Source organism: Dipteris shenzhenensis, chromosome 3 (genome assembly GCF_047967505.1).
Source record: "Dipteris shenzhenensis isolate YYH24624 ecotype China chromosome 3, Dip_SZ_1.0, whole genome shotgun sequence".
NCBI lineage: Eukaryota > Viridiplantae > Streptophyta > Polypodiopsida > Gleicheniales > Dipteridaceae > Dipteris > Dipteris shenzhenensis.
Genome location: NC_141598.1, coordinates 49,872,530 through 49,944,618, shown reverse-complemented (window position 1 = coordinate 49,944,618; position 72,089 = coordinate 49,872,530). Strand labels below are relative to the sequence as shown.

Sequence of the window (72,089 nt, the reverse complement as noted above, 5' to 3'; positions counted from 1 at the left end):
AATATGTACGTAGAAAAAATATGTATGTTGAGTAGAGAATATAACATTAACAATTCTTACTTACTGCAGCTCCAACTTCATCTCTTGGGCTGTCAACAACAATAATTTGGTCCACCATGTTGCCACTTTGATTATCACAATTACAATTGTACCCATGACATGTGAAATACTCAATTTGCCAAAGTTTATATTCTCTGCCACCCACAAGACATATGTGCAAATAGGATGGTCAGGTAGCAAACATAGATTTCCCTCAAAAGGATCTCCTCTAATGATGCATGTTGTTGCATCAACAAGTAAGGAGAATCTAGACATTCCTCCTTCTGTAGGTCCTTTTACTATAACACTGGCACCCTCTATTCTATACCCATTCTATAAAATTCTCCAACTTTTAAGAAATTTACAAATTGTTGAACATAAGTGGAGGGAATGAGTAAGGTGACTGTGAGAACAATATCTATCGGTAAAATCTCCCTCCAAGAAAATTGGATACTTCGGGTTCACTACCTTGTAAGTGCCATATTTACAAAGTAGCCTTCCTTCAAACACAAACCTATGAGGGGTGCAATCAGAAAGTTGAGTTATGCTAAGTTGAGCTAAAGAGTTCCCCCCTACAAACTTTTCTTTCGAAGGTACTATGGCTTTACAAATAGAAGGGAAATTATGGGGTGGTGCATGCAAATTCTTAGAATGATTAGGGGCATTATAAGAATTGACCTCATCATTTTCCTCTTTGCAAATCAATTGTTTGCTTGCTACAATGTACAAATGGGATGAAAGTAAGCTATAGTCTATTTACGAGAGCTTCATTAAAATTTTTTTTAATATGATAACAATATAAAATCCTTCGAATTTTAATCTAATTGAAAATAGAGGCAATTGAAACTTTATCATGGACAAATTTAATCTCAAAAGCAAAATCATTATCTCAAAGGCAAGAGTGTTCAAACAACAATTGTTACATTTAAATTATAAGAAGATTTATAGGACAATGATCCAAACCATAAGATAATTAGAAATCATAAATTATACAATGAAAGATAGAGCATCAATATTTTGATGCTAATGTAATTGTCATAATAATCCCAATTCCAATGTCAATATAATAAAGTATTAATGAATAATAATGACATCTTTTATGCCTTTCGTGGATGGCACAACTTTTGGTTCTTCACTCTTTGATTTCTTGGGAACATGCTTACGTTCGACATGGGATGTTATAGTAGACTTAAATTTAACATACTCAGGGTTTTCACAAACTAGCTGCTTCATTGATACAAAAAAACGAGAGAAATCAAACAACAATAAAAAAGAAATAGTAAATTTCAATAAAGGTTTGAAATCACCTTGAGCATATGCCTCCTGTGCCACTTCAAGGAAAGAATGCTTCAAAGAATGCCGTGGATTCTTCTTGATAGGTGAGTTTTTCACCAAATTCTCCTTTGGAGGTCTACTTTGGCTACCAATGACAATGGGTGTTGACTTTGGACTAGGTGGGGATGTAAATTTTTTGGCGTAAGAGCAAACAGAGGCAGCAGGAGTGCCTATATAAACATCAATTCATCTAATTAAGGTCGAAAGGTTCAAGAAAATACATACACATGCAATAAGAAAACAAACATTAAGAAATTTCTTTTATGCTCTTTTAACACATAAAGGAGAAATTGTTTGTAGAATCTTTAATAATACTAAATTATCATTTTTGTAGAATCTTTAATAATACTAAATTATCATCTTTAATTGTACACCTCATAATAAAACAGAATTGCATTATTGAAATAATAGAACAATAGAAATGTTGTTCTAAAGTAAAGCAAAATTTGTAAAAGAAATTGTTCTTACCTTCTAAATGTACTTCGAATAAATAAAACTGTAACTATATCAAAATTAATAGTACTCTCTGAGTGTCAATGTTATGACAACAAATTTTTTTTTACTGCAACAATAGAGTCAAACATGCAGACCGAATTGGTGCAAGAATCTAAGAACTTTTTCATGTTTCATTTGCTATATTTGAGTTCACATTTAATACAGTCAAGGATGAGTGGGAGTACTCAATATTGACGAAGGAGGTAATCAAAGGTAGAGGTAGAAGATGCAGGAGGATACAGCAAAGGTACTCAGCACTGACACATCAGTGAGTACGACAGATAAAGGAGGGACAAATAGATAAGAGGATGTGGAATTTGAAGTATTTCTCTCACGCAATAGAGTCCAGTATGAAGGGAAGATAGAGAGGAAAGCACACGAGAGTGTAGAGGAGGTTATAGATAAGGAATAGTGCTGAGGGAAATACATAGAAATGCATGCATAGGTCGACCAGAGACTCGATCCCCGAAGGGAAGATATAGAGGAATGCACACGAAGGTGTACAGGAGGCTACAGAAACAGTGTAGTGCTGACGGAAAGTGATAGGCACGCATGCAGAAGGCGAAGGAAGCTTCATCACCTATTCAAAATAGGCATGCAGAAGGCAAGCAGAGGCTCGATAGACTCAGAGTAGTGCTACAGAAACTGATACGCATGCATGCACAAGGCGATGGGGGATCGATCACTAGTCAATATAGGCATGCAGAGGCTCGATCACCTAGTGAAAATGAAACAAACAAAAACAAGAAGAAGGAGCCATAGAAAACGTTCAAACAAATTCAACCGCATGTCACAAAATAGAACTCTTAAAACTATTGACGTTGCATTACGTACCTTGCGGTTTCAATTGCATTTCCAGAGTCTCAACATCAGTGCTTCGTTTGGCTGAGGAAGGAGTCTCTCCTCCTATTATTGCATCTGGACAAACTTTAGCAAGTCTTGCACCTAACAGTCATCAGATTAGTTGAGGAAATGCAGAAGAAAAGAAACACAATTGAAGTGGATGTGAAGATGAAAACCTTTTACGAATGCTCCACTATCAGTTTCCATATCGTCAGTGGAGAAATCCATTCGATCAAGTGTGCGTACGAGAAAGAGATGGCAGAGCAATATTTGGCTACAACAGCGACATGCACGCTTATATAGACACCAAATTTATTCAAGGGAGTGCATGAAATCCATGAAACACAAGGAAAGAAACACGTTTGCATGTGGGGTGCATGCACGCTTGAAAAGTAATTTGCAGAAAGACAAGGAGGCGCTAAACTTGTCCATCTACCTTCTAGGCCTTCATCCTCGATTAAATCAGAGAATAATATCATTCTAATACACTCTGCGCACAGCCACCATCCCACTGAGCAATTGAATCCAAAATCTAGACTATGCAACACGGGAAGCTAAACCGGGAACCACACAACCACGAAATAGGGAGATCTCGTCCGCTTGTTATTAAATTCGTGCATAACTGGCAGGGAAGAAAGCAGAACAAAACTTACTGTTGCATGATAGGGAGATCTCGTGAACTGAGTCAACAATTTCCGGCGAGGAAGGGGAAAGGACTTCTTTCTTTCGTCAGTAGTCAAATATCACGCACCTCATCGCTGATGCAAAGGCTCACCTGTAAACAAAATACTCCAATACACAAGGACAATACATGAAATACTTGAAGATCAGGATTGACGACGATGCGGCAAGATTCTTCAAGCAGAGGATGAACGCAAGGAAATAATCCCTGAAGCACAGGATGGGCAACGATGCACAGTTAAGAGACTGCATGCAACCATGCACCGGCAGGATTCTTCAAGCAGAGGATGAACGATTCGGAAAAGAATTCCTAAAGCAGAGGCTGGGCGACAATGCGCAGTCAAGAGACTACATGCAACCATGCAAACAAGCCAAATTAGCACACGTGGCCAACAAAGACGACTCCGTCAAAACGATACACGTGCCCACCAATTACGCGATATATTTAATGAAAATTTCTTTCGAATTTCTTTCTTGATTTATTCGTAATATTAGCTTTGCCAAACCATTGGCAGGCCAAAAATACAGTGAAGGATTGTTGTGTACTAGCATTGGTGAGGGGGAGATAATAAAAAGGGATGACATGGAAGGGTGGAGAGCCAATGAGGGGAAAGGGCCCTTATCCGCCGGGGAAGCAAAACACTGGATAATTACAAGGAGGGACTTTGTTTTGGGGTATAGACTATTCAATCAAGTGAGGCTAAATTCTCTCCTTGTTCGTTGTGCACGTTCTTCTTCGTCTTCTATCTCATCGTCTTCGTGGTTTGTGTATTATTCGTCGCCATAGCCATGGCTTCTGTTGCTTCCACCTCTGCCTCCCTTTCCTTCTCCAAACTCTCCTCCTCTTCCCTCTCTGGCTCCCCCCTCCCTTCCCCTACAGCTCCCCTTCGCCCCCTCCCTTCCCACCTCCTCCCCCCCTGCCGCTCCCTCAAATCTGAATCCTCCATCCCCCCTCCTCCCGTCTCCCGCCGTAGCTCCATCTCCCTCCTCGCCGCTGCCGCTGCCGCCGCCTCCCTCGCTGCCTCCTCCCCCGCCCACGCCGCCTATGGAGAAGCAGGTGATCTTTTTGTTTTAATACCTTTAGCAGCTCAGTGAGCTGTGCGCTTCTTGCTGTCGAAATTGGAAAGGAGTGCCAACGGTTTTCCTTGCTTTATCCCACTAGCCTAGTTTGTAGATGGGAAACCTTGCTTTATCCCACCTGCCTAGTTTGTAGATGGAAACCTTGCTTCCACTGCCTTTGCTAACCCAGCCATTGCTGTGGTAATGAGCTGCCTGCCTGGCCTAGTTTCAAGCTCAAATGCTATGTTCTTCAACTTTTTTTCGATTTCCTGCGCGTTGGCCGGATCCTGTTGCTGAAGAACGTGAATTGTTGAGAACTACTTACCGAGTATTATGTATTGTTTCTCATACCTTGTCTGCGTTTTCTGTCTGATCTGATGCCTTTGATCAGCAAAAATCGTACTGAAATGGGTTTGTCCTGTTGGAAGTTTTCCAGCTGTTCTCTCCAGTTTCTCCCCTATGATCTTGCAACTCCGCTCCCAAGGTCTTCTCATCAGCTTGATTTTTTGCTGCAGCCAATGTTTTCGGCGCGCCTAAGGCTGATACCGGATTTATCCCTGTCACTGGTGACGGGTTCAAGCTCAACATTCCGTCGAGGTGGAATCCCAGCAAGGAGAGAGAGTTCCCTGGTACAGTGTTACGGTATGAAGACAATTTTGATGCCAACAGCAACCTCACAGTGATGGTCCTCCCGGCTGAAAAATCATCCATCAAGGACTACGGTAGCCCTGAGAAGTTCCTTGAATCCGTAAGTATTGTAGCTGAAGCCCGAATCTGGCCGATAGCTGTCCTTGAATTTCTGCCTTAGTACACTGAAATGTCTGATGATCCCGTGTCTGTTACCCCAGGTGTCGTACTTGTTAGGCAAGCAGGCTTATGGTGGCAAGACGCAATCGGAGGTATTGTGATTTGACTTCTCAACGGAGTGCACTCTTGAAATCTCTCGACTGCGTTCTTCTTCACCTACTGCTTCCGTGTGCAGGGAGGGTTCGATCCCAATGCTGTAGCAACAGCGTCCATTTTAGAATCTTCAACTCCCACCATAAGTGGCAAGGATTACTACAGCGTCTCCGTTCTGACAAGGACTGCCGATGGTGACGAAGGTGGCAAGCATCAGCTAATCGTCGGTACCGTATCTGGAGGGAAGCTTTATCTATTGAAGGCTCAAGCTGGTGATAAGAGATGGTTCAAGGGGGCCAAGAAGTTTGTCGAGGGAGCTGTTAGCTCATTCAGCGTTGCATAAGCGGTCGGCTGAGTACCCGTGTCATCAAGGCTAGGGTGATGTACTGAAATTCTTCACAGATGCTGGCCTTCTCGATGGTGATTGCCAATATCAGTTCGACAATTGAAGTGACACTTGTATGCTTAATCGTATTTGTGTGTTGTATAGTGGAGAGGATTTTACTACTGTTATGTCGGCTTGGGAAGACATACGAGAGCATTATCAAGTTGTTGATCAAATGGTTGATCTGAACAAGTCTTCAGGAAATTGGGCTCCCTAATGGCGAAGTCGATATTACCTGTTTGAATCTATTTGTCTCATCAGAGTTTTGCTTCAGGATGTCTTTGACTGCGTCCGCATATTTTCCTGTTAATGCTGTTTGCTCTCGTGCCTCTTGATGTGGTTAGGGTTTTCGGCAGCTTCCTCAGCTCTAGTGCAACGATGTTTTCTCGAGTTCTACAGTATACTGGAAGCACATACAACACGCTGGTAACAAGTTAAGGATTTTAACTAAAGTGTGCATTCCAATTGAGGTCCTAGTCATGTTTTAACGTGTGAAAGACGATTTTGCACATTGACGAAGTGAGTACATTCACGAACTGTCCATTGGACTACAGAGCACATCAGGTCACACCCTGAATGAACTTAGGCACAAAACTTGCTGTATTGCAAATGAGGGCCCTTATCGTGCTCGACTTTTGAGGCTCTACTTAAGCCTTCAAATATAGGCTTAGGATAGGCTTCCTCTACATGTTTTTTACTCACTCTTTATTCGTGGGTATTTCGGCCCTTTTTATTCTCCATCGTGGCTTTAAGCTTAGGCCCTTTACACACCAAAGAGTGCCTCCCCATCATAAATGGGGGAGCCAATCAGGATGTTCCATTGGTGTAGATGGGCGCCCTCCCCTTTACACACCTCAAAAAGGGGAGTCCAAAAGTTGAGTCAGTTGCCACCCCGTGCCCATGATAAGATATTTCTTGGGCAAGCAACTTTGGCTGCCCAAGTTTGGGCACCCATTTTTCAACCAATTAGATTCAAGTACATGATCATTTTCCATTAAATGCTCCCTTTTTATAAAGATTCTTGCTTGGGCGGTTTGTAACCCCCTTGCCCATTAAAGACTCTCCAAAGCTTTTCTTGGTTGCCCACAAGTTGGGCACCAGCACATCAAGTCACACTCTAAGTGAACTTGGGCCAATGGGCCAAAACTTGCTATATGGCAAATGAGGGCCCTTATTAGTGCTCACAATTAGGAGCTAGCTATTCTTTTGAGGCTCTACTTAAACCGTCAAATATAGGCAGCAAGGGCCCTACTTCCTCTTCCTCTACATGTTTTTTACTCACTTTTTATTCATGGGTATTTCACCCCTTTCTATTCTACATTGTGGATTTAAGCTTACATACACACACCTGGGTGGCAAAAAACTATGGCCCGGCTTTTGATGAAAGTAAAATTGTTGAGTTACCACTTTAATGCTTAAAAATGATAACACAATATTCATTAACCATTTTTTAAAGCGGGTCAGCTTATCTAAAAGCAAAGGGAAAGAGGTTAGCTACCTAGATAAAAAAGCACCCACTTTCCATAGACCCTTAGTAGGGCAAAAAAACCAACCATGTGCTAAGGCCCACAAGAGTAAGAATTATTTCACGAGGTTAGAAAAATTGTTGTTTTTATTTCCACCCCACTAGAGTAATCATTATTTCATGATATTAGAAACTGTTGTATTTTTATTCTTCACCCAAGCACCTTCCTTTGCATCATGCCTTACAGTGCCTCTCCGACAATCTATTCGAACAAGCTTGCGTGATGTGGCATAAAATTAATGTTGTGATTACTTCAGTATTGACTCTTTTACTATCAGAGCTACCTCATCACTCTGGTTATGCCACAAGGAGATAATCAACATGCAACTCATGCAATTACTATCTTCATCCTTTTCAAAGAATGTGTTTATCTTATACACACCAAGTAATCTTCATACACATGAGGGAATCCTACACAATTGATGTTGATGCCACATGTAGATTGCACATTTTGGCCAAAGAAGAGTAGATTTGCTAGACATTTGCTTGGAGGATTTCTAATCGATACACATATATAAGGTTTTGCAAATTTTAGCCCAAAGACGAGAAGATTTGCTATGTAGTAGCATAAAGGACTTTCAGGTAGGTAGAGCACATAGTCTTGAATGCATTCCCCTTATGACTTTGCCCCTAGTAATGCAAAGTGCCATCCTAGCTATGCCGTAATGTCAGCTAATAAAACCTATTAGGAGACATCCATAATCTTATTTAATACTATCAAGTATAGCTTCAAGAGCATGAAAATTGGGTTGCTGATGTTCCATGTTAGGGATGACTGAGTGCCTCAAATTGACTATCGAGTTACTAAACTGAGCTATCCAATTGTTTCATGCATTAGAAGCCTAAATAATGCCCCAAACTAGCGACGCTTTTGTCCTTTTGAATTTTCCCACCCTGTTGATCTGAGGGAAGCATCCTCATTTTTGTGCTTAGAAGCCACTTGATGGATAAAGACTTGAGGGGAGAAGAGTAAAGCCTATTCTTCTCAAGGTGGACACCATAATAAACTAAAAGAGAGGCATCAAAGGCTTGTTAGATTACCTGCCCTTCCTGGTTCTCTAGTGCAATTTGATGTAATGATAGATGTCTAATACCGGCCAAGTGGTGGGGAGTTGAAGGATCTCACACAGGTCTCACTTTCAGAACAAGAGAGGAAAGAACAGAGATTCTTAGATAGTCTAACAAGTTGAAAGGACTTGTAGTGTGGATTGCAAAGGAACTCACAAAAATTCAGGTGAAGAGCAAAGCTTTAGAGCTTGCAAAGGTGGATGTGCCTAGAAAGGAAGGCAAATGGGATGTTTACTGAGATGGAAAGGCATTGATCAAAGACTTCAAAGAAAAATCAATAGACCCTCCATGTATAACTGATGTATGATCTTCTCTTTACCTATTTTGGTTTCTTAGATGTGCTGGAGGAACTAGTTGTAATTGGAATTTATGTGATTATTTGTCTCTTGAGATATAATATAAAAACCGTTCTTTTTTCCCAAAAACACTAGTACTGGGGAGTTGAATGATGAGCTTTACTAGACTATGGTCACCCCAAAACCAAACATTCGTTGGTGTGGCACACCCTGACCTTGTACCAAGGAGACCCTCCTCGTAGTCCTCTGCTGGTAAGGGACACAAAATTGCATCTGCTACTTCCATAGGCATCCCATCGCTCCTCTCAGACACTTCTCCATGGGTTCCATTCACATCCTAAATAGATCCATATTCAGCTCCTCAATTCTGGCATGGGTAATAGTTGAATAGAATTCAATTTCAATCATCATTTAGAAAGTGGAAGAAAGAGACCTATTCTCCCTTTCAGAAGCGGTCCTTAGCCTCTAGATAGTTTTGGCACTATAGGTGTTGTTATATTTCCTCTTAAACTCCTACATGAATTGGTTGACTGACTATCTGGTTGTTGAAGCCCTCTCCTCCCAAATAAGTGTCTCTTGCAGTAGCCTTGACTTCAAAAATACCGTCCTCAATGGTCAGGGGAGGCACAACCCCAACAAATGTGCCTCTGAGGTCGAATATCAGAATTTTTTCTGATAGTCATATTTCAAGGAATCACCATGACCATGAATCATCCAACCATCTCCAAAACCTGTGACAAAGGCAAAACATCAAAAACATCATTTCTAGTGAGAACATGTCCACCAAGAATCAGAGGACATGTGAGCCAATTCTCCCCCTAGGATATGCCCACAATAAGTTTTGTCTCCTTGAGCTACCATCTTCTCGCAAAACCAAATTGGAACTCTCCTTCCACCACCCCTTCAAAAAGTCCTACCTCAACCTTTTTGAATCCAAAGCTTACGGCTAGTGTCCACATCGATCAGCAAGGAAAGCTTGAGATGGTAGGCATTGAGATGAGAGAGAAGTGGTGCTTGGTATGGGAATCGATCTCATATCGATGTAGTTAAGCTTTAGCAAGACATCATTTTCCAATGGGAGAAGCTCTAGACGATCTTCAAAGACACACCATAGGGGAAAACATAGATATCAAGTCTTTGGGTGTGTCTAATTGTGGAAAATATGTGGAAAGAGGAGCACATGATAGAGATGCTACCTAAGGACATCAAAGAGCTTCTTCTTGTGGGTTCGAGGTTGATAAGGACATCAAGAGTCAAGAATCGCGTAGGGAGATTGCTCCAAGAGCAAGTGAAGCTTTATGAGCCTCCCACATTGAACAAGCAAGAAGCAGAGTGGCTCTTTCACAAAGAAGGCCCAACTGCTACAAAATCATCAAGACTTGTCAAGAGGATCATTCCACTATGTTGAGGGCTCCCCTTAGCCTTGGAGGTGTATGGATCCTACTTCTAAGCTTAGAAGAAGAGGGGCAATTGGAAGATACTTGTTAAGCGGTTTCAAGAGTAGAGGATGTGACCAGACCATCTAGCTACATGAAGACGAGGAAGCTTTCATGGATGTTGCTCCACACTAACACAATTAGGTTGGGCCAGAAGCATTTAGGGCCTCACCTCTTAGCATTTACAACCTCCACTGTAGGCCGATAACCAAATATTAAGAAAGAGTTAACTACTTCTAACCTAGCATTAACCAACACAAAATTAAGATTAACAGAGTCTGCTTGACCATTTGAAGTATGTTTCAAACATCTATACAGATTAGTGAAGACAAAATCCCATCTTTCCACAAACTCCTTGCAGGGCCAAGAAAGGAAAAAAGAGAGAAAAGGACCAGAGAAAAAGAGAGAAAAAACAAAAAAAGAGAGAAAAAGAGAGGTAAAAGAGAGCAAATGAGAGGGCAAGAGAGATAAGAGAAGAAAAAAGAGAAAAGAGAGGGAGAGGTTAGGGAAATCCTATGCCCATCCCATTTGCTAATGCTTAAGGGATTGCAAATGATCAATATAAAACAAAACATGAATAAAAAGGAGAGGTAGAGGAGAGTTTCTTACCTGGAGCTCAGATTGCTGTGAAAAAGAGAAATTAGGATTCCCCACAAATGCCCAAAAACGGAAAAACATTTTTTGTAAGACCTAGTGAGAAGAAAGAGAAAGTAAATGAGAAAAGCAAAAGAAAAAACAAAGCAAGACAAGGAGCAAAGCAAAGCAAGGAAAAGGAGCAAAGCAAAAGAGAAACAACAATGCAAGAGGTTCATGTTTGAAATTGGAAGAGAGGCATAATGTTTCTAAGAAATCTTGTTTTTGCTTTCATTAATGCTAAAAACTAGAGGCAAACATGTTTAGAGGCTCAGAAAAGAGACAAAAAAACAAAATCTAACACTTAGAATACAAGGTAAAATGAAAGAAGCACTTACCTTGAAAGAACTTAGACAAAAAGCTTGGTGGAGAGCAAACAAGATAAAAAGGGAGCTTGATGGAGAGGGAGCTTGGGATAGAGCCAAGAGGATTCACAAGGGGGAACTTATGATGTACAAAAGGGGTTTTTTTTGAAATGAGGCATAAGCTTATACATTAGGGGTGGGGGGCCTTTTTATGTTTCCCCAATATTGAATTTAAGTTAGGGGGGCCATGCCATATTTAAGAGGGGGGGACATAATTGTATAGGGTACCTTGGGTAACTAGTCCAAACAAGTTTGGTTTTGTGTATGGTTTTAAATAGTTATAGGGAAAGTAATCTAAATTTGCTTATTATGTAATCTAAATGCTTGAGAAAGAACGTAGATTTAAGGAAAGGGGGGTACATAATAGAATTTTGGTGGTATCTTAGAAGCTTAAATAGGGCTGTTTTATCATCCTAAATGGATCTTAAATAGGGGGTTTTCTTGAAGTTCATGCACGCAGGTGACGTCCCCCTTTAATGAAGAGTGAATCCCCCTCGGGATAGAGGGAGCAAGGAGGAGGGAGGCTGCACAGAGGAGGTGACACAAAGATGGAAAGGAACTATGAAAAATTTTGATTTTTTAAGAATAAGGTGGTGAAATGGCGTTTGGGCTATTTTTGGGTTCCCAAACCCTGGGTATTTTTGTTAAAAACTACTATATCTATAGTGTCAGTATTTCTATAGGTAAATACTGACGAAAATATTGACAAGGTTTTTTCATACTTGGTCTAATTTTTGCTCTTTCTGGGTTTTGATTTTGATCTTTGGCATGGTTTTGAATGTGAGCAGATAGATAGGATGACTGGGACTTCATTGGATGAAGGGCCAATGCCCGAGAGCTTAGAGTGTCTTAACTAGAGGTTGCATTGTCCTTGCACACATTTCAAGTGATAAATTTTACATTAGCATCAGATTGTTGTGTGCTATGTGTAGGCATATGGGGAGTTTCTGTAAGAAAACAATACAATGTCTGTGCTCAACAGATAACAGGATCTCGTATGCAAGAGAGAAAACCAGATAGTATGGAGAATCAAAAATTTGATTATATAGATCTGATACAATAGATGGCGCTGCCTCCCAGCCGTGCGCTCCTGTGAAAGGAGCTTCGATGGTGAGCTGGAAATAGTAGAGGACGGAGGCTGGATGCTAAGGAATCAGGGTTGCTGTAGCCAATGATGAAATGGGCTTCATAGGCTTGCTCTGATATAGCCATTAGTCGTAGTCAGTTGGACCCAATTGGGTGACCGACCTAGTCCACCCAAAACGGTCGACTGGGGGTCTCGGTCCCGAAATAGGCCACTGACCACATGATAGAACTGGTGCGCAAAATAGAGCAACTAACCTACGGAGTCCGTTCGGCTCATAGCCATCCGAGATCATCTGGGACTCCAAACAAGCCCTGCAACCCAAGAGTGGGCTACCCTAGGAAATGTTTCGTCTACCCTTAATGCAGTCAGTCATGGGATGCCTTCCCGCACGTGCATGTAGCCTAGTTGGTAGTGTGCCAACTCCGTCCAACCATCAGGCCACACATGGCCCCCATCTGGTGTCCAAACTAGGACCTACCGGATAACCGAGCTACTCAAATGCCTTCTCCTCATATGGGGGGCTTACAAGTAGAGTTAGCTAGTTCTTGTGTAGTTACACGAGAGTGGAGCATTGATATCTAACACCCCCCCTCAATGTCCACCCGCAAGTGAACTTACTTTTTCGGTCCAATGCCAAGTCGATGAAGATGCTTCTCCAGCAAGTCTCTTCCAAGAGCCTTCGTGAAGATGTCCGCAACATTCTCTGTAGTCAGACAATACACCAAGTCGACCTCTCCATCCATGATGAGCTCGCGTACAAAGTGATATTGAATCTCAATATGTTTTGTGCGAGCGTGGAACACAGGGTTCTTTGCAATCGCCATGCAACTCTGATTGTCACATGATAATGCGTAGGCTTGTTCTGCACTGCACCCATGTCCCCTAAAATCCTCCTCAACCACACTGCCTCACAAGAAGCAAAGCATGCTAATTTGTACTCAACCTCGGTAGAAGAAAGAGCAATTGTGGGTTGCTTCTTGCTGACCCATGACACAGCTCCAGATCCAAGTGAGAAATAGTAACCTGTCACTGATCTCGTACTGTCCACATCTCTTGCCCAATCCGAGTCATAGAATCCAGTCAAGATATTGCCCTTGGTATAGGTGATGCCATAATCAAGTGTGCCTTTGATGTATTTCAGCACCCGCATCCCTACCCTCCAATGGTTCTCCCGAGGCTTATTGGAAAACTTGCTTAGTATACCAGTCGCAAAGCTGATGTCCGACCGCGTGTTGCACAAGTAAATCAAACTGCCCACAAGTCTTCTGTACTTCGCTTCGTCCACCAATGGTGATGAATCCTCATTTGAGAGCTTCACATCAACCTCCATAGGGGTACCAACTGTCTTGCACTCATGCATGCCAAATGCCTTCAGTATCTCTCCAGCATACTTCAGCTATGAAATGAAGATCTGTTTCGGCTCTTGCCAAACTTCAATCCCCAAACAGAAATGCATCAGTCCGAGGTGTGTCATTTCAAACTCTCTTCCTAGCAAATGCTTTGTCTGTGAGATCTTCTCTTCATGGTTCCCTGTTATGACAAGGTCGTCCACATAAAGGACCACGATCATACACTTGTCTCCTTCTGTGAAGATATACAAATTTGCATCAGATGGGCTCCTCCTAAACCCGTTTTGCAGAAAGTAGGCATCAATCCACTGGTACCACGCTCGTGGGGCCTGATTCAGCCCGTAAAGTGCCCTCTTCAATTTACAGACTTTACCTTCTGAACCGAGGATCACAAAACCTGGTGGTTGCTCCACGTATACCTCCTCCTTCAGATCCCCATTCAGAAAGGTGGATTTTACATCCATCTGAAACACGGGCCAACTTCCCTGGGCAGCTAAAGCCAAAACACTACGAATTGTGGTTAGTCGAGATGTGGGAGCAAAATTCTCCTGATAATCAAAACCATGTACCTGTGCGAATCCTTTTGCCATGAGCCGAGCCTTGTACTTATCCAACATGCCATCGGACTTGTACTGGTCTTGTACACCCACTTGGTGCCGATTACCTTGCGTTTTGGTGGACAATCCACAAGGTCCCAAGTGTTGTTCTTCATTATGGAGCCATACTCGGACTGCATAGCCTCCATCCACCTATCATCACCCTGTGCCTCTTCAAGACACTTGGGTTCATCAGCATGGATCACCTCTATCATCAAAGCGTAGTTGACCAAGTGTTCCTGCGCCCTTCTTTGCTCCTCTAATCTCTTGGACCAGCGGTGTTCGAATGGTTCCTCCTCAATGGCTAGAGGTTCTCTGCCGTCCAAAAGTTGCTTTACCCACTTCGGGAATGGGCATTGCCGTTGTGGTTCTGCAGGCTCTTCTTCATCTTCTTTATCTTGAATCCTCCCAAGCACCATTGGGGGAGTTTGCTCTGCTGTTGGTGGTGATACTGGATGGATATCCTAGTCCTAGTTGTCTGGGAAGGAAGCATCCTCCTTGAATTGATGCGGCTATTCTGAGAAGACCACATCGTGACTTACTATTACCTTCTTGGTAACAGGGTTATAGAGACGGTAACCCTTCACCTCTTCACTGTAGCCCAAGAAAATACACTTCCGGCTCTTCGGTTCCCATTTGGTCCTGTTAGCATCAGGGACATGCACAAAATAGTCACATCCAAAAACTCTGAAGTGTGCAACTGAAGGTTTCTTACCAAGAAACGCCTGCAGTGGAGTCATCCCACTCACAGCCTTCGTGTAGCTACGATTGAGAATGTAAACTGCCGTGTTACATGCTTCAGCCCAGAAATTCTTTGGCAAATCTTTCCCTTTCATCATACTCCGGCCCATTTTGCAGATGACGTGCATCTTGCGCTCTGCTACTCCATTTTGCTGTGATGTATGTGGCGGGGGTTTTTGCCTCTTGATCCCATGACTTTTGCAGTAACTTTCAAATTCAGTTGATGTGAACTCTCCACCTCTGTCTGATCTCAACTTCTTCACCTTCCTCCCCAATTTTTTCTCTACCATTACATGCCATTCCTTGAACTTACTAAAAGCCTCGTCTTTAGTCTTCAGGAAGTATATCCATATCCTTCTACTGTAGTCGTCGATTAGCATCATGAAGTAGTAGGAACCACCCAAAGCTTCCGTCTCCATCTTTCTGCAGAGGTCCGTGTGAACAAGCTCTAGAGGAGCCTTTTGCCCTGCTAGCCTCTTTAGGAAAGGGCTGCCAATGCTGCTTGCCCATCATGCAAGCTTCACATACATCGAGCAGATCTGTAATTTTTGGTAGGTCTGCAACCATTCCACTTTTATGCATCTCCTTTAAAGAACTAAGGTTTAGATGCCCAAACCTCTCATGCCACAGCTTAGTGTTCTTCACATCGGCTCGAGCACTGAAAGCTGAGAGTTAGTAGATGTTGTTGCACCGTGTACCTTTACCAATGACCTTCCCTTGAAGATCCAGAATCTGTGCACCATTCTTATCGAATTGAACTTTGAGATCCCGATCCGTGATCGCAGAAACGGACAACAAGTTCCTCTTGATATCTGGCACATAAAGAACATCGGACAACTGTTTTACAACTCCATCTGACTTGAGAGCAATCATACCTTTTCCTTTTGCTGGACATTTTGCATCATTGTTGATTGCTACCAGGATGTCATTCCCTACCGGCTGTAGAGAGGTATACCAATCCTTCTGATTGGTCATGTGGCATGATGCACCACTGTCAATAATCCAAGGTTCATCTGTAGGTACATGAACTGCCTCTATCCAAATCTCCTCAATTGCTACGAACAGTTCTACTGGTACTGCCTGTGCACTGTTGCTGGACTCTTTCTTTACTCCGTTCTTCTCATTTGCAATCTTCTTCCAGCACTCATTCTGCTTGTGCCCTGCCTTCTTGCAATAGAAGCACTTGATCTTCTTCTTTCTCTTTTTATCATCAGAAGAAGATGGGTTACTAGAGTCCTTATCCTTACCTTTCTTTGATCCAGTCTAGAAAGCCAAATCTTCTCTAGTCCTCGTCTTTTGATGCATCTCCTCCAGAAGCATTGCACTGAAATCCTCAAAGTTGAGGGGCAGATTTTTATTCTGCGTATTCAGCGCTGTAACAAGACCGTCGTACTTTGGTGGGAGAATCCGTATGCACCTTCGTGCTAGATTCTCGCTAGTGATGGTGATGCCAATCGCAGTCATCTGATCGCGCAGATTCTTTACCCTGGCGATGAACTTCTCTGCCGCCTCAGACTCATATAGTTTCTCGTTTGCGAGTTGAGTCTCCAGATTTTGAATCCGTGTCTGATTCGTGGTCTTGTACTGATTTTTCAAGACCGTCCATGCCTCCTCCAATGTGGTGACATGTTGAATTAATGCCATGATGGAATCATTCACACTGCAGACAATAGAACACAGTACATCTGCATTTCTTCTTGTCCATGCGAGAATCTCATCCACAGTTGGTACTATCTATTGTCCTGCATTGGCTGGATCTGGTCTCACAACCATGGCCTCATGTCCACCCCAGTAGCAATGTCCCAAAGCTCGTATGCACTTAGTATGGTCTTCATCTTGAACTTCCAGAGTGGATAGTTAGAGCCATCCAACTTTCCGCTTTCGTCGAACGGTGGGATTCACAGTCTTGCGGGCTGGGCCATCTCTCACAATTTGCTCACAAACAGAAACACACTACCAAATCTTCTTGCTAGAGTCCAGGCTCTGATACCATGTAAGAAAACAATACAACATATGTGATCAATAGATAATAGGATCTCGTACGCAAGAGAGAAAACTAGATAGTATGGAGAATCAAAAATTTGATTAGTGTAAATCTGATACAATAGATGGCGCTGCCTCTGAGCCGTGCGCTCCTGTGAAAGAAGCTTCGATGGCAAGTTGGAAATAGTAGAGGACGGAGGCTGGATGCTAAGGAATCAGGGTTGCTGTAGCCAGTGATGAAATGGGATTCACAGGCTTGCTCTTATATAGCCATTAGTTGTAGTCGGTTGGACCCAATTGGGTGATTGACTTAGCCCGCCCAAAACGGTCGACTGGGGGGCGGTGAAATAGGCCACTGACCACACGATAGAACCAGTGCACAAAATAGAGCAACTGACCTATGGTCACCGTTCGGCCATAGCCATCCGAGATCATTTGGGACTCCAAACGGGCCCTGCAACCCGAGAGTGGGCTACCCCAGGAAATGCTCCGTCTACCCTTAATGCGGTCAGTCATGGGATGCCTTCCTGCACTTGCATGTAGCCTAGTTGGTAGTGTGCCAACTCCCTCCAACCATCAGGCCACACATGGCCCCCATCTAGTGTCCAAACCAGGACCTACCAGATAACCGAGCTACTCAAATGCCTTCTCCTCATATGGGGGGCTTACAAGTAGAGTTAGCTGGTTCCCGTGTAGTTACACAACGTGTAGTTACACAAGAGTGGAGCATTGATATCTAACAATTTCTGTGAGATTCTTTTCAAATTCCAGATGTTACTTATGCTAGATCATTAGTGAGTCTATGGTGTTTAAGTTGTTATTTAGCATGCTAGACCATCAGTGAGTCTATGCTAGATCATCAATGAGTCTATGGTGTTTAAGTTGTTATTGCATGCATATTGCACACATGTAACATTATTTATATAGGATGAGGAGGGCGAGAGAGTATCTGTACGTCCCATGGTGGTACTTGACTTGGCCATATAATCAAGCAAATTCAAGAGAGCTTCAAGGAGTGTGGGAGAGAGACATGGAGCATGCTTGGAGCTTAAGGATAGTATCCCATATGTGCAAGATGATGATAGTGTCATTGATATGCGAGATGATGACGATGAGTGTATGGTCGACATGATGGATGCAAATTTTAGAGGCATGTTGTTACATGTTCACGTGATGTTCAAGTCCAAGACCATCATGCAAGAGTTGCAATCAACACCCTTGTGCGATGGTGCTCAAATGTCAAAACTACTGGCTTCCCTATCAATCTTAAATTTGCAAGCAATGTATGGTTGGTCAGACACGAGTGCCTTGGCCTTATTGAGGTTAGTGCACATGTTTTTCATGCTCCACATGATTATCTATGCCTTGAGTTTCTTCTCATCTGTTTCTTTCATAACTAATAGAAGTCTCTTTTAGTGAAGGGGGGGGAAGTTAAATCCAGTCAAGTCTCCCAAAATCAAAGTAAGGTTATAGACATTCACATATTTCCTTTGTGTCTTTCATTCGTATGATTAAAGCATACCATGTGTTTGTTTCTTTTTTAAAAACAGAGTTCTAGATAGCATTCCAAAGTGCATGCATAAAGGTCTGGATAGCATTCCAAAGCACCTGCATAAAGATTTGGATAGCATTTCACAGCACCCACATAAAAAATAAATGGGTGTAGTGGAATGCTATCTAGACCTTTGATGGAACTATGCAAAGCCTCGCAAACCTTCCAAGTGTGAAATATTTGTGAGCATTTCAAAATTATATGCACCAATTATTTTGAAAGATACCAACATCCATGAACCCCCTCAATCATTGTCTTCACACTCATCATCCACAAAAACACTACGAAGGTGCAAGCATTCCCTTCTCTGTTCATCATATCGCCTATCTCTCAACATGGTTGTAGCCATTGCTTTAGCGCTACAATTGACAAAATTCAAACATGAGTAACTTCGAATTCAAAAGTCAAGTGCACAACAACAAAGAAACTATTTCCATTATGTTAACCAGAATCCTAATTTTGTAGTTAGAAAGAAAACAAAAGATCCAGGTTTAGGAAAAAAAAGTGATATCCACATGAAACCAAATACAAATAAAGTATATCTGATGTCAATGTGAGCAATACAACAAAGTGGAATTGAATACTCTCACTAATCATCAAAGGGGTTGGAAGTGGGATTCACTAAATAATCATCCTCCCCAACATCTTTGTCATCCCTACGAGGCCGCTTGCTAAAGGATGCATGCACTGGTGGCAACACATGCATGTCTAGTACGAGTGCACCATATCAAAAGAGTAACAAGAGCGACCATTAGGCTAGCATGAATCATGAGTGGGCCTTTGCCACATCCCATGTCAAGGATTGAAGTGTTGTAGTGGAAGAATAGTATCCTTGAATCCAGTGAGTCTCGATCATGTAATGAGTCCAAATGTCATCACTAACTCGTACCCGATGCATGTCAAAGAAGGAGTGATTCTCGACCATGAAGATGGGTGGTGTGGCATACAAATTATGCCAACATAGGAGTACAAAGTTGCACAACAAAAATTACATCATATAACATGGAGAAGTTAAAGAAGAGCAGGTCTTTGCAATGACAATGTTCACATACCTGCATGTTCTGCCCATGATGCTTGCCTCACCACTTGAACTCCACTTGATGGTCTTGGACTTGAACATATCTCTCCATCCATGTCAAGCATGGGCCTGCCAATATATTATAGTAGTCCACAACTTCCTATAGACCAAATAGAAGAGATTTTTTCTTATCAAGCAACATCTCAATAGGACATAGAATAGCAAGCCACCCCCTATCTCCTAGACTGGATGCAACAATAGAGCCAACCCATACTTCATGTGCTACTCCAACAAGCATATTCGAAGAAGGAAATGGAGAACTGATGCCCAAGAGAATCAGAAATAATGGTTGTGTTTCAACTTTCTTACTGAAGATAGATGGTTGTTGGTTCTTCCCACATTTCTAGAGGGTTTGGCTCAAGTGTGGTATGAGAAGCAGGCCGAGGACATTCGCCAAAGTTGGCCAAGGTTGACAGCAACTATGATTGAGTATTTTGGCAAAGAAGAGGAGCCAGAGAATGTGTACCTGCAGGTGGCAAACCTGAAGCAGTCAGAAGGGGAGACGGTGCATTGATATGTGGATCGAGTGATCGTGCTCCTAGATCATTTAATTGCCACGTAGGAGGACAACACTAGATTTCGAGTTGGAATGACTCAGCATGTGCTGGGCTACCTTGTAGCCGAAGCAAGTGATGAATTCTACCTCAAGCTTAAATGGGAGAATCCAAAAACTATGGTACTAGCACTAAAGATTGCTCAAAAGTTTGATAAAGTTCAGTCTCTGACCCCGCTTCAAAGAAGATGATTGTCCCTCCGCAACCCCCTCAATTCTGTCAACAACAACCTGGGGGGTCCAACTCAGGGGCATACCCCTACCCCCCATCAGGGATGTATCCACCGCCTCCACCTCAAATGTATGGTCCTCCCTTAGATGCTTACCCTCAACAAGGTGTATATCCTCACCCTCTGCCTGAAAGATTTCCCCAGCCTCGCCTATGAGCCCCCCTCCTTCCTACTCCCTCGGCCCCTCTTGCTAAAGAACTCGGAGTCAATGACCTAGCCAAGGACCTGAATGATCTTCGGCTTGAGATGGTGGGCATTAAAAATCAAGCCAATCGCCCTCCAAGAGAACGTGCCAATGTTGTATGCTACGAGTGCCACCAGAAGGGTCATTATTGCACCAAATGTCCCAATATTCCAAGGGTGAATCTTCTAAGTGAAGCAGGCTTCGAGGATTTTGATGTAGAGGTCCTTGACTTCAGGAAGAGAAGTTGTACCACCTTGGACCCCTCTCCAAACCATGGACCAACTATGGACCCAGGCTGCCCCAGGAAGAAGGTCTCCTTCTCAGAGCCCTCAGATGCTGAGATGGCAGACCCACCAATAGAGAAGGCTAAAAGATCTCGTAGGAGTAAGTGGTCACCCTCGGATTTCCCTATTGGCTCAGGGCAAGAAGACTAGTCGGTCGTTTAGGACCTTGCTCATCGGTCTTTGAGCATCACTCTTCCTCAACTAATAGCATTAAGCCCTAAGGTGAGACGTGAGTTGCAGCAAGGGCTCTCAACAAGGAAGAGCAAGAAAAAGGGAAAGGTACGAGAGATTTCTTCTATCTCTGAGGATGTTGATCGGCACCCGCATACAGTAGATGTCATCATAGATAACTACCGTGTCAAAGGTGTGTGTGTTGACGAGGGAGCTGCATGTAATATCATGGTGCCTCGTATCATGAAGAAGTTGAATTTGAAATGCACAAGGCGTTCCTCCACTTGAATCAAGGTAGCCTATGGTCGATGACTCGCCACCCTGGGAGTCATTGAGGATTTGCCCATCACTGTCAATGGATTGGCCACCATCGTCAATTTCTATGTAGTGGACATTGAAGATACAGGCAAGAGTTACCCAGCCATACTCGGGAGACCATGGCTGAGAAAGAGTGATGCAGTTAGCTATTGGAAGACAGGACACATGTCTTTTGGTGCTTCAAAGGAGAAGATCCCGGTGCAACCTAGTGCCACTAAACCAGAAAAAGAAGAGGAGCAAGATAGTGATACTCTCTCATCCTCAGTGTTTAAGTCAATGGAACATTCAAATAGGGGGAGGAGTTCTCAGAGGAAGAAGTTTACATGATGGAGGTGTCTCCAACCCTGCCACCCACAGAAAAGGTAACAGGTAGTCCTCAATAGCTTGAATCTATGCTTTCCCCAGACCTCACTCCGAGTGAGAAAGATGAGTTCCTAGAAATGTTCAAAGGTGTCCTTGACCTCTTCACAACTAGCTACCACCACCTTCACCATGTGACTGCCATAGAAACAAGATAGAGTTGAAGCCTGATGCTAAGCCAGTGGCTTAGAAGTTTCAGAGATTAGGGCCCCTACAGACTGATGCTTTGCGCTCAGAGTTGCAGAAGCTTGTAGAAGCTTGGTTTATTATTCCGGTTCACAATACTGAATGGGTTTCACCATTGGTAGTCATCCAAAAAAAAACAACAAGTGGCGGGTCTGCATTGACTATAAGAAACTCAATGTGGCCACCAAGAGGGACCATCATCCTCTGCCCTTTCAAGACCTCATTCTTGAGAAGGTAAGTGGTCATGAGATGTATACTTTCTGTGATGGTTGCTCTAGGTTTTATCAAATTAGAATTGTTGAAGAAGATGTGCTTAAAACCACATTTGCCACACCCTAGGGGACGTTTGCATTCAAAGTAATGCCATTTGGCCTTACCAATGCTCCTGCTACCTTTCAAAGATTTATGCAGCTGGTGTTTGCTCCATATTTGGGGGATTTCTTGAAGGTGTTTTTAGATGATTTTTGAGAGTGCTCTCAACGGAAGCAAGAATGAAAGAAGGAGAGAGAGAGACAGAGAGCCACACTAGTTTTGGTGGGTGCAGAACCACCCTAATCTTCTTTTTCATTCATTTATATATGTGTTTGAGTATTGTACATAACTGGGGTTAAGGCACAGTGACCTTTAACCCCCACAACCTCCCACTTAAAGGACAATGTGCCTTTAAGGGAGAACAACCAGTGAGCATACTATCCAATGCCCATCAATACACGACAATACTCAAACCGCTGACTAGGTAGACTCTTTGTCAGCATATCTGCAGGGTTATCATCTGTATAAACCTTGACAAGCTCTATGCGCTTGTCCTCAAGTACCTCCCTGATGAAATGGTACCTGACCTCAATGTGTTTGGTCTTTGCATGAAAGACCGGATTCCGTGCTAGCTGAATAGCACTCATGGAATCACTATGCAATGTCGGTACACCTGTATGAATCCCCAAATCTCCCACTAGCCGATCAAGCCATATAGTCTCCTTGCAACCCTCTGTGGCTGCAACATACTCAGCCTCTGTGGTAGACAAAGCAACGCACTTCTGTGCGCGAGACATCCACGACACTGCACCACCTGCAAAGGTGAACACATAACCAGAAGTGGATCTCCTACTATCCACATGCCCTGCATAGTCTGAATCTGTGTACCCAAGTACACGCATGTCTCCTTTACCAAAGCAAATGCACATCTCCTTGGTACCCTTCATGTACCTCATGATGCACTTAACTGCCTCCCAATGCCTCTTTCCTGGATTAGCCATATACCGGCTAACAACTCCCACTGCAAATGCAATGTCTGGTCTAGTAGCTATCATAGCATACATAAGACTCCCAACTGCTGATGCATAAGGAACCTTGGCCATCATGGCCCTTTCCTCATCTGATTTGGGACTATCTGTATGACTCAGTTTCACATATGGAGGCAATGGAGTACTCACTGCCTTCCCCCCCTCCATATTGAAACGCTGCAATACTTTTGTAACATACTCTTTTTGTGAAAGCCAAAGGAGTTTCCTACTCCGATCACGCGTGATGCGCATACCAAGAATATGACCTGCAAGTCCCAAATCCTTCATATCAAAGGCCTCATGCAACTTGGCCTTTAATGCATCTAGCTCATAAGTATTCTTGCTAGCCAATAGCATATCATCCACATATAGTGCCAGGATTATCAGGCTACTATCCTTAGCCCTTTTAGTGTAGAGGCAGTGATCAATTTCACTCCTTCTGAAACCCTGGGATCGAATGAAAGCATCAAACTTCTGATACCATTCTCTAGGTGCTTGCTTAAGACCATAGAGACTCTTTTTCAGCTTGCAAACTAAATGCTCTTTGCCCTTTTCTTCAAAACCTTCCGGCTGCACCATGTAAATTTCCTCATGCAAATCCCCATGCAAGAAAGCTGTCTTGACATCCATCTGCATAAGCTCCATATCCTCTAATGCCACTAGTCCAAGCATGCATCTAAGTGTGGTCATCTTCACAACCGGAGAGAATATCTCATCAAAGTCCACACCCTTCTCTTGCTTGAACCCTTTAGCAACCAATCGGGTCTTGTACCTAGGCACATCATCACCTGTGACCACCATTTTGTAGACCCATTTACATGGCAATGCTTTCTTTCCATGTGGCAAAGAAACCAAGTCCCAAGTCTTATTCTTCATAAGTGAACTCATCTCTGATTGCATAGCATACTCCCACTTGCGTTGATCCTCACGCATCATAGCCTCTTTGTAGCAAGAAGGCTCCCCGCAATCAGTAAGCATCACATAGTCTACCCCTGGAACAAACCTATCAGGCAGTCTAGACACTCTAGATGATCTTCTCAAGGGCATTTCAGCTTGCTGTCCCACTTGCATATCAGCCACATTTGGCTCATCATTTCCACCAATAGATGATCCATCATCTACCCTTGATTGTATACCTGTGGGAGTACTTGTTGGTACCATTTCTTGCACATTTGGTGCATGGACAGCTTGCTGTCTATCAACATATGCAGGTGGATTCACATCCTGGAAAGTGATTCTCCTCATTTCCACATCCCTCATGGGTGCCTTATGCATCTTCTTCTCATTGAAGACCACATCATGGCTGCGTATGATCTTCTTTGCTTCTGGATCCCAGAGACGATAGCCCATCTCTCCACTTTCACCATAACCCAGAAAGATGCATTTCCTAGACTTAGGATCTAGCTTCTTTCGAAGCTCTTTTGGCACATGTGCATATGCCTCACACCCAAATATACGCAAATGAGAGTAAGAGGGCTTCTTGCCACTCCATGCCTCTTCAGGAATACCACCATCCAAACTCTTACTAGGTGATCTATTGATCACATGCACTACAGTCTTCATTGCCTCAGCCCAAAAACCACCAGAAAGACTTGCATTGGAAAGCATGCATTGCAACCTTTCTTGAATGGTACGGTTCATCTTTTCTGCAACTGGATTTTGCTCTGGAGTACGAGGGGATGTGAGCTCCCTCTTAATCCCACGTGTATCACAGAAATGCTGAAAGTCATGAGAGAGATACTCTCCACCATTGTCAGTCCGTAGGCATTTAAGCGTTCTACCTGACTGATTCTCAACCAAGGCCAGCCATTTCTGAAATACCTGGAACACATCACTCTTCCGAGCTATAGCATAAGCCCACACTTTCCTAGTTGCATCATCAATGAATGTCACATAGTATTCAGCCCCGCCTAATGACCGTGTAGGCATGGGACCACATACGTCTGAATGCACCAAATCAAGCATTTCAAACTCTTTCTTTCCCCTTCTTTTATGGGCTGATTTAGTCTGCTTCCCATAGAGACAATGCTCACAAAATTCAAAATCAGAGAAACTCAAATGTGGTACATAACCCAAACGGCATAAGAGTTTCATTCCATTCTGGCTCATGTGCCCCAACCTGCAATGCCACAAAGAAGTGCTTGGCTGCTCGGTTATTGCAACAACATGATCAAATACCCCTGATACATGTAAGGGATACAAAGTCCCACACTTGGCACCCCTAACCAAAAGCATAGAGCCCTTTTGAATTTTCCAACTCTGAAAGCCAAAAGTGGTGTGAAAACCAGCATCATCTAGCTGACCCACTGAAATAAGACTCTTGGTCAGCTTAGGCACATGTCTCACATGTTTCAAAACAAATGCAGACCCATTTGCAAAAGAAAACTTTATGTCACCTGCTCCCACTATGTCACATGCATAGTCATTTCCAAGATGCACACAACCTGTCTTTCCACTATCATAAGTGGAGAACCATTCCCTATGGGGAGTAACATGGAATGAAGCACCAGAATCCAAAATCCAATTCTGGGAATATGCATCATCTGAAGTGGTAAGCAACTCTGCAGATAAACTAGACATGAAGAGAACATCATTGTCACTATCATGTGTGACTGCATTGATCTCCTCGATCTTCACTTTTCCTTTGTCCTCCCTTGGACTCTCTTCCTTTTGATTTGCACCCCAATTTGCATTCTTTTTCTTATCCTTTTGCTCTCTTTTTAGCTTGTAGCAATCCTTTTTCATATGGCCCTTCTTGCCACAGTGGTAACACTCAATGTTTCGTGCCTTGGATTTGCTACGAGACTTCCCTCTTTCTTGGGACTTCCCCCTGAACTGTGATCTGCCCCTTTGCACATTTAAGGCTGCATCCTGCTTGTTGCCATCCATAGACTTCTGTCTAATCTCCTCGGCCAACAAGCTACCCACAACATCATCAAATTTCAGTACTCCACCAGGTGCAGAGTTACTGACAGCTGTACGGAAGGTATCCCATGAGGATGGCAATGAACATAAGAGAAATATTGCCTTAGTCTCCGCATCAAAATTCATTTTCTGAGCCTGAAGCTGGCTGAAAATAATATTGAATTCATTCAAGTGAGAAGCAATGGAGACCCCTTCCTTCATCTGCAGCTCAAACAACCTCTTCATGAGGTAAACTTTATTAGAGGCAGTTTCCTTTTCATAAGTGGCACACAATTTCTTCCACAAATCTTCCGTAGTCTGCTCATTTACTACTGTGAAATAAACTGACTCTGCAAGATGAAGTCTAATAGTAGACTTTGCTAATGCATCCAACTCATTCCAATCATCCTCAGACATATTTGCAGGCTTAGCTTCAATCCCTGCCAAGGGTTTAATCTGCTTCTTTTGAATAAGCACATCCCTTATCTGTTCTTTCCACAAAGAAAAGTTTGTCCCATCAAACTTTTTAATGCTGAAAAACTCCTTTTCAGACGTGGAAGAGGATGCCATGATGCAAATAAAGCAAAATCCCAAATGCTAGTACCTGCAAGAGAGAATCACACCAAATACTAGGTGCACCAAATGTGTATGCCACAATAGACTGAAATATCACCAAAGCTCAAAGCTCAAAGCATCAAAAGATGCATCTGACTCATGTGCATATACTATGCATCCATATGAGCAAATCTGGCCCAAAAGAAAATGCCAATAAGTGCCAAATGACTCAAGCATAAACACTGTCCACTGGCATATGCATCAATAATGTCTCATCCAAGAGAGCATAGCACTATCAGTGCATCACCTGCAATGTTTCAAAGCTGTCCCTCAGCATAAAATAGCATCCATGTGCAAAGCGTCCATAAAAAATAGCATCCCACAAGGCAATTTGGGCCTATCAGCGCATCCAACAAGGACCGCAATGCATCCAAATGGCCTATAAATCATCCACTGCAACCCAATGCATATCACGAATGAGCGCACACTGCTCAAACTGCAACCAGAGTGATCTGCATAAGGTATGCTCAAGAAATCATAGTCCCACGGTAATGAGCGCTACTGAAAATAGGACCTGAGATGCCTCAAAACATGGGCGCCATTGCATAATCGGAATCAGCAAGAAAATCTGCAAATATCTCTCTTCTGCCAGAACTCCAAAATCCCAACCGATGAGTGAGAAATGGGAGTCAACACTTATCCACTGCCATGTGGCATAAATCTAAGGTTTCAAAACCTTAGCATGAAAGTTGCATAACAGAGAGACGAAATCGAATACACAGAGATTTATAACTCTGAAAATCCTCCACCGAATCACGCAAGAACTGATAGGTAGGGGTTTTTGGGCATCCGGAACGCAATGGGACAGACGGTTTTGGAAACCGTGGTCTCAATCACTGGGTCCAACACACGGACTGAAAAACGTTTTTGGAAACAGAGCTATCTGTAAACTCCACCGGAGTGTGAATGATGAGCAACATAGAAGTTTTAGGACCTCCTGAGTCCACCGGAACTGACAGATCTGCAAATGGTTGCTCCAAACTTGAGTTCCAACACCCGGGCAAAAAACGCAGGAACTGACACAGTGAGTCAAAAATCCACTAAAATGATCCCAGATTCAAGAATGAAGGTGTTTCCAAGCTCCTGAAGTGAAGTGGACACCAAAAGCAAGCAATAGTTGCCTCTATAAGTCAATATGGAGTCTCTGTCGTCGCACGGAACAGAGAAAAGCTCAAAAAACGACTTTTTCTTTGAAAGCTCTTAACAGGCTCTCAAAACCACTTCGCAAAGCCAAAGTGACTTTTCCAAAGGTTCCTCCAAGGTCTCTGCACACTCGGATGCAAGTAAAGTCACCCACAAAGCTTCCCACAGAGCTTCTCCTTCCTCCCACAGAGCTGCTGAGCTTCCAAGCATTCACGCACGCTCAGCTAGATCACCCGGGCTCTGATACCAGTTGAGAGTGCTCTCAACGGAAGCAAGAACGGAAGAAGGAGAGAGAGAGACAGAGAGCCACACTAGTTTTGGTGGGTGCAGAACCACCCTAATCTTCTTTTTCATTCATTTATATATGTGTTTGAGTATTGTACATAACTGGGGTTAAGGCACAGTGACCTTTAACCCCCACAATTTTTGTATATTCTCACATGTAAGGAGCATGTCATGAAGGAGGTTAGGTTGGATTTCCAAAGGGTCAGTGATGCAAATGGCAGTCTCAACCTTGATAAATGCACCATTGGAGCCACTCAAGGGAAGTTACTAGGACATATTGTCTCATCCGAGGGCGTCAAAGCCTGACCCCGAGAAGGTAGAAGCCATCCTCACGCCCTCCCCGCCAACTACCAAACGTCAGGTATGCTCATTTGTCAATCTAGCAGGATACTATCGCCACTTCATTTATCAATATGCTGCTTTGACGTGACCCATGACTATGCTATTAAAAGATGGGGTTGATTTCTCTTGGGATGAGGATTGTGATCGTGGGTTTGCACAAATCAAGAATGCTCTGGCTTCAGAACCCATTCTATGCAATCCTGATTGGTCAAAGACTTTCTATATCAATCCTGGGTTTGGTGAGCACACTTTGGTGGGTATTCTTCTCCAGCAAGGGGAGGATCAGTTCATGTATTCTGTTCGATTTGCTGCTCGACAATTGCTCGAAACTGAACGATGCTACTCTGAGGCTGACAAGCATGCCTTGTCTTTAGTGTTATGTATTGAGAAATTTAAGCATTATGTGGTTGGGAAGTCCTTCATTATAATCTCTAGCAAGGGTCTTGCAAAGCAGGTTCTTCAATCACCAAATCCCATGGGCCGGTTGGCCAAATGGTTGGCAGTTCTACAAGAATATGATTTTTCTTTCAAAATTGTAAAAGGGGGTTGTTCCAACTTGAAGAATGCTTTGATTGATTTAGAGGAGTGCCTTGATGTAACCCTTGTAGTGGCCATAGAAGTTGGGGATCCATGGTATGGTGGTATCTACACGTTTCTGACTGCTTTCTCCTTTCCTCCGAAAAGTACTAGCTATGAGAGAAAGAAGATCCGTAGAGATAGTAGGCACTACACTCTCTTTGATGGGGTGTTTTATCATCAAGGCATGGATGGGGTACTAAGACGGGCCATTAATGCAGATGAAGTACCTAAGGGGTATTGAAGCATTATCATGATAGATTTTGTGGAGGCCACTATGCGGGTGACTATACAACTAAGAAGATTTTACATGCTGGATACTATTGGCCGACCTTGTTCAAGGATGTCACTATGTATTGCAAAACCTGTGAATCATGCCAATTCTTTGGTAGGAAGGATTTGCGTCCTGGGCAACATCACCCAAGATGTCCATCCATCCATTTCAGAAGTGGAGAATAGATTTTGTCAGGCCCTTGCCCATGACTGCCCGCAAAAAGAAGTATCTTTTGGTAGCCACTTAGTATGTCACTAAGTGGGCTGAAGCTATCGCCCTTCCCGCTGCAAATGGTAAGGCAGTTTCAAATTTCATATTTGAATGTATCTGCACAAGGTTTGGGACACCCATGGAAATAGTATCTGACCCTAGGAGTCCATTCTTAAATGAAGCAGTGGAGTTGCTCATGGATTGCATGGGTATTGATCATCACACTTCTAGCATCTATTATCCAGCATCCATGGGTCAAACAGAGCGGACTAATGGCCTCCTTTGTAAAACCATGGGAAAAATGGCCACAGGGAACAGGAGCCAGTGGGATCAGATGGTCACTGAAGCTATGTGGGCTTACAACATCACTCATAAAACGTCTACAGGTCACACTCCTTTTGAGTTGGTGTACGGTACTGAGGTAGTTTTACCACTAGAGATAGAGATTCTAACCTTGAGATTGGCACAAGAACAAAGGATGATAGAAGATGAACATGTAGAGGCCAGGCTGGTACAACTTGAGAAGTTAGATGAAACCCGATGCCTTACACTACATCAAACAGAGATCCAAAAGAATCGACAAAAGGCCCGCTTGGACCAAATGGATAAGAAGTTCCTTCCACTGTGGACCGGTCCATACAAAGTCATCAAGGAATGTAGCAATGGGTCTGTACAAGTTCAGGAGCTTCATGAGCCATATGGCAAGAAGGTGACCAACAAGCATTATCTCAAGCGCTTCTTTGTGTGTGATGGTCCCAGGCATGGAAATGATGTGCATTCCCTGCTTGGGGGGGAAACTGTTATGGATAAATTTGACAAAAGTAAAAAGGTATAAATATGTGTGTGTGCTTGTATGTGTGGCAATAGTATAATAAAATATGGTGTGCATAGGGCCCAGGGTTGAGGTGGCAGGGCATGACCATGTGCCACCCTTCCACGTAAGAGGACCCATAAGGTGTGTTGTATATAATCCATGGTAGTAATAATATAAAATGATAAGGTGGCATGGGTCCTCCATGTGCCACCCTCCACCCAGGCAGTCCCACGCCTACATTTAGTGAGGTATGACCCAAGGACCATGGGAGAAGTAATATAAAATAGGTGGAGATGGATATTATATTGGATTATTCCCTCCATGTAGGATAGGCCCATGTGGGGGAGGTGTAGAAAGTCCAAGAGTGCAAGTTAAATAATGGGGAAAGTAAGATGAGGTGGCAAGATTCCTTGTGCCAACCCTCCACTTGTCCTCCTAGATGTTTGAATGTATTATAAAATTGGGAAGAGACCAAGGGAGCATCTTAGAATTGGGATATGGGGGTTGATATATGTGGAAAAATGAGGCCAAGTGTTGTCGCACACAATTGAGAGTGCGTAATCGCCTAGCCCACATGGGAGACTCTTCCACACACACCATGCATGTGGGAGGATGCATTTATTAGGAGAGACCCCCTCACCTGGCTATAAAAGGAGGGGGCTATTCCTTGATGTGACATGCTCATTCTTGTAAAGCCACCTAGCTAGTACTTTGATATTTCCCCCCATCCTTCCTTTTAAATAAAGCATGACCCTCTTCCCTTAATGTTTCCATCCCTACATTCCTCCTCCCATCATGTACATGCTCCTCTTTCCCCTCTCCCTCTCCCCTTGTGCCATAGTCTCCCTCTTCATTCCCACCCCTCTTCATCCCATTTCCCCACCCATGTTAACGCTTCTCCACTCACGTTCCCTTTTCCTCTATGGCCCTCAAGTGTCGCCATGCCTAGCGTCTAACCTCTTGTCCTGATTTCTTTTCTAGTTAATAGTGCCAGCATTGAAGCTTGGCTTCCATAGCAAAAATTTATTTTTCTATCCTTCATTTTGTCATGGTGCCAGGTGAGTCGGCATATCTCTCCATCAGATTTGCATTGTAAAATCTAAGGCATGAAGATACGGTGTTGGAAAAACTCTACAGCGGATTATCTTCAAGTACTGATAATTAGAATTGGACATTCTATGGGAGACTAGCCATCAGTATTGTTGTACTTTTTGCAATGTACTGACATGAATGTGAGTAGAAAAATTGACCCACTTTGATACTTTTTTGTAAGGAACGGTATGATATGGACTATTCTCACTTATGCAGTATTAAGAAATTGCCCCTCCAAAGATGTTAGGATTGTCCCCAAAAGAATGTAGGAATAACTAAAAGGGAAAGAGGAAACACAAGTCTTGACTCTGTCCCAAAGGTGCAAGGAAAGTTGGCAATACATAAAGACATGTGGGAGAACTTCCTGAGCTCTAGTGCATATTTTCTTGGCCTGATGTTCCTAGCCTTGCTAGTTGTCCATACCACTTTATGTATAATCAACCAAAAGAGGCAAGAGTGTACCTCAGGGATGGGCTTTGTAAATATCTCATCAAATATAGCCCTCCAAACTTTAGTGGGGCCCCTCCTATGCCATTTATTTTTTAGATGGGTCACTAGTACCTCTTCTTGCTCCACAAAGATTGGTACAAGGAATATATTATTTTGTCCCATCTAGTTGAACTCCCTAACTGAGGGTTGCTGCCTTCCCCCCATCCAACAACTTAGAGTGTCTATCCTATAGTCCTATTTTTTCCTTTATCAACATCAAATCAAAATGTTTAAGGTCAAAATTTCTTTGTAACTATTTATCCTCTATCCATGTTTGAGCCTGCCATTCCTAGGGGTCCTACCAAACTTTGATACCTTCCTTAAGACCGTTTATTGAATGTTCTTTCAAAGGATAGTCCTTCCAAATCCCATGGTACAATAATCAAATCCTCCTAGTCAAGTTGAGAGGTCCCCCTCTCAACTTAAAGAAACCTCTAACATTCCTAAGGACTTGAAACCATTAATTTTCAATGGGGAAGAGAAATAATGCAACAAGGATGCGATATATATGTTCTTGCAAAAATGCAAGACTTCCATCAATTCAAGAATACTCCTGAAAATCAAGTCATGGAAGCGAGCCTTTCACTTGGAAATAAAGCTTATAAATGGTGGATAAGCCTCGGGGAAAATGATAGGATCCTCAGGTAGTGGGCTGAATTTTAACAAGCTTTCATAAAAGCGTTTTTACTTGAAAATGAGTTAGAAAGAGCTATGAAAGCTTGGGACAATTGTAGCATGGGTAAGAACACGTTAGTTCAACACATAGCAAACTATTGGATTGGGAGGTAGTCCTTAAGCTAAAGGGTATCAATGAGTTCCAAAATATAAGGGGTTTTGTTAGAGGTTTGAAAGACACCTACAAGGTTGAGGTGAGAAGAAATTCTCCCAAGACCTTTGAAGAAGCAATTATATATGCCCAAATATATGATGACACTATGGATAAATCCAAAGCTGGAATTTTAGAACAAAATAATTTTGTTGATAAGTTCAACAAATTTCCCAATTTGAAAAGGAAGGGGCACTTCAAGAAGGTGGTTCCTTAACACTATGGATAAATCCAAAGCTGGAATTTTAGAACAAAATAGTTTTGTTAAGTTCAACAAATTTCCCAATTTGAAAAGAAAGGGGCATTTCAAGAAGGAGGTTTCTAAGGAACCACCTAAGAAACCTCAAACACAAAGATATCCTCTTATGCAAAAAGAGGATTATGAAAAGGCCAAGCAAAAAAATATTGGCTTCAAATGTTTGGGCAAAGATCATGTTGCTAAAAACAAACAAGCGTGAGCTAAAGGCCCAATAAACCTCCACAAAAGCAAGTATAGTTCACTTAATGGTACTAAAAAGTACATTGGGGTTGATGTTTATCATGAGAATGGCACCCAAATGTGATGTCTGTGGTAGCCCACATTGGGTCCTCATGAGGATGCATGGAAAAATAAAGGGGGGGAAAAGTAAGAGTTATGGTCGATGATAGCCCAACACATAATTTCCTAAACTATCCATTAGCTAAGAAATTTAAGTTGCCAGATAGTCGAAGTGCCCATAAATATGTGGTCTTTCTAGCAAAGGGCAGTGATAAAAAGGTTTGGGACACCATGATTCATGATTTAGAGGTAGATATCCAAGGCTATCAAGATGCCTTGGATTTCCAAATTATGCATCTCAATTGAACAAATGTTGTTCTCAGTCAAGCATGGTTGTATAATCTTTGACATAGTTTGCAGCAAAGTTATTTAAATAGCTCCATTATATTTGAAAAAGATGGTAGAGTCTTCTAGATTCAAGGATAACATGATGTACCCAACTCTCCCTTTATTTGTGCGATGAAATTAGAACCACTTCTAAAATAGCAACAATGTTAGGTATATCTCTGTGACCTTACTTTTTTTGGTGATTTATTTCTGCTACGTCTAAAAAAAATCAATTTTCTCTTGATGTATCTAAAAAGTATGAATCTTCATTTAATGATTTAATGGCTGAATTTAAATATGTTTTTTCGTGTGATTTGCCTAATGGTTTACCTCCCGAGAGAGATGTAGGTCATAAAATAGACATACATCCTAGGTCTACCCCTGTTTGTAATTCACCTTATAGACTTAGTCAAAAAGAAGAATGTGACATCAAAATAAAATTAATTGAATAGCTTAGAGAGGGCCAGATTTAACCTGGTAACTCACCACGATCATCAGCTAAAATTGGTAAAGAAAAAAGATGGCATTAAGGTTTTATGCATAGATTATCGAGACTTAAATAAAATCACAATAAAAAATTAGTTTCCTATGCCTCGCATTGATGAGCTCTTTGATCAATTGCAAGGGGGAAAATATTATAGTAAAATTGACTTAAGGTCAAGATATGACCAAGTGCAAATTAGAGAAGAGGATGTCCCTAAGACATCATTTTGTACTAGGTACGGACATTATCGGCTCTGAAAGTAATGCCTATTGGTTTAACTAATGCTCCAACAACTTGTATGACACTTATGAATAGTGTCTTGAGGCCATATTTAGGTGATGGACCAGCTTAAGGGGAAGGGAAGTACCTTGATATGGGATGAACCTCAAAAGAATAGCTTTGAGAAATTAAAAGTGGCTATAGTCTCTACTCTTATCTTAAAGGTAGTGGATCCCAATGAACCATTTGTGGTTGAAATAGACGCCAGTGATTTTGTTGTTGGGGCAGTGCTTTTGCAAAAGACAACACCTTTTGGTGGACAACGACCACTATTTAATGGGACTCTAGACCCTTTCGTATGATGTCATTTTGGATGGAAATATATTTGTTGGTTCTATATCTTTGTTGGACCATTGTCTAATTACTGACTTGCACATATGCATGTTGAGTACACAAAGTAAAGAAGTTTTGGATTCTGTTATCCAACAGTTTTGTGTGAGTTCCTAGGCTATTCTATCAATCTTCCGCATGTTTATCATTTTGAACACCCACTTCATTGCCTTTCTCTTGCCTCTTCCCTCCCCTCCTTGTGTCCGTCCCCACCCCCACTGTGCCTCTCGACTCTGCTCCCACTTAACCCCCACCCCTTCTTCCTTCTCACCTTGCCTATCGCCTTTAAATATGGCTCTATTTACATAAATGGTTTTAAAATGTGTAACTTTTTAAATGATTCCAAAGCTTGCATTCTTTTTAAATGCAAACCAAGTAGTATGTCACCAAGAAGTTGACACATTGGAAATTCCTATTAATTAGTTGTAGGGAAAAGAGAAGGGGTGAAAATGAAGATGCCAGGATTAAACTAAGGGATAAGGGGGAGAGGGAAGGACTTTCACATGCTAGAAAACATATCTTACCTAGAATTTCAAATTTGCATTACCTTAGATCTCCTCAAAGATGCCTCAATTCTACCACTTATGTGGGGTGGTTAACAAGAAAGTAGAAGAGAGACACGGAAGCCAACTCCTAGGAGGGAGGAAAAGCCTCCTCTACTATTCCATTATCTCACTCATTACAATAGAAGCATAAGTCAACCAAATACATGATAGAAACTAACTACACAAATTGACTATGGTTAGGTCAATATGACCTACCTTATTCACCTTGTCACACACAACAAACCGTATAACATGAGCCTGATTTTTAATAGTCCCCCTCAAGCTAAGTAAGAAACTGCACTCCAAGTAGCTCCCTAAAATGAGTAAACTTCTCTTTAATAAATGACTTGGTAAAGATATCTACTACTTGGTATTTGGTCTGCACATGGACCAAATCAATCTTCTTTGTCAACACCATCTCTCTGATGAAATGGTAGTGTACCTCAATATGCTTTGTTCCTGCATGATAAACTAGATTTTTTTGCCAACTATACGATACTCATGTTATCACAAAAGAGTCTAACTGGCTTATCCAAATGCAATTCAAAATCCTATGGAGCCAGCAATCTCACATGCAGCCAATGTTGTTCCTCTATAATCAGCTTCTGTACTAGACAATGCCATTGTGGGTTTCTTTTTCTTGCTCCAACTTACCACGGCACTACCAAGGCTGAATCCATAATACCCACTGGTGGACCTTCTATCATATGCACATCCTACCCAATCTACATCTATCTATCCAACCAGCTCTAAGTCTTTTCCATAGTCATAAAAGAGTCCATACTCAGGTGTAGCACCTCATACTCCTCCTCACTACATCCAAGTGGGACTTCCATGGCTTTTGCATAAACTAACTTATGAGACCCACGTCATAAGCTAAATCAGACCTAGTAGTGGTCAATTAGATCAAACTTCCAACCATTCGCCTATCACTGGGCACCGCACCCATGCAGATCATTAAAATTGAAGGTTGGCTTGGAGAGACCACTGCGCTAGTTCTTGGTGTAATAATTAGATGCAATTTATCATTTGGAACACCACCGCAGCACAGTTGACCACCTGTCATCATGCAACCTTTTGCTGCATCTTTGCCCGTAGCCCCCATGCAAATCATAGGTTGGCTTGGAGAGACCACCGCACTAGTTTTGGGCTTAATGATGTGAGACAATCTATCATTTTGAGCATTGCCTCAATGCAGCTGACGACCTATCATCACCCAGAATTCAAGGTTGTCTTGGAGAGACCACCGTGCTGGTTCTTGGAGTTATAGCTCCGTTACCTACTTTTACATATTATAGGAGGAGGGCTATGATGACCAGCGCATTGGCAAATAGAAGGAGATCTTTGACAGCCAGCGCGCTGGTTGTTGGAGTTATCTATTTGTGTACCAAGGAAAATGTATTCTGTTGTGCAACCAAGCAAAATGCAATTGACGACCATACCCTTGAGGGTTCCCCTTAAAGGGGCAAGGGCCATATCGACATGCCATTTCTGTCCATTGGCATCGTGGATATTATAATGCATGTCGATATGGCCCTTGCCCCTAGAGGGGACCCCTCAAGGGCCATATTGTCAATTACATTTTTTGAAAGTTTAATTGTATTTTTCTAGAGGTATCTCCATGCAACCACAACGGCGGGTCGTTGGAGTTATTTTAGCGCTCTTTTGGTCATAAACCAAGGAAATTGTAGTCCTTTCCTAGTATTTTAGTCCTTGTTGTAGTAAAGATTCAAAATTGCTGTAGGCCATACTAGGTGTGCTCAATATTCATGTTTTATTATTGAAGCCCCTCTTATTAGAGCAACAACATTTTCACAATTAAGAACAAATCAGATCCACAGTCTCAATGATGTCTGTTGGTGCTGTAGTGATGCATCATGGTAGTCTATTTAAAAGTTTATCCAAGCCAATCATATTTGAAACCTAGATTGAGTAGTGTACAATTGGCTTCTAAGAACTCACTAAAAATATGATGTGTGTCAACCCTGGCATGCTAGTTTTCATAGTCAGTTTTGGTATATGATGTTGATAAGATTTCTTGTGTTTGTTAGTTGGTCATTTTTGCTCAATGTAAATCTTGGGCACGGACCTGAGATTGGACCTGAGATTACATTGACATATAGACAAATATCCAGCATTAATGTCATGTAACATAAGCCATGACTGTTCATTGACATATAGACAAATATCCAACATTAACATCATGTATTGTAAGCCATGAAATAGCAGCAAAAGGGCTCAGGAAGAAGCAGGCTTTTCCCTAAGTAGAGGTTAACCGTTACACTGCATACCGGGACTACTATAAGGGAGATTGAATTTGGGACAACACAGTGTTGAAAGGTTTCAGGATCAATTGATTATGCCATGAGATCTTCAGATAGAAGGCTGGAATTCATTTTGAGCAGTTATGGCACTTTTAATTGTTTATGGATGGCAAGGTTCAATGCTGTGATGGATGGTGGGAGCAATGCACATTAACGGGAGAAAGTATGGATTCTCTTTCCCGTCTTTCTTGACAACTTGGGACTCCTTTCTCCAGCTATGGTGGAAAAGTTTTACTTTTGTTTAGGGTAGGGCATTGGCGACAGGTGCATGACACTAGCGAACAGGTGCAGGAGACTTGTCTGCACAGGCAACGCTTTTGTTTTTTGCAGGCAAGTGGCATCGTGGTGGGGTTTGTTTGTAGAGGCAACGTAGGTGTGGCACAGGGTGTGAGGCGACGAGCATCTATTTGGCTAAGGACTTGAAACGAGAGGTTGGTCAAGGCCTTGGAACAAAGAGGTGTTGGCTGACGAGCAACTAGAGATGATGGCGACACTGCTAGCAAGGGGTCTATGGTCATCTAGTTTGCCTACTTGAAGAAGATAATCCAAGCCACATCGGTTCACTCAGTGGTGTTGATTTGGGCATCCATCCATTTGAGAGATTCAATTCGTTTGGGGCTGGGAGTAGCATTGTGAGCAGCATCGTAGCCAACAATCCGAGCTGGTGCAAAGGGGCCGAGTTGAGCTAGTGTAAAGGGTCACGTCTGGTCATTAGGAGTCCTTGGTTGGAGATGGTAAAATCATGACATGTACATCTGTAGTTCATATGTTCAATGGTGTCATAGAGTTGTGGGAGTATATAGTTTGCCCAAAGAAGGAAGACGAAGCTTTCCATGACAAAAAGTGCTTAATGGGAAAGACTGGTCATCTCTTCTCCTCGTAGCTTCCTTCACATTTGTTCTTCTCTTGGCGGCCTCTATGAACTAGTTTGGTTGCTTGTTGTGTATTTCTAGAATGTTGCCTTTGTGCAGATTGAACTCTCTTCTTCATGGCCTCCTTGCAAACTAGTTCCGACAAATGAAACCAAAAAGGTTAAGCCAAAATGCACTGACGTGTCTATGTGGCATTGGATGCCACGAAAGAGGCCAAATTGATTGTACATTGAAAGAGAAGCAAACTAATGTCCTAACAAAATCAATGCTACAATGGGAAATAGCCTACCTAAGAAGAGAGAAAAATAACAAACATGAAAAAGTACCACTCTCTCAACTCGCAACTCTCTTCTCATCCTCACCTCTCTACACCTATACTCCCATCCAACCATGTGCAAGACATGGGCATCATACGGGGTGCCCATCCTAACCATATGAAGTCTATCCACACGCGTATGTACGCAGGGATGAATCGAGTCTCCAGGAAAGGGGAAAGCGAGGTATGCCATCCATGTGTGGTGCCACACATGAAGGAACCTCTAAGAAAGAGAAGAAAGGAATGCCACCCACATGACTAGCAACACACCCTTCTACTCTAACCCACGCACAAGAATGTGTTGCATCATGTGAACCTCCTCAACCAAGTCATCTTGCATACTAACTCTCTCAAGCCTCTCATACTCAATGGAACTTGCACAAAAATATCTTAAATAAGGAGACAAGTACGCAAGTTGACACAGGGGCACGAGAGTTCATTCCAACTAGCGCTAGAGGGAATGAAGACTCCTCCCACCCTGCTCTCCTAAACGAGATAAAATGTAGAAGATGTTGCATGTAGATTGCAATTTTATTGTCCTTGAATGTGTTTGTTGATGCATTACAGATCATTCTTGCTCTATATCCTACATGAAAAGGCATTGCATTGGATAGATTGTATGGTGCAACATTCATCTCAAGCATCAAGTCATTGATTTCCATGTCTTGTATAAGCCAACAAATTCCCTTGTATTGTGTGGATCACCTTAGCCTCTTTCTTCATGAGGCTGATAGACAATACAATGTGGTGTGTTGAATTTACTTGTGTGGTCTTCCATCTTTCTCCTTTCCCATGTCTTGTGAGCTTCATCTCCAATTGAGCACTCCTTGTTTGTAATAGCATCCAAGTGCAAAGGCAACTAAAATACTTTAGAAACAACTTCCTCTGTGAGCTGGATCCTTGGGGTTAAGTAACCCCCCAATTCCTATAACTTCGCAAACTGCTCATTTTCCTCTGCAAATTTATTTATTACTTCCACTAGGGGCAGTGGTGATATCCCTCTAGATCTATTTTCCATAACCATATTTGGTTTTCTGGCTCGAAGTCATTCAGATAAAATTTAAAGTCAATAAACAGGGATGATGGAGGAAATCATATTGACTTACTCACTTTGCTCATTTGAGATCCAACTTTGCATCATCCTCTTCCAGTTCTTTGACCTTTTGATGTTCAAATGGAGAGTAGGGGATTGCATGAAGGAAACAGTTATGCACTTGCCCGTTTTGTCTAAAAGTGTCTTTGAATCAATATCCTCTTGTGCTCCTGAGGTTGCCTAGCTATGTTGGCTGATGTTGTGTGACTTACCAACAGTCTTATTATGCATAGTAGACATCATATGCTGAGTTTTGAACTGATTGAAATGACCTTGCACACTGCAGCATTCTGATGAGCTCAAGGATAAGGACATTTTTGAAATGAATCCTAGAATCAAACATCTTCAGTTTAAACCATTTCTTAGAAGTGACGACCCACATGTGTAATATATCAATCAACTAAATACGAGTAGCTGCAACACCGTATTATATCTAGATGCCATCTCGGCAATAACTTCCTACTCCGGATCCTCTGATTGGGTTATTCAGCTCTCATAAACCTATAAAAGATTTCATGCAGAATCCATTCACCAGTGGTGGGAATACGTTTCCATGCAAGTCCACAATCCAGAATGTTCCCTATTCAAGGTCCTCCACAATTTGATATGGTCCCTGATATCTCAACTATCACAGCCTCCACAGACCTTGGGGGAGGGTTTGAATGGTCCACCTTAGCTATACTCAGATATGCCTTGAGGCTCGTGATTGGCTAGGTATTGAGATAGGATAAGTAGAGCGCATCATCCCACTCGTGAGATGCATGTAACATGCAGGAGGTTGAGAGAAAGGGGCACTTGTTCATTCAAGAGAAGATTTGGGCTACTCGAACCCATGGTGACTTTCCTATTCGAGGTCTGGTGAAATGGAAACCGGCTCGTTTGATTGCACAGGCAAGACAAAGAGGGCCCATCAAAGTCCAATAGAGGACGATCACAGACTTTGCCCACCATGGTGGCCGAAGCAAGAGAAAACAAGGGATACAATGCTGCGGGACGTAGGGAGCACGACACATCAAAGTTGCCCTTGAGTGGACCCCCACATGAGGACCATAGATATCTCCGCTTTACATTTAAGGACTTTGTCCACCATGGTGACCCAGGCAAGAGGTAGCAAGGGATACCATGCTGCTGGTAGATCTAAGTAGCGACTTCAAGCTTTAGTGATAGATGGTGAACATCGTGAACTGTGGGATGATATTGAACAGTGCATGCAAAAAGCACATAAAAAGAGTGGTAGTTCCAATGGATTAGCCCTGGGGGATAGAGGGATGAAATGTATAACCTCCACGTGTCTTCTCGAATTTTCAGAACCGCCCTGCTCCGCATCGCTACGCCAGGCTAAGGAGGCCTCGGTCTTGCTCATCGAATCTCACTCCCGGCCATCATAGGGAAAGGCGTCTCTTCGCCATTCCTGTGGTGAACATAAATAGACAATGATAATTGGAGGGGCTAAACATGTAGGGAAGGCGTCTAAGCTAAGCAATAATTAAAGGAAGGAGCTATCGAATAAGCAAAGGACACTTGGCGATGAGAGATCCGATCCCATAGGCAAGACTGCAAAGAGGGTGAGGGGAGGCCTTCTTAAGGCAACCTGCAGCGACTCGAACATCATACCTTTCTCGGCTTTTTGGCTAAGATCAAGTGTAGTATCTGTTCTTATCAGTTTAATATCTGATACGTGACCCATCGGGTCACATGATATTAACCTAATTTCTTTCAGGGGGCGGCCCCATCCGGCAGCTTGCTGCCCGGGACCGCGAGCGTCGCCTCTGTCTTGCACTGCTTCAGAGGCCTGGCGCACCCCTCCTCCCTCTTCCCCCCGGCGGGGGAGGAGCCCAATTCAATCCCAACGGAAGGACAAGGGCATCGTGACTCGTGAGGGTCGACGCTTAAGTTTTGCATCTATGGTTCCAACGCAGGTGATCGTTGTCATTCTTCTGTTCTGCGTATGGAACTGGAAATTAAATACATTGGCAGGAGCATATAACGATCCGCTATTGGATCCTCCAGCAGCAGGTGATCAGCAAATTGGAAGCGTCCAAAGGATGGCGGATGGCGGGTTCCATTCCCCTGTAGCCAATGCTACAATATATCTTATTGTACATGCTCTATGGATTTTTAGGACTGAAGGTGCAGGTAAGAGTAAGAAAAGCATAGGTGCCAATGCCACCGTGCGATTATCATATCTTTAGTTTTGTATCCGCGTACGGGATAGCCCAGGTTTGGCCGCTGCAGTTGAACGCTTGCAGCAACGGAGAATCGACAAGCATAAATTGGATTCCAGGCTCTATGTTCTAAAATTTCTGTTCTCATTGGATCCGCTCTGCATTCACCTGGAAGCGCCTTCATTGGATCCTCCTGTAGTTACCTTCAGCTTGACCATTATCGATCGCTTCAAGACAGTGAGGTTAGAGGGCAGTGGGGAGGTGACACACCGTGAGCCAATCCCCACTTGTCGATGTAGATGCTCCATTGGCTCCCATGGAGAAGCCCTCTGGAACAAGTTGGAGCTGTCCTTGTTTATTGGTCTTTCAACCCGCACCTCTTGCTCTGGTCCCATGCAAGTGAACCACCCGAGTATATAGGTACAATCCTGGCAGTACCACACGTCCATGGCTATACCATCTTCAGTCACAAACCCACGAGTTATGTTGAGCAATCTTGGTACAACTATCATCCAGCTATCCCCCTCCTAATCTAAGTCTTCCAAGCAGGTCTGTTTCGAGCTATCTTCACTCTGGCAGGATCTACAGCCAAGTAACTCACTTAAGCAATGAGATCCCTGTGGGTGATCCACACACATCTCCCAGCCCAAGTGTATCTCGAAAAACCTGGACCATGAGCTCAACAAAAAATCTAAATTTGTATGATTGGACATAGTCTAGTCTTACAAAGGTATATCTCATCTAGGTAATCTTCCGATGACAGCATAGCCTTTCACCTATAGATTTACCCGTGTTGTCCACAGCCAAGGCTTCAAAACGCTCACCAAGTCCACCTTCCAACAACCTGGCAATTGAGCTTTGAAGAAGCACCTAGTCTTCCGTCTCTGCCTTCCAGGAAGGCTTTCACCCTCCAGTCTCTCATTACCTGGGAAACATACAATGCCCAGAGCAAGCCACTAAGGATTGAAAAAGTACACAATGAAGAGATCAGCCAACCAGTTGGGCAGGCACCGGTAGACCCTAACATACGTGAGCTTTATTTTATGGCAGATGTTAAGTGCTCTTTTGGCAGGTAACAGCCAATATTCCCCAAAATGAGTGATACAGGTATGTACTATCCTCGAATTTTGTCATAATAGCTAGTCTCTGCTCGGCGTTTATGGTTGTCAACCTTGTTGAGCGTCTGTCATGAGAGGAAACTCTACGTGTTTTTATTTTCAGAGGATGAGTTTGGGCATGTTCAGAGGAACTTCCTGGATTCATCTAGATATATGCATATGGTACACATACACTTGGCACAGGAGGTCAAAGAGCAGGAGCTTCTTGCTTAGTACAGCCATAAGTAGACTCAGTAAAGATGTGTAAGACAAACTCACAGTGCATTAGCTCAAAGGTAACTTTGAGAAAATCTAATTAGTTGGAGAAGTGTGAAGATATCATTTTTAACCTCGAGGATGAGAGTGAATAAGATAATCTTTAGTATGCACTTGTAGGAGTATCGCATACGGGTGAAGAGAAATGCGAACCTCCTAGGCGGTGGGCTGTGGCTTTGCTTTCCCCTCCAAGAAATAGACATCTTATTAGACGCTTTGAAAACAGTACAAAGTATCAATTTTGTACGAGGCTTCCCAAGGAAAAGACCGATTTTCCACAGGGTAGGATGGGCCCGGATTTCTCCTGATCGCTATAAGAGTTGAGACTGAATAGCTGAGAAGAGCTACCCATTGGCCGTATATAAGTAACAGGTTAGTATCACTGCATTGACCCTGATGGCTTGGACCTACTGATACAGAGGGTTGTTAATGTTGCACCACGTCTCACATTGCAGATTTGTCCTCTGAAGGACGAGCCAATTCATAGGCATCATGGCAGGCACAACAATTTTAGACCTCTCGAATTGTCCTGCCTACGGAGCAGCTCCCAGAGATGAGTGAGGATCCGAAATGACCTGATGGAATCTGGCTCCCTGCAGCAGAGATAAACTGCTGAAAAGAGAGAGAGAGAGAGAGAGAGAGAGGGAGAGAGAGAGAGAGAGAGAAAACAACAATATATATTTTTCTGAGGATGGACTAAATCATATACAAACTAATGTCCCCATGATGTTGAAAAATAAGAACTTCGATTCGTATTAATATGTGCCACCCTGTATCAGCAGGGTGTCGACTAGATGTGGACGCTGTGACACCCAGAACTGTTGTCCTACCTCCCCATGGCAACATTTCAGCCTGTGTTTCTCTCCTAGAGCCACTGTGGGCTTCGTAATGGCACCCCACAAACACACTTCCTGCTGCTCCAATGAACAGCCCAATGTAAGACAGAGTTTGCTCCTGTGAGCCTTGACCTCCTTGCTGCTGTGTAGGCAGCCAATGGTGAGGCATAAGTCTCCCATTATTCCGTCCTTCCTTGCTGCGGCCCGGAGAGGGCTAAAGGGTAGTGTAGGGAGCTGGAGGAGAGTGTAGCCGCAAGGCACACAAGAAATTAGAGGAGGAAAAAGAGATTGGGTCCAAATTGCACCAGACTCCACTAGTCCCACACTAGGTCACTTACCAAGAATGCCTTTTTTATCTGTCTAGATTGCATTCCGAGAACGCATTTCCCGACGTTCCACCCCTGGCAAACGTTTTGATGGCATTCCAGACGTTCTTGTGCTCCTTTCCTTTAGGGATGCCATTTTGGAAGGGGAAACGCCATTCCCTAGTCGCTGTGGTCCACACACACACACACACACACACACACACACATGTAGACTTTATTTCTTTTCCAACAGAACTATTTGATACAATGGGAATAGTTTCCCCTCTATTCCTAGCAACCACACGATGTACTTTGCCCCTATGTACAAACTCGAGCACTCTTTCAGGAAGAGTCAACTTCACTACCTTGCGATGAAACCAAGGCATACCCCAGACTACATCATGATGTTTCAGTGGAGAAATGAAGAAGTCTTCCTGATCCACATAACTCTATACATGAAGACAGAGCTTCCCTATCAAGGAAGTGACTGGCACAGGGTTCCCACAGAACATCTGGTCGGCATCCAAAGCCCTGCCCAACTCCTCTGTCTTTATTCCGAGCCTCAGAGCTAGATCCTCTGACATAAAGTTATCATAGCCCCTGGATCAAATAAAATCAGCGCTTGCTGGTCTCTGACTTTGCCCCATGATAGCAGCAATTCTCGTTCCTCTGGGTTTGGAACATGACCCAGTATGTCAGGAATTCCTCCTGCCATTGGCTTGTACGGTGCTCGTGGCTTCTTTGCCTCTTCCTCTGTCTGCAGACTCTTTCCAGCCTGCTCAGACCTGCAGCATACCTTCAAACGTGTTGCCTGACTGCTTAGTGGCAGCCCTGATCATTGTGCCTCTATTCTGCTATCTTCTGACCTATTTGTGTTCCCTGACCAGGTCCTGCAGTGCTCCAACCCCTGGGTGCTGCGCAACCCTTTGCTCCAGGTTGCAGCCTTGATTGCAGGTCCAGAGCTGCCCAGCTCTGAACAGTCCTTGCTGCTGGTTGCCAGGTCACGTCTTGCCTCAGGCAAGGGCCCTTTTTCGCATTGGTCAGACCTAGTCCAGGCGTCCAATGGGAGCCTGGTATGCTGCCTACATGGCAGCCTGCATGCTGCTCAGATGGCTAGCTTGCAAAGTCTCAGCTTTGTCCCTATGACATCTCTGAGTCCCTATTGGTGTACCTCCTCCTTGCTCTCCTCTTTTGGGGGCTCACAGGTTGACCTGCCAAACTCCAACACCCGATCTCACTGATACACCATGAGCCAATCCCACACGTTGATGTAGATGCTGTTGCTGTGTAGGCAGCCCAAGTATGAGGACCTGCTGCTGGTAATCTGGACCTCCTTGTTGCTTTGTTGGCAGCTGAAAGTGAGGCTCTAAGAACCCTGCAGTGTGGAATTGAGAATGCCCCCTTTGGGGCGCTTTTGATAGGCCTTGTATCCTTCAGATCTGCCCAACCCAGTTTGTAGAAAGGTCCAACCTTCTCATGCATATATAAGTGGCCCAGATCAAGCGCCTGACTTCCGTGTGGCAGTTCTGCACCAGACACATCCTTTCGTATCTGTCCCGATGCTGCGCATTTCTGCTACTCTGTCTACAGACTCCTTCCAGCCTGCTCAGACCTGCAGAATAGCTTCGAACATGTTGCCTCACTGCCGCGGAGCAGCCCTGATCATTGCACCTCTATTCTGCTCTCTTCTGACCTGTTTGTTTTCCCTGACCAGATTCTGTAGCGCTCCACCCAGACCCTGGTTGCTGCGCAATTCCTTTGCTCCAGTTTGCAGCCTCTACTAAGCTCTGAGCAGTCCTTGCTGCTGGTGTCTAGGTCACATGTGTTGCCCCAGTTCAGGGCCCTTTTCCCCATTGGTCAGAGCTTGTCGAGCCCTCTAATGGCAGCCTGGTTATGTTCCCTATGCTGCCCACATGGCAGCCTGCCTGCTGCCCAGATGGCAGACGTGCAAACCTTCTCAGCTTTGTCCCTGTGGCATCTCTGAGTACCTATTGGTGCACCTCCCCCATGCTCTCCTCGTTTGGTGGTTCACGAGTGGGGAGGTGACGTACTAAACTCCAACACACGCTCTCATCTGACATACCGTTGATGTAGATGCTCCATTAGCTCCCATGGAGAAGCCCTCTGGAACAAGTTGGAGTCGCCCTTGTTTATTGGCCTTTCAACCCGCAGCTCTTGCTCCTCCAGGTCTGGTCCCATGCAAGTGAAACCCCCTAGTATATAGGTACAATCCTGGCAGTACCATACGTCCATGGCTCTACCATCTTCAGTCACAAACCCACGAGTCATGTTGAGAAATCTTGGTACAACTATCATCCAGCTATCCCCCTCGTAATCTGAGGAGAGTCTTCGAGCACCGTGCTTCCGAGGTCTGTTTCGACCTATCTTCACTCTGGCAGAATCTACAGCCAAGTAACTCACTTAAGCAATGAGATCCCAGTGGGTGATCCACACAGATCTCCCAGCCCAAGTGTATCTCAAAAAACCTGGACCATGAGCTCCAGGTGGGCTCTGATCTAGGTAATCTTCTGATGACAGCGCAGCCTTTCACCAATAGATTTACCCGTCTCCCCAACCCAGGCTTCCAAAGGGTCACCAAGTCCACCTTCCAACAACGTGGCAATCGAGCTTTGAAGAAATACCTAGTTTTCTGTCTCTGCCTTCCAGGAAATCTTTCTCCCTCCAATCTCTCATTACCTGAGAAACATACAGTGCCCAGAGCATGCCACTAAGGTTTGACAAAATACACAATGAAGCCAACGAGTTGGGCAGGCACCGGTAGACCCTAACCTTTATTTTATGGCAGATGTTCAGTGCTCTTTTGGCCAATATACCCCAAAATCCAAAGGAAGTCTTCCGTTCTCGGGAAGCCTGTTGGCCTGAAGCTCTCTTAAGTGTGTCTATGGGCTCAAATATCCTATCTCTACTGGTGGTGAGTTTGCTGCCAAACAGAGGCCAAACCACCAGGCCAGCCTCATTCTAGGTCTCAACCATTTGTCGATGTCTTTCATAGGCCTTTGCCTCAAGACACATTTGCTCCTGCCCCTCCCTATGAAGATGCCTCAGATGGCTCCAACCGATCCATTGTACCAAACTGCAAAGGCTTACTTTTAATAACATGATTGCAGTCAAGCACTTAGGAAGGACACTAGGAACTAGAACAAGGATGGGTGATACATGTATGTACTATCCTCGAATTTTGTCATTATAGCTAGTCCCTGCTCGGCGTTTATAGTTTTCAACCTTGCTGAGCGCTTGTCATGAGAGGAAACTCTATGTGTTTTTATTTCCAGAGGATGAGTTTGGGCATGTTCAGAGTAACTTCCTGGATTCATCTAGATATATGCATATGGTACACATACACTTGGCACAGGAGGTCAAAGAGCAGGAGCTTCTTGCTTAGTACAGCTATAAGTAGACTCAGTAAAGAGGTGTAAGACAAACTCACAGTGCATTAACTCAAAGGTAACTTTGAGAAAACCTAATTAGTTGGAGAAGTGTGAGGATGTCATTTTTAACCTCAAGGATGAGAGTGAATAAGATCATCTTTAGTATACACTTGTAGGAGTATTGCATACGGGTGAAGAGAAATGTGAACCTCCTAGGCGGTGGGCTGTGGCTTTGCTTTCCCCTCCAAGAAATAGACGTCTTATTAGATGCTTTGAAAACAGTACAAAATATCAATTGTGTATGAGGCTTCCAAGGAAAAGACCGATTTTCCACAGGGTAGGATGGGCCCGGATTTCTCCTGATCGCTATAAGAGTTGAGACTGAATAGCTGAGAAGAGCTACCCATTGGCCGTAGATAAGTAACAGGTTAGTATCACTGCATTGACCCTGATGGCTTGGGCCTACTGATACAGAGGGTTGTTAAAGAGTTTGCACCATGCCTCACATTGCAGATTTGTCCTCTGAAGGACAAGCCAATTCATAGGCATCATGGCAGGCACAACAATTTTAGACCTCTCAAATTGTCCTGCATATGGAGCAGCTCCCAGAGACGAGTGAGGATTCGAAATGACCTGATGGAATCTGGCTGCCTGCAGCGGAGATAAACTGCTGAAAAGAGAGAGAGAGAGAGAGAGAGAGAGAGAGAGAGAGAGAGAGATAGAGCGAGGGAGGGAGAGAGAAAACAGCAATATATATTTTTCTGAGGATGGACTAAATCATATACAAACTATGTCCCCATGATGTTGAAAAATAAGAACTTCGAGCCGTATTAATATGTGCCACCCTCTATCAGCAGGGTGTCGACTAGATGTGGACCCTGTGACACCCAGAACTGTTGGCCTACCTCCCCATGGCAACATTTCAGCCTGTGTTTCTCTCCTAGAGCCATTGTGGGCTTCGTAATGGCACCTCACAAACACACTTCCTGCTGCTCTAATGAACAGCCCAACGTAAGGCAGAGTTTGCTCCTGTGAGCCTTGACCTCCTTGCTGCTGTGTAGGCAGCCAATGGTGAGGCACAAGTCTCCCATTATTCCATCCATCCTTGCTACTGCCCAAGTAGAAGGACCTGCTGCTGGTACTTTGGACCTCCTTGTTGCTTTGTTGGTAGCCCAAAGCGAGGCTCCAAGAACCCTGTGAGAATGCACCCCTGGGGTCCTTTTTGATAGGCCTGGAATCCTTCAGATCGGCCCAACCCAGTTTGTAGACTGGCCCGACTTTCTCATGCATATATATGTAGCCCAGATCAAGCGCCTGACTGCCGCCTGGCAGTTCTGTACCAGGCGCATCCTTTCCTCTCTGTCTAGATCTGCTCCAAGAACCTCCAGTGTGCGGTGCATTTCTGCTCCTCTGTCCGCAGACTCTTTCCAGCCTGCTCAGACCTGCAGCATACCTTCAAACATGTTGACTGACTGCTTAGTGGCAGCCCTGATCATTGTGCCTCTATTCTGCTATCCTCTGACCTATTTGTGTTCCCTGACCAGATCCTGCAGTGCTCCAACCAGACCCTGGGTGCTGCGCAATCCTTTGCTCCAGGTTGCAGCCTTGATTGCAGGTCCAGACCTGCCAGCTCTGAGCAGTCCTTGTTGCTGGTTCCCAGGTCACGTGCTGCCCCAGGCAAGGGCACTTTTCCCCATTGGTCAGAGCTTGTCCAGTTGTCCAATGGCTGCTCAGATGCCTGGCTTGCAAAGTCTCATCTTTGTCCCTATGGCATCTCTGAGTCCCTATTGGTGTACCTCCTCCATGCTCTCCTCATTTGGGGGGCTCACAAGTGGGGAGGTGACCTGCCCAAACTCCAACACCCCCTCTCACCGATAGACCATGATTTGGTGCCAAAAAGAATATTTCTTGTACCCTACACAAGTGCTTGTCATATGAAATGTTTTATTCATCAAGATAAACCCGTAAAATGTGTGTTGTGGTGATATGATACATCACTAAGTCTACACTCCTTGATATAATTCCGCATCTAAGTCAAAAATGTTAATCAACAAATTATGCAACATTGTCATTAAATTGTACTCTTTCTAGATTAGTTATTTACTAGTCTTGGTAACAAACAATGCCAAACTAGATATTACATGCTATCATCTATGCTTGACTCTTCCCATATGGTGGTCATACACTGAATAACTTATAAAGATTACTATCCTAAAAGCTTGCGAAAAGATTTTACACTTAGTTTGATAATTGGAATTGATTGAATCTCTCTTTGGACAAACTGTCGATGGGATAAAGAAGATGATTGGGTATAAACCCCACAATTTCATGCCAAATCAAAGTGCTTAGTCTTGTGTGTGCTAAACATGTATAGATAAGGTAGACATCGCACAAATATTCATAACATGAATTGATTTTCCTACAATCTAGGCAAGGATGTGCAATTGGTTTCGCTTTGGTGTCACTCCACATACAAGCACATCTTGATGGATGATCCCAATGAACATGCTCTTTGGCACCCTATAGATAGTCTGCTGTGTTTGGTTCATGAAGGATCGCATGTTATTTATGAAAGACTATACATTATTGCTTATTCTTTTTTGTACTAGTTAAGAGTGATAGGATGTATGAGACTCCTCTTCGCATCTCTGCATGTTTACAATTAATTAATTAATGCTCCCCTTCCCTCGCTCAATTAACATAAGATTAAACCTTAATTCGCTCCCCTCCAACGCCTCTCAGCTCCGCTCCCTCCCTCAGCCCCACTCCCTCCCTCAGCCTCTCAGCCTCCACGCCTTTGCCTCTCAGCCTCCACGACTCTCTTTCTCAGTCCCCCTGCCTCCCTCCCCCCCCTCTCCATCCTCTCCCTTCTCTACTTGCTCCCTCCTCCCCCTCACCTCACTGCGGCCCTCGCCTCTCCTTTCCCCTCTCTCCCCCTCTGCTCAGCCTTCCTCCTTGTCTTCAAGAGGCTTTCACAGCCCCCTTCTCCTCTACCCTCCTTCCCTTAGTTGCCCTGGTCTTTAAACCAAGTTGCAGAAGCTTTTGGAGAGCAAACATTTCTCCAAGAAGCTCCCGTTGCTCTCGAATCTTCCAGGAAGCGTATGTACCTTAATTTTTGTACCACCCGCTCGTAAAACAATTAGTCCTATTCCATTGTCTAGCTTCGCTCTTTTGTCTTTTTCAATATGCAAAGGGATGTTGTCAAGTCTTCCCCACACACACACTTATATATATAGCATGCCTCTCAAGAGATAGAAATACTAAATATAGCACTAGCTTATACACAACTTGCAAGCTCTCCCTTGACTCTATACTACTGACAAGTTTCTATAGTGTAATGCTACAAATTCATTTATGCAACATTAAGTTCTTCCTTTGAAGTTTAAAATAGACACCGATTCATGGGCATTGGAATAGTTGTATAATGTTTTCAACCAGTGATAGTCTTTAGGACCAAAGGTTAAACCTAGCATGCCTCGGATTTTGATTTATTGGAAAGATTCAGCATTTTAACTTTGTATTCCCAATTTGGTATATAGCAACTGGTTTGTTATTCTACATCTGATGTCTTACATGAAATAATCCATTGTGGGAACACTACTTCATTTGATTCTTTGTATGTAAATGTGTGACTTCTATTTTATCCATTTTAAGTGCTTTTAATCTCTTAATCCTAATGATGGGATTAACTATATGGTTCTATATTGATGGGAGTATTAAATTTGAACACACACACACACACTCTCTCTCTCTCTCTCTCTCTCTCTCTCTTATATATACATATATATATATATATATAGCATGCCTCTCAAGAGATAGAAATACTAAATATGACACTACCTTATACACAACTTGCAAGCTCTCCCTTGACTCTATACTATTGACAAGTTTCTATAGTGTAATGCTACAAATTCGTTTATGCAACATCAAGTCCTTCCTTTGAAGTTTAAAATAGAAATCAATTCATGGGCATTGGAATATTTGTATAATGTTTCCAACTTGTGAGTCTTCAACACCAAAGCTAAAACTTAGCATGCATTACAAGAGATAGAAATGCTAAATGTAGCACTAGCACACAACCTCTACACAACTTGCAAGCTCTCCCTTGACTCTATACTAGTGACAATTTCCTATAGTGTAATGCTACAAATTTGCCTATGCAACATCAAGTTCTTCCTTTGGAGTTTAAAATAGAAATCGATTCATGGGAAGGGAATAGGTGCACATTGCTTCAAGTTGTTTCCAAATCAACATAGAGAACGCATGAATCATAAAAATTGATAATACTATGAATAGCAACATCATTGTTAGAATTGTATACAATATCTGACACTATAGTATAGTGCTATGCAACGTCAAGTCCTTTCTTTGAATTTTCAAAATAGAAACCAATTCACTTCACATGTGGATTTAAGGGTGGGACTACCATTGGAGTCTTATGTCATTACAATGGAGGTGTCATGTTACGCTCAAGTTGAGGTAACATGACCTCGGAAGGGTCAGCGAAAATTTTCCTTTAAAGGATCAATGTTTGTATTATATATATTTGGGCTTCATGTAAATGGTCAAAAGGATTAATGTCAAGGTCCTTGATGAGGGTGACAAGGCATTGACTAGATGGGTCTAAGGCAGTGGGTCTTAAATGCACTAAAATGTGTAATGTGCCTAGGTACAAGTGAATAAATGGGTATCCCAAGAGAGGGGTATACCCTAGAATGACAACATGTGGCAAGCTAGATCCATCTAGGGATTTGTGGGCTCTCTTGTGGACATCTAGAAGCTGAATTGAGTAAAAATCTTTCGTTCATGCTTACACAGAGGTTGGCTGGGAGGATAACTTGTGTGCTTGCACCCGTGATTGATAGTAGTCTTATATATTAGAATTTGTTGTACGTTCTTTGATCGTAATATTTGGTATCATAGCGTAGGGCGGTTGCTGGTTATCGTGATACCCAATTGAAGACTTGTTGGAGTGTGAAGAGAACCTTCAGAGCGATCATAATGCGGTTCAAGGTTATGACGGGCAGTGGGCTAGAGGTTGCTATTGATTTTGTGGAGGGCACACAAGATGGTGGTGGTTGGTATCTCTTTTGTGTCTTGAGTTTCAGTATAGTGGTTGTGACATAACGTTCAAGAGTTTTTTGGTGGAGAAGTTGTTGTTTTTGGGGTCCATTGGTGATGGAGGTCACAATCCCCTGATTTTAATCGTATAAGGACCAGTCACAAATTTGGCGTAAAATCTATACAGAAGATAATTGCTATTGTCGTCGCCATCACCAGAAAAGAGATTCGAGACGATCATGACATTTAGATCATAGCATAGCCCACTTCATTTGTTTTTTTCTCCTTTTTAACTGTTCTTTCGTTTGGGTTAGGAGACGGTTCAAGGAAACATGGATGGCAATATGTGAGCGTGGATTAAGTTCATGAGATTGACTGAAAATTTGCCACTCATGTGGAGAATGGGGTACTATCTGACGATGTTCATTGAGGTGGTACAAGACAGGTCACAAATATCAGATGTGGGGTTTAGGAAAGCTGATCTTTCTATGCAGCATAAGTGATCCAGGGATCTTACCATCCTTTCTTTCTAAGAATCGAGAACAGAGTGATCTCCCCATGCAGCGTGAATGACCAGGGAGTTTTCTATGCCTTTTTAAGATTAGTTGTGGAATATGTTCATTCATTTTGCCTTAGAATTTGAGGTTTTTGAGTTTGCAAAAATTTCCCTAGCATAGGGGAAAGCAGTTTGGTATATGCCTAGTTAGCTAGAATTTTGGAAGTTGGATTTTCGATTGTAAATATAGTGTTTGTGTGTTTAAAAAAAAAAAGACTTAAATGGAAGTTGAAGAAGAAGCTTCTAGGGTGGATCTCGTAGAATCGAGAGTCCAGCTGACCCCATAGGTGTTGCACCTAGTAGGCCATACACTATCTGGTAGAATTGCATTATTGGAGAATGCCTTGCAACAGATTTTAGCTTAACAATTGCAAGCAAATCTAGGGCAATCCAAGTTCAGAAAAATGGTTCATAGTATGTCTACTTGACCATAGATCATGAAGAGAAAGGTAAAGATCCAATGGAGCCTGAAACCAGTGTTCATACGGTCGAGCCTAGGAGGGCTACGGTGCCTAATATTGCCAATTATAGGCCAAATAAGTATTTTGGTCGGATGTCTGACCGTAGTTCTGATATCATAGAGACCTAGTTACACAAATGGGATGAGGCCTTCGCCATTTGTGAAATCAAGAATGATATGAAGAACATCCATGAGGGCACCCACATGTTTAATGAGGCAGTGGATAGATGGTGGATAAAACAAGAGAAACATGGAGTGGCATCTACTACTTGGGAGGGATTTAAAAAGAATTTAGAAAACATTTCTTACCTCCTGATGAAGCATCCCAAGCTTGGGATCAGCATTGAAATCTTCATTAAAGAAATTTATCAGTGGTGACTGAATACACTAATAAGTTAAGAGAAAGTGTAATGAAAATTTATGAACCTTTACCTCAGTCGGTGCAGGTAAAAGATTTTATCTTTAGACTGAATGATCGGATCAACATGGAAGTTCAGGCTAAGTATGCGAACATGCTAGATGAAGCAATTGCCATAGCCTTGAACTATGAGGATGCCAAAGGGTCGAACAAACCAAGTGGGTTTGTGCACGTTGGGACTCGCTATGAGTACTTGAAGAAAACTGGGTTAAAAAGGAAGTGGATTAACAAAGGAAGTGCCTCACAGCCTAGTGGCCAAGCCAAGCAAGCGAAGCCAATTAAGAATCCTTCTAAACCAAGTACCACCATTGGAGTAAAAATAAAAGTAACACCAATGGAACCCGGGCTTTGGTCGAAGTCTTCTTTAAACCTAGAGCAAAGAGAAAAAGCAAGGAGAGAAGGCTTGTGTTTTGGATGCCTTCAGCCTCATCAGTGGGAAGATTGTCCACAAAACAAGGATTGTCATATGGCTGAGATGGTGATCTTAGAATGCGACGTAGAAATGGAGGAAAGTACCAGAGCAGAACAGATGCAGATTCAGGTAGCGGGATCTTCTCAAAGGTAAGTACCTGATTTGTTATGTGTGTCTATTGCTAAGCTAGTAAACAGTGCACCTGATAATATTCTATCAAAGCTCGCAGCAACGAGGTATACAACCTTTAATGATACGGAGTTAATTAAGATGAAGAGGCAAGTAGCCAATCATGATGTCATTGTGTTGTTTGACTCAGCGTCAACACACAATGTAATTAACTCCAAGCTTGTAAAGAGGCTGAAATTAAAGACTACCCCACTGTTGACTATGCATACATAGTCGGAATGGCAGATGGAAGTTAACTGAAGTATGGGACCAAAGGGTGACCCAGCTGGAACTTTGAATTCAGGACTATGCATACAAGCTTGATTTTAAAATGACAAAGCTTGCTCATGCAAATATAGCCCTAGGTAAGGCTTGGCATTCTGGGAAGAATCTAGCCATAGATTGGAAAAAGCACATTTATCACTTCAAGATGAATGATGTACTGTATGTCTTACGAGGTGAAAAAGATATACCTCAAGGACCGTTGGTTTCTATAATGGAAGTTTGAAAAGCTCAAGAAGAGTTTTTGTTTCTTTGTACAGCATCGGTAGAGCCGATTGATGGTCCTTCGGTTAGCACTGATGTTAGCCAAAATGGAGAGATGGCCAAGTTGCTTGATCAAATAGCAGAGGAATTCTTTGATTGTTTTAGGGATGAGTTGCCTTATGGGTTACCTCCAGAGCGGAATGTTCAGCATAAGATTGAACTAATCCCGAGGGTAGAACTTGTAAATAGACCTCCCTATAGGTTAAGTTTTATCGAAGAATCGGAGGTGCGAAGACAATTGGAAAAATACCTCAAGCTAGGACAGATTCAACCCAGTTTCTTACCTTTTGCTTCGCCAGTGATATTGAAGAAAAAGAAAGACAATACTTTTCACCTCTATATAGATTACAAAGCATTGAATAATATCACTGTTAAGCACATATATCCGATGGCTTGGATCGATGACTTGCTAGATGCATTACATGGGGCCATAATTTTCAGCAAGATTGATCTTAAGTGTGGCTACCATATGATCCGTATTAGAGACAAGGATGTGCATAAAACCGCTTTTAGAAGCATGTTTGGACATAATGAGTTTTTGGTAATGCCATTTAGACTTACCAATGCTCCTGCTACATTCGTCATGCTTATGAACGATTCACTACGCCCGTATATCAAGAAGTTTGTAGTACATTTTATTGACGACATTCTTGTTTTTAGAAAAAGTATTGTTGAGCATCACGAACACTTAAGAATAGTGTTCAATACTTTGAGGAAAGCCAGTGTCTATGTAAATAAAAAGGAAACTATACTATGTATGGTAAGACTTGAATATTTAGGATTTATTATTACTCCTGATGGGGTAGAAATGGATCCAAAGAAAGTGGCTGCGATACTGAATTCGCCTATCCCTTAGAGTTTGAACGCTTTGTGATCATTCTTGGGATTTGTTCAATTTTACCGAAGGCATATCAAAGGATATTTCGAGATAGTATCGCCACCATTGACTGATTTGACTGAGTAGATAAAGTACCTTTTATATGGGGACAGAATCAACAGGAAAGTTTTAACACCATAAAACAAGTTGTGGTCTCAGGACTGGTGTTAAAAATAGTAGATCCCCAAAAACCATTTTTCATTGAAACCGATGCAAGTGGCATTGCGGTAGGAGAAGTTCTCTTCCAAGAGGGAAGGCCAGTAGCCTTTGAAAGCAAGAAGCTTTCTCCCTCTTAACAAAATTGGCCAACTCATGAATTAGAGTTGTATGCTATTGTCCATGCTCTAAAAACATGGAGACATTATTTATATGGATTAGAGTTTTATGTTGATGTTCATCTTGATACTCTGAAACATTTTTATAAACACCTTGACTTGAGAGGCCGCCAAGCTAAGTGGGTAGAAGTCATGCAGGAGTTTAACTTGATGCTTCAGTACCGAAGAGGGAAGGATAATAAAGTCACTACTGCGTTGTCATGCATTATGCATAATATGAGTTTCACGGTATTAGAGAGTGCTCTAATGATCGAGATTAGAGAAACTCAAAAGGTGGACGAGTTCTAAAGCCTTTGGCCTAAGGTTCATGTATTTAAACCCGGGGAAAAGGGTAACTTGGCATCCGAAAAAGGCCAAACTTATGCAAGATATACCATAAGAGATGGTATGCTAAAAAGAAATGGCAAGGTAGTAGTACCTAATCAAAATGATCTCACAGAGAGAGTCATTCAACAATGCCATGATAGCCCATGTGCGGGACATCCAGGAGTTGAGAAAATGTATGATCTCATGAAGCGAGATTTTTTTTGGCCAAAAATGAAAAAAAATATATTCATGAATATGTGACACGTTTTTCGTATCAAGTAAGGCAAAGTGGGTGAAGCCACCTAGACTTTTACAGCCTTTGGAAATACCACTAGGTAGGTGGGAGAGCATTTCCATGGACTTTATTGTAGGTCTACCTATGACACAAGGTGGATATGATTCTATCCTTGTGGTAGTTGACTGTCTTACCAAGATGGCTCCCTTCATTCCAACTAGAGAGTCTGTTAGTGCTCCGCAAGTGGCGGATTTGTTTATTTAACATATATTTCATCTACATGGATTACCCAAATCCATAGTGCCGGACAGGGACGTTAAATTTACCAGTCATTTTTGGACTGCTATGCTTAAGACACTGAGTTGGGACTGAGTAGTGGATCATCTAGAAATGGATGGTTAGATGGAAAGAATCAACCAAATTTTAGAGGATATTCTTAGAGCATATGTTTCATTGAGGCAACATACATGGGACAAGTGGTTGCCATTGTTAGAATTTGCCTACAATGATAGAAAACATTCCTCTACAGCATTCAGTCCGTTTGAGATGAACTATGGTTATAGACCAGCAAATCCAACTATAGTTGGAATACATCAAAAAGTGACTAGTGCTGCGGACTTTGTGGTTCAGATGCGGGAGATGCTAGGACTTGTGAGAGCTAACATCCGCCAAGCTATGGATAGAGCAACCTTGGGAATCTGTATACCAGTTACGGAGAGTGTCGCAGACTTTATCATCGAGGATGCTGATGCCTGAAGAGGGAAGGAATGCTATGCTCCAGTTGAGGTAACATGACCTCAGAAGGGCTAGTGGACATTTTCCTTTAAAGGATCAATGTTTGTATTATATTTATTTGGGCTTCATGTAAATGGTGAAAAGGATTAATGTCAAGGTCCCTCCAAGGTCCTTGATGAGGGTGACAAGCCATGGGTCTAAGGCTATGGGTCTTAAATGAATTAAATGTGTAATGTGCCTAGGGGCAAGTGAATAAATGGGCATGTCAAGAGAGGGGTATACCCTAGAATGACAACATGTGGTAGGCTAAATCCATCTAGGGATTTGTGGGCTTTCTTGTGGGCATGTAGAAGTTGAACTGAGTAAAAATCTGTCATTCATGCTTACATAGAGGTTGGCTGGGAGAATAATCTGTGTGCTTGCACCCGACTATGATTGACAGTAGTCTTATATATTGGAATCTGTTGTACATTCTTTGATCATAATATGTCACTCAAGTCATTATAGATAACCAAAACATATGGGTGATGCTCAAGTGTATTATCAAGGAGATTAACTTTACAGTAATTTTTGTGTATGCCCCCAACTCAATAGTAGACAGAAAACTCTTATGGGATTCTTTACTATGTGTAGTTGGTAATTGTATCACTATGGGGACTTTAATATGGTTGAGTTGAAGAGAGAAAAGGGATGGAAAAGAGTACAATCATCAGAGGTGCTGAGCTGTTGTCTTGGGAAGAATGCAAAGAACATTGGCAAATGTTAGATGTTGGTACTGATGGTGATTTTACCTGATGTAATAGTCAAGTAGGAGAAAGCAGGAGGGAAGTCAGATGGGATAGATTTTATGTGTCATAGGGCCTTTTGAATCGTTTTCTTTCCTCAAAAACCAAAACTTTCTCATCCCTAAACCTGTCAGTAGACCACAAACCTGTCTTACTAAGCTATGATTAAGGATCTGGTGTTAGAGGCTCTTCTTGGTCAAAGCAACCCAAAGCTTTTTACCTTAAACAGTGTGCAATCTTTGGTTAAGAAATCCTTGCAAAGTGATTAAAAGCTTGGGCTTTGGCAGTTCAGGATTCTACCCTTCAGACAATTATCTTTAGTGTAGTGCTACAAATTCACCATGCACATCAAGTTCTTTCCTTTAATTTTCATAATAGAAACCAATTCATGGACATCAAATAGCCACACATTGCATCAACTTTCTAAGTCAATTTTTTGAGAGCACAAGCATAAAAATTAAAAGTATTGTTCATAGTCACATGAAGCAACATCAAGTTTTTTGAATTTTCAAAATAGAAACTAATTCATGGACATTGGAATAGTCATGCATTGTGTCAATCATATTGAGAACACATAAAGCATAACTGTCAAATTTATGAATAATAAACATTGCCATGAGAATAATTACATAATAAACATTATGAATAGTAAACATTGTCATGAGAATAATTACATAATAAGGCAACAACAATGAAAATTTTGCAAAGCTTTGTTACTAATCTTTTGAGGAATCATTTGTATGTTGCTCCTATGAAAAAAAATGCTTCTTGTTGCCATCATGTAGTACAAGCTTTTTGACAAATAGATTACATGCATCTAGCAAGCAAGAGCACTGAGGGATGCTACTGACAAGTGAAAATACTCCTAAGATATAAGGTTTTGCAAAAAGAGATAGATCATGGGTTTCATAATAGCCCATGTTAAAATAATTCTTACCATGCCGTATGCTTGTGAATTCCTCATCAAGGAAAAAAACTCATGGTGATGATTAATGATCTCTGAATGACCAAGCAAAAGAGAAAAAGGGAATGAGCATAAGTTCTTGTTATCTATCCAAAAAAGCAAAAGTATGTCATGAGCCACCTAAGAAAATATCTTTGTTCTACATCTACCAAATAATGATGAGAAGGTATTGCCAAGAAAAGAGATTGTGCAAAAACAAGGCTATGTATATTGAAAACCACAATAGATGGGAGGGGAAATAAGTAGTTATGGGGGCCCATGTGAATTGCATAGATTACATTGGAAAATGGAAAGAGATAGAGCATTTGTAGCATGGCTTAGCTCATTACTTTTTCTTACAAAGATTGCACAAACTATTTGGAATCAACCATCATATTTTCATTTGTCTCCCATTGAAGTGCAACATTCTCCAAACTCCTCGCAGTGGTGCTCACAAAGGCTAATTCACAAGACATAGAATCTAAAGTGGATGAGTTTTTCTATGGGCTATTAGAGTTCCGAGGAGGTTGTCAGCTAGTAGATGTTGGAAATGGAGCAACACCATGGCATTGGAACTGTGAGATGTATAACCACCAAATGAATTTAGATCTTGGCTAGTGTCAAGTTGAATTGATAGAGGCCAATGTGTCTTGTCCATCAAGGATGGTGTGTGAATTTTTGGAACCACTTGACACTCTAGCGTGCTTTCCAACATACTTGAATTCAATACTATCGACCATCATGGTAGAGAGCTGCCATTTCTAATTTGCATTTATGCCTTTCCATTTCTTAAGTTATCATGAGATGAACAATGGTTTGATCCCTAAGAATGGCAAGGTGTGTATATCAATGATAATTCAATCATGGGGATTGTCATTTTGATCCTACAAGTTTGTATCTACTAGATCTCCATGCTTATTTTGATCCTTAGGATTGGAGGTTGTCTATGGAGGATGCCTCACCACCAGCAGATATCGGGAGGTACAAGAAGTTGGTTGGCAAACACTAGACCGGACATCAGTTTTGCTGTTGGCATTTTGAGCAGGTTCTTTAATAAGCCCCAGGAGAATCATTGGAATGCAGGGATGCAGGTGCTCAGGTATGTGAAGGGTACTCTTGATTATGGCATCATCTATGGTACAGGCACTTTCTTGGCTGGTCATTGTGACTCAGATTGGACTGGAGATGTTGATTCTAGGAAATCAATTTCTGGATATTGTTTCTCTTTAGGTTCAGGTATCTTCTCTTGGATTAGTAAGAAACAACCAACAATGGCATTGTCTTCTACCGAGGTTGAGTACAAGGCAACATGTTTTGTTGCATGTGAAGTAGTGTGGCTGAGGAGGATCTTATGGCACATGGGAGTGCAAGAGGATGAGGCAACTGTGTTGAGGTGCGACAATCAAAGTTGCATGGCCATTGCTAAAAATCCAGTGTTTCATGCGCGCACAAAACATATAGAGATTCACTATCACTATGTGCATGATTTGATAGTGGAATTGGTATACTATCCAATAGAGCAAAATGGAGCAGATATCTTCACCAAGGCACTCGCGAAGGATCATCTTCAGGGTAATCTTCAGAGACTCGACATTGCGCTGAGAAGGTAGTTCACCTACGGGTGGACATTGAGGAGGGGTGTTAGATATTCTCAATGCCCCACCCTCCTAGTAACCACCAGTGGTCCAAGGTGCTCAAGTTGTAAGGCCCCCATATGAGGAGAAGCCATGTGTGAGCCTGCGACACTAGATGGATCCTGACTTGCATGTCACATGAGGATTATCAATGAGACTGTTGATGGTAGAAAGGTGATTGTGTGGGAGCCCCTTATTCTTGTTGGGGCCTGGTGTCCCCCCTGGTGGGGGTTCGGGGGCGGGAGCCTTTGAGGCGATGGTATAGGGAATATTCCCTGAATATTCCATGGATGACTAGTCAGTTCCACCGACTAGGTTGACTAGTCGGCTCCACCGACTAGGTCGACTGGTCGATTCCACTGACTATGTTGATTCGACTACCGCCCTCATAGCTATAAAGAGGCGACCTCCCCAGGCCATTGTATTAGATCAGTTCAGATCAGATCAGATCTTCTAGCTAGTAGCTCTTCACCTAGTATCTGTCTAGATCGCCATCTAAGCTCCACTGTGGGAGCACACAGGTGGATATCTATACTACATCAGTATTGAAGGAAATTTTTGTTCCTCTCTAGTTTGCTGTGTACTCTCTATTCTTTGTTCAATTTTTGTTCCGTTGCGTTGTGTAATTTAATGGAATCAATCAAACCACATGTCAAAAACTCAATGAGATTAACTAGTTTACATATTAGATGCCAACCAATGTCACATATGTGACACTCAAGGTGGGACAAAGGATTTTGCATTAGGTCAAAGATTAAGTTGCTAGTGACATTGTAAATCTGACCCTAATCTAACAAATGCTACTATTGGAGACAACATTCTATGGCATGCCATCATCATCAACTTAGTCACTTAGATGTTTATAGACTTAGATGTTTCAGTTTGCACCATAGATTCATGAAATTGTGGCCCAAAGGCAAGTTTTGGTCTCATGAAACATAAACAAATAGCTGTAAATTTTGGATTCTAGGGAGCAGCTTGTACTTAACATTGTAGTGCTTCTGCACTCTAGTACATTTTGATGCAATTGAACTACCACTAAGAAAATATTATCTTTGTAAGAAAAATGATGTGATTGGATGTGATACACTACATGATAGCACATACTACATGATAGCAACATGATTGCAAGAAGCATTTTATTTTCATAGGAGCTAGAAAAGCTTTGCAATTTTGTCATTGTTATTGCCATGTTATGTAATTATCCTAAGGACCATGTCTACCATTCCTTATATTGTAAATTTTTATGCTTTAAGTGTTCTCATATAACTAATTTTGAACTTGAAGCAACGTGCAATTGTTCGAATTCCCATAAATTGGTTTCTATTTTTGTTTTTTTTTTTGTCCAAAAAAGAGAGATTATATTATCTTGAGTAACCTTTGTACATCATCAGAGTTTAGCCAATAGGATTGAGATATCCCAAGACACCAGACCTAGCATCTTACAAAAAGAGTAGTAGCAGCAAAATTAAGCAAGATCCTCAGTATTTGTTGAGTGAAGCATCGGAAACTTGAAAAGAGAAGCTAGTGGTCTCTTCTTTGTGGCTTGCTTTGAGATTAGCAGGATGAGTAGCAGGAATAGTAAAAGCAGCATCAAAGTAGTAGGAACACCTTGGGCAGGGTCAATAGACATCTCTTCAGAAGCATGAATTTGAAAGGAGAGAGCAGCATCATCATAGCTTTGGGTAGAAGGGTTCTGAGTGGAGGTTCAAATAGCAGTAGCAGGGTTGGGATTAGTTGTGGTAGGTCTACTCTATAGAAAGTGAGGGAGCTTGGTTTGTTCATCAGAAATAATGTAGTAATGCTTGTCTTTTGCAATGTCAACATTCAACCTTGTGTGTTCCAAATTGTAGGCCCCTATTTGAAAGTCGAGTCTTCTTTTTTTCTATCCCACCTTGAAGCAAACAAGGCATCAATACATAAATCTTTATGTATAAGAGCATCCTACCCAACAGAATTCTTTATGTATAATTAGAACAGAGCCACCCTTCCATCTAACATCTGCCTACCATAGCTCCAATCTACTCATGATAAGGCCTTGGTTTTGATTGGTTGGAGATAGAAAATTCCCTTTTGATTTCATGCCATGTCTTCCATCTGAAAAGTCTCTGTTCCATAGTTGACCCAAGATTGCAATCCCTTCTTTAACAAAGAAGATGCCTTAGTAAATTGTTCATCAGTCAACAGAGAGTTCCTAAAAATTGTCAAAGCCCAAACTGAATCAATGGCCATGAAAGCACCTTTGTTAGAGAACTAGAGAAAAGCTTTTATATCCTCAAAGGCACCCCAAATGGATTTTCATAGTGAGATCCCTTTGGCTTTGCAAGGTTTAGGATTGAAGATAGGTGAAGTTAGAGGGTAGCTCTTCCACTCAGGAGCCCTGCAGGGTCTAATGTGTTTCATATTTCTCAGCAAAAGTTGAGCTCAATCACATCCTGGGTTTGAAAGCGCTTTGATTACCTACTATAATAGAGAGGTTTTTGGCTACATCTAAAATATATGTAACTCCTAACCCCCCTTCTTCCTTCAGTTTAATGTAGTAGTTCCATCTTACCTTTGAAATCTTGTTGCTACCACCCCACAAAAAGGATCTACACGTTCTGATAAATCTGTCTAATCTAGTTTTAGATGGAGACCAGTAAGAAATATGAAAAATAGAAATAGGGTAAATGCAATGGTTTAGCACTAATCTCCTCCCTGCCAAGTTGGCATGAAAATCCCTCCAATTTTCTTTTTTTTTTTGAAATCTATATAAAAACCACTCCCATCTTTGATAACCATGGGATCCCCAATAGCCTAAAAACCATGCCCTTTCTTATTCTAAGACACCTCAGATCCTACAAAACCAATTGTTCCTCACCACTTAAAGTGTCATAGCCAGTTTTTGAGTGATTAATCATGGATCCCAAGCTTTGCAAAAAATATCAAGACAATCCATAACACATCTTACATCTTGCTCATTATTGCTTGGGGTAAGTGTTGTGCCATCTGCAAATTGCTGACACTAATTGTTTACCATTCATGAGCTTGATCACCTAGAGGTTACCTTACTGAATTTGACTTTTAAGGAGCCAACCAAGAGCATGTTGCTATAGCAAAGAGCAAAGGGGCTATAGGACATCCTTGTGTGATTGATCTTTTCAAGAAGAAAGGTCCACTCATCTCCCCATTTAGTAGGAGTTTAACACTTGAAACAAAAGATGGACCAAGCCCCATGCATTGCAAGGATTGAATTAAAAAATCCCATTCGAGCCTATCAGATGCCTTATCAAAATCAACTTTAACAAAGCAAATATCTTGTCTGGTCTCCTTAGCATACTCATACCCTTCCCAGATGGTTATAATGGCTTCAAGAAGATGATGCCCTTTTATAAAACCCTTATGTCTTGGAAGTATCCAATCCTTCATCTTACTTTTTATTCTAAGGGCTAAAGCCTTTGCAAAGGTCTTGTAACTGTAGTTAGCATTGTTAAGGGCCTCCGATTTTTTAGCTCATCTTTGGGGCCATATTTTGGAATAAGTTTGATTATTCCCCCCTTACATGATAGGGGAGAGCACCCTTCATCAAAATTTCTTGCCATAGTAACAAAAGGCAGGGATGAACCAAATCCTAGAAAGTCTTGTAAAACTCAATGGGTAGACCATCCTCTCCTGATGTCTTGCCATTTGCCATAGCTATGACTGCCTCCTTTAGTTCTTCAATGATAGAGGGCTTATCTAGAGAGGGTAGATCAAAATTTTCAACAGCCTTCTCCCTTATAATTTGGCAAAGTTTCCTCGCTCTCTACATGTCCTCATTTGGAGTGACTACAGAAGATAAAAGTAACTAGAAGTGTTGTTGAATAAGTTGGATATTCTGTTCTGTAGTTGAAGCACAAGGGCCATCTACTTTTCTTGAAAGTGGAACATCCTCATGGACCTAAGAGTACAAATGAAAAACAATGTCATTTAACAAAACCCCCTTGATATTGTTTTGATATGTCTCATCCCTAATCCCTCCTTTCATCAAATGAATGTGTCAAAGTAGAGCCTTTTTTCCTGGCATTATGCTTTGAACTTTTAAAATTTCCCTTCATCACTATCAATGAGTATAATGTCATCCACATACAAAACTAGGATGACAAAAGATACATATTCCTATATAAATCAAGATGAAGCTATCTAGGAACTTTGTGCCTTCTAGACCATTTAAAGTGCATATCTTGTGCTTATGTCCAAGGATAAAAGTACTAGGGGGTCACCATGTGTATTTACCTCTTCCTTGAAATCCTCATTCAAGAAAGTGCTCTTCAGTCCCATAAGATGTAACACCCAACCATAATTTGTGGTGAGGGAAATGACACATCAAATGTAGTCATCATGCTATTGGCTAGAAAAAACATTCTCATATCTACTCCCTCCTGTTAGGCCCATCCTTGTGCAACCAAACAAGATTTGTGTTCCTCCATAGTGCCATCCAAAGAGCATCTGAATGGTAGTTCACTTTACAAAATCCATTTTGTGCCAATTACATTCTTCCCAATGGGAAGTCCACTAAGTCTATGTGGCACTTTTCTCAATGGATTTCATCTTTGACTCCATGGCATGCATCCATTAGGATTCTCCTTAGCATCCTCAAAGCATGTAGGTTCAGTTGGTTCATCACTTATTGTGCTTATCAATGCAAAATTAACTTTATGTTGACCGTGCCTAGTGGCTATCTAAGCCAAGTCATAGTACCCAATGTAGGAAATCCTTATTCTCCTACAACATCAATTGTGCCCATCTAGGGATAGGATTTTGAGGAGGTGAAATAGAAGGGCTATTTGTGCTATGTCTTTATTGCAGCTTAATAGTGGCACTTGGGACTTGATTTTGTGCACACATTTGCTACTAATCATCAAAAAGAAGATCTAGAAGCATTGATCTCCTAAAAAAATTTCTCATATGATTTAAATGTGACCATATCTAGTGGGATCTCATTATTTGGTGGCATACTAATAACATCAGCATGCATGGCTTATTTTCATTAAACATAATATCCCAATTGTTGACTATTTTATGAGTAGAAAGACTCCAAAGTTGGCAACCCTTGATCTTTGTATTATATCCAATAAATATGTATCATGTCTCCTTATCAACATCTAACTTCGACCCTTGCTCTTTGGGCATCAATGCATAGTCCATGGACCCAAAAACCTAGAAGTGACTCATCTTGGGCTTGTACCCAAAAAAATGCCTCAAAAGAAGTAATATCTACCAATTCCCTTGTAGAACTTATATTCCAAATATATGTGGATGTGGTTATAGTCTCTTCCTAAAATTCTATCAATATCTTTTTGTGCTTGAGCAGTAGTGGGTCATCTCCATGATAGATTACTACAATCCCATTTTTGTTGGGGTGTATGGTGTTGAGAGTTGTGGTGCCATGAGCACATGTAGAGCAAAGGTATGAGCAAAGGGTAAGCTGCCACATGGCATGGAGGATATATCCCACATGTGAGCAAGCAAATGGATGTAAGTACCCTCACCTATAAAAGGGAGGTTCATTTGAAGTAATTCAATCAAGCACTTTGCACTATCTCAAGATTCTCTTTATGAGTCCAAGCTAATCTATCTTGGAACCTAATTGACTTGAGATACATGTCATGAGCACTCTCTTCATCATGTTTCCATATAGATTCCATCCACCTTAGAGCGCTCCATAGATCCTTAGGCACCCATGTTTTGTCATATGGTGCCATCATTTGATGTTTTATCCCATGTTCCTTTGAAGAAATATTACATAAATTGATTTGGCATGTACCGCCTCTAGCATTTTTTACAATCTTTATTTTACAACCCACTTGGTTCTCAAACAAGGCATTGAATCTATGAGTAGCTTTCATTACCAATATAAACTGAGACAAAAGCTCTACATCAAGTGTAAATAGGCATGTTAGCACCTTGAAGCCATTTAAATTTGGATCACCAATGAGGCCCATTGAAGAAGGACTCCTAGAACTTGAGGATGAGGTAGAATTACTTGTTCCAAAATGTATACTATTGCATGAGGTCAAAAGTACCAAGATTAGATAAGATCTTGATACTTGGTGAAGTTTAAAGGAGATCCAATTGAATATGGTCAATGGGTTGATGAAGTGAACTTAAAGGATTATCGCATTCATAAGGATTACCTTGCTCTTATCAAAGACTATTTAAAGGCACACAGATGACATCATCTGCTTCCCTAAGCAAGGAGGCATGTTACAACATGATTTCTGTATTAGATCCTTGTGGATCATTCTAGGGAATTTGGTGATTACGCTATGGTTGTAACATTGGAAATTGTACAATTTGATATAATAAAATGTGCAACTATGCATAGGTCCAAGGATGGGTAGAAAAGGGTAGTATTTGCATTTCATCTATGGTATGCAATTCATAGGATGAAGTTAGGATAATGGGTATGCCCAAAGGATGTGATCCTATGAGGCATGAGAGGTTGTACCCTCTTGTATCATTCATGGTATGTTATGTGAGAATTTTTCATTCAAATGGATTGTGGCTTGCAATTGCAATGAGCATGTAAGAAAAGTATACGAAAGCCATCTCAATGCTTCTGGGTGGGGGTAGACATGGGAACTCCACTGGTGTGGCCAACTACGTGGGAGGCACAATAATGACAAGTTTCAACTATGCCTTTTGATCCGTGCCTATCCTCAAGTGCTTGATGGTGGCAGTGGTGGCCGACGTCTCAATGATGGGGCCTTACTGAGCCTTCCTTTTGAATAATGCCTTGATGGGGTTATTGAGCTTGGGGATCACCCTTGCACTAGTTGCCATAACTATGGTCACCCGGGAGGTGGAATAGACACCGATGTGGGTGGTTTCACAAATGAAAAGCAATATATTATTATTTCCTAATTGTGAGATGTTATTTTCTAATTGTGAAATTCAAAAATGAAAAGCAATATACTTGTTGTTGTCTAATATGTGAAGTTGAGACTGTCAGGTTAAACTAGCCCAGTGGTTGAAATTATGACTATCTTAAACCACCCTAGTAGTTGAAATTGTGACTATCCTAAATGTGTCCTAAACAATCCCGATGGTTGACTGTCCTAAACATATCCTAAACCTGCACGGTGATTAAAATTGTGACCGTCCTAAACTAGCCTAGTAGTTGAAATTGTGATTGTCCTAAACCAATATGATGGTTGAAAATTGTTTTACTTCATTATATACTTTAATTAGACCGTGTTTTTGTGCATATTGTGTTTTGTCTTGTTTTAATAGTGTAAAAAGGGGGCTCACTGTACTGTTGTTCCATTTAAAAGAGGGCTCACTATTCTATTGTTCCCACATGTTGGGTCAACAAATGGAGTTGTATCTCAAGTTCATGAATTAGAATCTTGACATTTCAATTGGGTAGAGGAGCTTTGAGCATTGTAATCCCTGGTACGTCAGAAAGCTCAAAGACAAGAATGTTTGTTGTTGCAAAACACACATAGACTTTGACTTGTCCTAGCAAGCTATGAATGACTTGAGATCTGGTTACATTGGAGCATTGCTCCATGGGGATCGTTGCCCATGTCTCCCTAATGAATGTGCAATGTTGGAAGTCGGAGAAAGTCCACAAGTCTAAGAAATGTTTGCAAGATTTTTACTTTTTCAAAAATACGACGACATTTTTGTGGCTCAGGGAAATTCCAAACTCCCAACTATCTTATCAACCTCTCTATAGAAGCATCTCCTAGCTCTTAGGCCAATCTGATGAACTATCACATACCTCATTACACACTCGGACCACCAACTTCTTGCTTGCCTTTGCTGACTTGTACGCCCATTATAGCTCCTCCTTTCGGTGCGGGGTCCATTTCATCCTAGTATTGGCAATCTATACAACTTCGCACCACCATCATGTCCTACCAAAATAAACCTACATAATGAGCTTGAAAAGTACCTTAAAGGAGCAAGAAAAATGATAGCTAGCGAAATTAATATTCACCATCTTCGCCGACTCCAAGTCATACAGCCAATTGCGAAGCATGTCCTCCTTGTAGCTATTTTTCTCCCTTGTCTCCGGGTCTGTTACTGCGAGGAAGGTCATCCAACATTGTTCTCAGATAGAACATGAGCATTCCAAGGTCTTTTGGGTATGCCATAGATTTACAGTAGGTGGATCAGTGTACAAAGTTTTGGGGCTAGATTTTATAATGGGCTCTTTGTTGTGTTTGCACTGCACTTAAATAGGGGGGTTTCCATTTTCCGAGCAAAAACCCCTGAGCGACGAGTGGACAAAAGGTGGGAGGGGTCAAAATATATAGGCTCAAGTCATTTTTGGGGAGCAAAAAATTCCAAATTATTTCAAGGAATATGTAAGTAAATATGAAACATTGATAAATAGATATAGATATAAATATATCTTTATATAATATACATATATAATGTCCAAGTGGTGACTTATTTTATGAATTTCAAAAATCCTTTCTTTTCCTTTCACCATTGCTTGGATCATGAAAATTTGAGCAAATATCCTCTTTACAGTTCCTCGGGATGACTAAGAAAATAAATAATACCTTTTTAATAGACCCTCTAAGTGTATTTTGCCAGAGGAATATGGTTTGAAGAGCTTGCCCCAGCCCTATTCCATCAGTGAAATACCCTTGGAATGATAATAATAGAAGCAAACCACCATGCTAGTGGTAGTTATATTCCTAGTGTGCAACCAACCACCATGCTGATGACAACCACCGTGCTGGTGGCAGTTAAGTTAATTTCCTTATAATAATAGAAGCAAACCACAAGGATGGTGGCAGTTAATTTTTGGGTATAGCGATTCGTTGTACCCAAGCAAATATTGATCCACGTAATAATAGAAGCAAACCACAGGTGTTATCCTAAAATACATACATTGCCCAAGTAAACTCTGGAGAAAATTAACAATTTAATAGATTACACACAGATTACACAGATTACATAGATTACATCTCAAAGACTCAATTCCTTCAGGGGGCTGGTTCCACATTGCTTTGAGTAGGTTGTCTTTTTGAGCTCCCTGTTTACAGGCACGGCCCTCCTTTCTCCTTTCCCAAAGGGGGCTGGTTCCTTCCTTCTGGGGCCTGACCCCTCCCTTCATGTAGCTTCCTCTTTCCTTGATTTGAGCTTCCTAGTTGTAGGCTTGGCCCTTATTGCTCCTTTCCTGAAGGGGGATGCTTCCTCCCTTTAGGCTTCTTTTCCCCACAGTCAGTTGGCCTTCTTCAATTTGAGCTCCTTATCTTTTGCAAATTTTGCCCAAATGATAAATTGAGCTATACAAAACCTTTCTCATCGTAGATGGCTATACCAAGCAAGCACATTTGATTAATTCAAGGTAGCAGTACTACCTTGCATGGTAATGAGTGATTAGAGATGGTGGCCAGTGAGTAGTGGATCGGATGAGCAGGGGACAGATGAGTGATAAGAGTTGGAGGAGGGAGCATGGAGTAGAGTAGAGCAAGGGTGGAAAAGAGCTGGACGAGGGTTTGTGGAGCAAAGTAGTAGAGTGTGTGGAGCAAAGTAGCAAAGTAGGAGCAGATGAGAGCAACGTAGTAAAATGCCAAATGCCACGGATCTTATATATTATAAAGTTCGAGCCACCTCTAATCACCCATTCCCATGCACTCTAGTACTCTACTGTGAGCATGCATGCTCAATGACAGGTAATTTACTATACTCATAGTAATCATGCATGAAATCTAGGTGGTGGTAACCTACAGGTAAGTAATTACAAGCCACTCCAGTGGGCTAGTAATTAAGTGCCAACCCAGTGGCATCTAAGCCACCATAGATGTGGTTAATGAGAGCCATTACCACCAGGCATAAATTACCACAAAAGCAAACCATGAATCCTAATCACCTCTTATCACTCATTACCATGCACTCTAGTACTCTACTGAGCATGCAAGCTTAGTGATAGTAATTTCCTACACTCGTAGTAATCATGCATGCAAGCTCGGTGGTGGTAACTAGCAAGTGAGTAATTGCGAGCCATTGTGGTGGTTGGTAATTAATTGCCAGCCCGGTGGAATCTTAGCCGCCACCACAGACATGGCTACTCACCCACTCATCTTCACCATGCCTACTACCACCCCTCGATGCAATGTGATCCCAATGTTATCTGCCTTCTCATATATGGTGATTGCATTGCACTCACCTGGAGTAGAAATGCTGGGTCTAGTGGACACCCTTCATTCCCATGGTCAATTCCCCCCATATCTTCATGTCACCACCTTAGATGACATGCTCACCTTTGGCATCTTTATGGTTGTGCTTTATAGGTCCCCCCTAGACATCAGTGAAGGCCTCAAGATTTTCATAGCAAAGTACTCTCGTCTTGTTGGGAGGGTCATAATCTGAGTCCTGGTAATGTGCATGGTCTTTGGCCTCTCTATTGTCTCCTTCATTGGCTCCCTAAAAATTTTTAATGCAACAAGATGGCAGCAATACTGAGTTGTACAAATTTTCTCTTGCTCAACAAGGCTCATAACCACTCAGAAATGGCTAGATGTAATCTTTTGCCCCCTAAGTCTCTCAACGATCTTTTGGCTTGCTAGATGTAATGTTTTGGTCTCTAAGGCTCTCAGCAATTGCTGAGTTTTTATTACATTTATGTAATCTCTTTCTGTTCAATTTGAGGCTCCCAGTATGCAATGATGTTAACTTTTATATTTGAATGACTATGGTTGCTAGATGTAATCTTTTGGCCTTTAAGGCTCTCAGCAATTGCTGAGTTTTTATGAATGTAAGATCCTCTGTTCAATTTTTGCGTAGTATAAGTTGATAATTTTTATATAATTTGTGATTGCATGTAGATGAACATTGTAATCTCTTTTGCTTAATTTTCACTCGCGATGAATTTTA

At 42.2% G+C, this 72,089-nt stretch overlaps 1 protein-coding gene and 1 non-coding gene across 2 annotated transcripts; both read left to right on the top strand.

The window, feature by feature from the left end:
- The first annotated feature begins 4,083 nt into the window (after positions 1-4,083).
- On the top strand, positions 4,084-5,985 carry LOC147903946 (oxygen-evolving enhancer protein 2, chloroplastic-like). The gene is made up of 4 exons (XM_087402194.1): positions 4,084-4,450; positions 4,968-5,200; positions 5,301-5,351; positions 5,435-5,985. The coding sequence occupies exons 1-4, from the start codon at positions 4,183-4,185 to the stop codon at positions 5,693-5,695; spliced, it is 813 nt and encodes a 270-aa protein (XP_087258320.1). The 5' UTR covers positions 4,084-4,182; the 3' UTR covers positions 5,696-5,985.
- A 35,315-nt stretch (positions 5,986-41,300) lies between these two features.
- LOC147903945 (U2 spliceosomal RNA) lies at positions 41,301-41,496 on the top strand. Its single transcript, XR_015540824.1, has one exon. It is a non-coding gene; the product is annotated as a U2 spliceosomal RNA (small nuclear RNA).
- The last annotated feature ends 30,593 nt before the right edge of the window (positions 41,497-72,089 follow it).

Coding starts and splice junctions, on each gene's coding strand:
- LOC147903946 (XM_087402194.1), top strand. CDS start 4,183: ATGGCTTCTGTTGCTTCCACCTCTGCCTCCCTTTCCTTCTCCAAACTC. Junction 5,201..5,300: donor CTGAGAAGTTCCTTGAATCC/GTAAGTATTGTA, acceptor CTGTTACCCCAG/GTGTCGTACTTGTTAGGCAA. Junction 5,352..5,434: donor GTGGCAAGACGCAATCGGAG/GTATTGTGATTT, acceptor TTCCGTGTGCAG/GGAGGGTTCGATCCCAATGC.